Raw genomic sequence first — 69210 nt, 5'->3', positions numbered from 1 at the left:
TGCACTTCAAGAGAGATGTTGAGGTGTTGGAGTGAGTCCAGAGGAGGGTGACCAAGCTGGTGAAGGGTCTGGAGGGTCTGACCTACGAGGAACAGCTGAGGGAGCTGGGGGTGTTTAGCCTGGAGAAGAGGAGGCTCAGAGGTGACCTTAGTGCAGTCTACAACTACTTGAAGGGAGGTTGTAGGGCAGTGGGAGTCGGCCTCTTCTCCCAGGCAACTAGAGATAGGACAAGAGGACACAGCCTCAAGCTTGGCCAGGGGAGGTTCAGGTTGGACATTAGGAAGCATTTCTTCTCAGCAAGGGTCATTAGCCATTGGAAGGGGCTGCCCAGGGAGGTGGTGGAGTCACCATCTCTGGAGGGGTTTAAGAAAAGCCTGGACATGGCACTTAGTGCCCTGGTCTAGTTGACAAGGTGGTGTCAGGGCAATGGTTGGACTCGATGATCCCAGAGGGCTCTTCCAACCTCATTGATTCTGTGATTCTGTGATTCTGTCTCTGGCACAGGGTGCAACAGCAATATTGTGGCTGGAGGCAACACCGCACAGGAGCCGATCATGGGGTGGGTGTGATGAGCGGCAGAAGAGGTTCCCAGACCAGCTTCCTAAGGGGCTCTGGAGCAGGGTGACGTGACCTCTTCTCCCGTTGCCTGGGAGAAGAGGCCAACATGTGAATTTCAGTGACATTTCTTGGAAAAATCCATTTCTGGACAGAACAAGCAATTATTGCCAAATAACAGCAAGACCTCAGGCCTCTGAGGCAAACAACATCTTGGAAAAACAAGCCCTGATTGTGTTTTGAAAGAGCACCAGCCACAGATGACCAGGTCTCCTTGGACTGGACCCAGGTCCACCAAGCCTTTGGTGTCCCATGGCAAGGGCTACGGTGAGAGGTGCAGGGGTCCTGAAGACTAATGTTTGGGTTTGGGTCAGTAGAAAACACCTATTTAGGGTGCTTGTGGCCATGAGCAGAAGGACCAGAGGCACTGCTGCAGTGGCTCTTCAGGCCTTCTGGAAGGGAGGCCGCACATCAAGCTGCCGCCTGGCTGACCCCCTCCATGCCAGAAGATACACCCTGGCAGGGGTTTCCTAGGAGGCAGGGTTGGGGTTACCATCTGTCTATGTGCTCTGCTGTCCTGCTTTGGGGACTAAGCATCTACCGGGAGCCAGAAGCTGCTGGGACCACCCCAAATGGGCATTGCCTAGGCTGTGGTGGGGCTGCAGACCAGCCCCAGCCACTGAGGTTTGGGCACGGGTCCTCTCCGCTCAGTTGGGTCATATCATTTCTCTAGGGCACATGAGGAGTGGTGGTCCCGAAGCCATCCTTGATCACGATGGCAAAGGCACTCACAGCCCCATGGCTTCCTGGTTGCTTAACTGCTTTGGATATTTTCTCATGCTTCTGCTCTATCAAGGATGCCAAGTCAGGAGGAAGGTGGGGTTTGAGTTTTCCTGACACACAGACACCAACAAGGAGATGTTAGGAGATGACTCTGGTTGCTCACCTTGGCTGGTTTGTTTGTGCCTTGCTAACCGAAACAACAAGCAGAGCCACACTGAAAACTCTGCTGTTAAACATAACAGTCCTGAGGGCACCAACAAACCTTAATGGCCCTGAGCAGCCTCACCTGGGGCCTCCACCCACACCCATGGGCCCAGGAGAGCTATTTAAACTTGACCCTGGCCCTGAGCAGCCTCACCTGGGGCCTCCACCCACACCCATGGGCCCAGGAGAGCTATTTAAACCTGGCCCCAGGCTTTCCCTCCCTCTCTGAGCTGTGCTGGAGGAGTGCTGGTCTCCAGCTCAGCCCTAGCTTGTGCCTGGCTGTGGAGCCCCTTGACCTGGACCTCAATCTGCAGGCTGACCTCCTGGATTGACCTTGTCTCTGCATTGTCACTGTGGACCTGCCTGATGCTCCTGACCCATGGACTGACTTCCCAGCTTGACCACGGACCTGCCTCATCACCATGGTATTGCCTCATGGTTTGGACTCTTGGTTGGTCCTGGCCACCATCTCTGTGTCTGTCCTGCTTGCCTTGCTGGGGTGATGTGGGACTAGGTCCTGGCTGGCCCCTGCCCTGATGGCCGTGTGATCCACCTTGGCTCTTGGCTCACCTCCCTGAAGGGACCAGCGCTGCTTTTGCTGCTCCATGATGACCCAGAGCAAGTGGGTGGTTGCAAAGCTTCAGCTGCACATGGCCGTTACTGCACGTGTGTGTCCTCTGGGTGCATAAAGCAAGAAGAAACATCTGAAAAACATGAGGTAGGTTTATGCACGGAGTATGTTCCTTCTTGAAAGTGCTTCATGCTTTCGTAAAGACAAAAAGTGTTTTGTTGAGTGAAATGAGGTTTTTGTCCGGAGTAAGGCAAGAAAAAAACTGCAACCAGCCACACCTCCTTTCTCATTAACTTCCCAGCTACATCCCAGCTCTCCCTCCTTGGCTAGATGCTTACCCATTAGGATGATTAGGTGGGTGGAAGTAGCAGCTTGCAGCCATTACCCAAGGAAATCTATTTGGGGATATTACAAACACTGTTGTTTTTCAGCCACATGCTAAAATGCTTTGATTTCTGGACAGCTGAAGTCCTTTTTTTGCTGCAGAATAAATAGGATATGGCTTATCATCTTCATTGACCCTGCTATGGCAGGGGCGTCTTCTCTCATAAGAGGTGAGGGTTGGCCTCTTATGGAGCATCTAGACTTTTATCCCTGCGAAACTCCCCAGCTTGGTTGGTCTTGAGCTTCATTATGTCATTTTTGACTTACTAGAAGATGAAAATAACAAAGTGATAAATGCCCCTGAGGAGAGAAGAAGCCACCATACTCCCACCTTCATAATGCCACATCCAGTCTAGGCTCATGGGGCTAACACGAAGATGAAGATTGTCCTTGGGACCTCCCAGGAACATCTCTCCCATGTTATCCTTGTGGTCAAAGAAGTTGTCGGACACCAGGAATAATGTGTGTTTGTGTCTGTGCAGGGAGAGGTACCTCTTGCAAGGCTTTCCTGCCTGTCAGTGCCTCCGAGATGGCTCTGTGCATGCCACGAAAGCAGCTCTGTCTTCCTCAGGCTTTGCCCAAGAGGTTGGAGAGCGTTAATGCGGCACTGGAAACCTCCTGTTCTTGTCAAACCCCCAGTGATTAGTGTTCCCAGATTAATAGATACAGCCCTACTTAAAGCCAGATCAATAGTTTTCACTCACTTTTTTGGTCCTGTTCCCTGGAGCTGAGCCATTAAGTGATCACTCCTGGAGATATATTGCACAAGGTGCAGTTCTGTATGGAAATGAGCTTCCCGAGGAGAGCAAATGCTCGGATAATAGCTCAGGCCTTTGACCATGCCTTTATGGCTGGTGACTGCCTGATCAGGGGTCTGTATTATTTCAGGGCTGTGAATAATTACTAACCTCGTTCAGCAACTGATGGAAGCAGGAAAGTTTCTTTCTGGGGACTCAACCAAGTGCTAGTGAATAAAGGAATGTGTGTCGCTTGCTGTTCATAAACACAGGGAGTTTAATCATCCTGCCCAGAGATAAACCTGGTGGGATCAGGGGTGTTCTGCTGTTGTCTTCTCAGCAAGGGTCATTAGACATTGGAAGGGGCTGCCCAGGGAGGTGCTGGAGTCACCATCTCTGGAGGGGTTTAAGAAAAGACTGGACATGGCACTTAGTGCCCTGGTCTAGTTGCCATGGTGGTGTCAGGGCAATGGTTGGACTCGATGATCCCTGAGGGCTCTTCCAACCTCATTGATTCTGTGATTCTGTCCATCCCCTCGCGTCCATTTTAGGCTTAGATTTGTCTCCCTGGACCTGCTTTGCCCAGACACCAGCTCACTGCAGCAGCCCTGCAAGCAAACCCAGAGCACAGGAGATGTTTGGCTTTTCCTGCAGTTTGGTGATAAACTGTTGGGGCACGTGGCATCCTGTGCATCTCCAATTCAAAGCTTAAATACCCATCGCACAAGCACTTCTGGGTAGCAAAGAGGTTTCTGGTTCTCTCTGGGCAGGAATGATGCCAGTTAGAGACTGTTGTCATGGGGTAATGGGTCCCCTATGGATGCATCAGCACCGAGGCGAAGCTGAGACGCTTATTTTCCAAGCAGGAGATGCTCATCTTGTGACAGAGCTTCTTGTCTAATGACACTAAATGATTGATGCTGCAGACGCAATCATTTGCTTCATTGGGCATGGTGGGAGCTGCGGTGATACATGCTAAAACCCATCACTGAACTGCTCCGTCCTCGTTGTCTCCCTCACGCTACAGGACCCTTGTCTTGAACAGACATCAGCCCGTCTATAAAACAGCTCCTCGCCCAAAATGCACCTTGACTCAGTATCAAGAGGGTCCCTGACTGACTAAGCTTTATTTTATCCTTTAAAATGTTTTTCTGTCTGCTTCTCTTCTTGCAGGGTGTGACAATGTGTCCCTGGGAAGATATTGTGCTCAAAGCAACACGGTGGGAACTCTGAAACGATGGGTTTGTGTGGGGGACTGTTCCTTGTGCAGAGGCGTTGCATGAAACAATAATAATCTTATAGAATCCCTGAGGTAGGAAAAGACCTGCCCTGGGGGAGCAAAAAGCCCCCAAAATAAACAATTTCTGCTATGGAAATCACAGAATCAATCAGGTTGGAAGAGCCCTCTGGGATCATCGAGTCCAACCATTGCCCTGACACCACCATGGCAACTAGACCAGGGCACTAAGTGCCATGTCCAGGCTTTTCTTAAACCCCTCCAGAGATGGTGACTCCAGCACCTCCCTGGGCAGCCCCTTCCAATGGCTAATGACCCTTTCTGAGAAGAAATGCTTCCTAATGTCCCCCTTGAACCTCCCCAGATGTTGACAGACCTCTTTTTCCTGGGTCTGGCTGTGATGTTCTCTCTCTCTCTCTCTTTTTTTTTTTTTTTTGAGTATGTAAAATTTAAATCTGAGTAGATTTGCACACAGAAGGGTTGAAATTGGCTGATGGATTTGCTGATGGCAGAAGAGCTCCTGGTACTTTGTCTGCTCGAGCACTGGGAGCACTGGGCAGGGGGGCACAGAGGGCTGGGACAGCCCTGTGAAAAACCCTTGGGATCCAGCGCATTTCCCCCGAGTGTTTCTGGAATTGCCTTTTATTATTTCCAGTAAGCACAAATTATATATTTAATGCAACACCAGGCACTGCGCTCCCATCCTACGAGCTAAACAGGGAAGCTTCCCCTGATAACGCGGAGGGGAGACGCGCTGCGGTTCTTATGCAACGAGCCAAACTTTTTTGCATTGCTGTTTAAAGTGATCAACGAGCCTGGCACATCCTTGTAATTAGATTTTGTTGCTGATATCCAGCTCATACTAAATTAGACTGATCTCTTGCTCTCGGAAGCAGAAGCGAGTTACCTGCCGCTGACACGCTCTGAGCGCAGCAGCAACCAACAGCTCCCAGAACATTCATAGAATCACAGAATGGTTTGGGTTGGAAGGGACCTTGAAGATCATCTAGTTCCAACCCCCTGCCACAGGCAGGGACACCTTCCACCAGACCAGGTTGCTCCAAGCCCCATCCAACCTGGCCTTGAACACTGCCACGGAGGGGGCAGCCACAGCTTCTCTGGGCAACCTGGGCCAGGGTTTCACCACCCTCAAAGCAAAGAATTTCTTCCTAATATCTCATCTCAATCTCCCCTCTTTCAGTTTAAAACCATTCCCTCTCATCCTGTCACTCCATGCCCTTGTAAAAAGCCCCTCTCCAGCTTTCCTGTAGCCCCTTCAGGCACTGGAAGGTACTAGAAGGTCTCCCCGGAGCCTTCTCTCCTCCAGGCTGAACAGCCCCAACTCTCAGTTGTCTCCATAGCAGGGGGGCTCCAGCTCTCTGAGCACCATTGACCTTGTGGTGCTCGGTTTGATGGAGTGATTCCCTGCAGGGAGGCACCTCTCTGAGATATTGCAGAGTTTCTCCTTCCCCTGAAAACTCCCCGATTTACATTTCACTGTGGTTCAGAGGGAAGTGCCAAGTACTCTGGGGAAGTTGCCAGTGGACTTGGCCAGAGGCAGCACGACACAATGTCCTTCCCCTCCAGCTGTCTCAGCTGGGATCAAGCCCCCGGTGTCCAGGGCTCAGGAAATTGCATTTTTGCTGTGGCTGCAGGTGCAGCATCTTGGAAAGGTGGGTTAGTGGCAGGTCAGTGACAAGGAGGTTAACGGATTGCTGAGTGATCTTGGCACTGGGTTATCCTGAGAGTATCAAGTTTTCTCTCTCCCTGCTTTGGGGCTTAGTCCTGCCCCAGTGGGTGGGTGATGTGATGTTGTCCTCTGTGAGGTTATTGCTGTCCGATTGCTCTTTTTGGTCTCTCTCTCTGCTCTAGCCACCCCTTTACATCAGGCTCCAAGAAACTGGGAACTCCAGGGAACAAGAAACTGCCAGAGACAGGAGGAGCTGCGGCAGAGATGGGGAAGGCACAAGAGAAATAGTCTTCCAGGATGGAGCTCAGGGTGGCAGGTGGGAAGGACCCACCATGGAGCGTGGGCTCATAGTCTCATAGCTGCTGCAGCTCTTTCAAGCACTGATGCTATGGAAGGTGCTAGCAGGGAGAAGTATTTTATACACTTGGATGATGCCAAGGGACCAGGACAGGGGAGAGCCTTTTCTCCTGGCTCAATTAGATGATTCTGGTCACAGAAAACCAATTCATTTCAGGACATGCTACGTGGATGCTCTTGCTCCGCAGAGAACGTGCCCACCCTTCCGCATCAAACTGGGAGAGGAGGGTCTCCTGCACCAGAGGGCCCTGACCTCTCTGCTTGAACATGTCAGTCTCCAGGACATCTGCAGAGATACGTGGAGTTTGCCCAGATCTCTTGTCCTGAATTTCTCTCTTGTGGCCAGACGTCCCCAGAGGAGCTGGCACCCTCCCTCACCCAGCTCTGTCTGCACAACGGGAAGAACACCGTTATTTAGCAGAACACAGGCAGGAGGGGAGGGCACCGCACATGGTGGCATTTCCCAGTCCAGAAACTGAGGGTTTGGATGAACAGCAGAGGCAGGTAAGGGGACGGGAGGTGTGGAAAGGCTCCGGGAGCAGAGCCAGGCTGGCCAAGGGCTCTGCATCACTCCCCGGCAGCGCAGCGGTGCTGGGGGGAGCTGTAAATGCCACCCGCGCGATCCGCAGTCCCTGATTTATGGACCTCGCCTCCCTCCTTCCGAGCCACTTCCCTTTCTGCTCACGAAGGGCAGTGTCAGGGTCCCACCGGCGCCTCTCCGAAGCACCCCCAGGCTGCGTCCCGCCTGCCCCTCGCTGCCGTGGGGGTCCCGAGCCGCAGCTCCAGCTCCGTGCTGCGTCCAGATGCATCGTCCGGCCCCGGGGATTAAGCAGCATCACTGCAGCAGGTACCCAGACCGACCCCTCGCCCCCCAGCCTTGGGCACGCTGACCACCCCCCGCCTCATCCCCAGGGAGGACAAGCCCTAATTACTGCTTGTATCAAATAATTTATTACTTATCACGCTAGTAGCACCCTAAAAGGCACGAGCAGCACCTTGGGGCTCTGCTCTGGACCCAAAGCCCATGGGGGTTGCACCGCAAAGCTCTGTTATACCCAGAGACCTTCTCAGGTGGGTTTATTCAATGAGGCTGAACGGTGTCTGCTCCGGGGCATTTCATCTGTCCCTGGCTAACAGCGACCGTCCTGGGCTCGCTCTTGCTTTCGGGGCTGCCGGGGAGGGTGGCAGGGCTCTGCCAGCGCTGAGGGCGACGCGGCAGCGAGCTGCAGTGCAGATAACGGCGGTACCCGCGAGCTGGCGCAGAGGACGCTGCCCTGGATTTCCTACAGGCCAGCAAGAGATGGACTTTCCCCCCCCCCCTCCTTTTTTTTTTATATGCAGTCTGCAAGTCAGGTCTTGATAAATACCAGGCAAGTGACAGTGGCTGTGATTCAGCTTACAGAGAGCGAAGGTTTCCAACTACTGCAGGGACACACCTGCTCTGCGGGGAGCTGCCCCAGTCCCCATGCGATGCCAGCAGCCTCCCAGGGCAGATGCCATTCATACACCCTGGTGGCAGCAGCTCAGGGGGAGGAGGGAGCCGGAGCTGGTGGAACATCAGGATGAGGGTGGGTATTCCCAGGACTGCAGCCCCATTTGCCCCAGAGAAGTGCTGCTCCCTTCCCAGGCACGTGGGAAGAGACAGACACACATGGTCTTGCCCACCAGCGTGACAGCTCTGAGATACATCATCAGAGGGGAGATTTAGATGGATATCAGGAAGAAATTCTTTGCTGTGAGGGTGGTGAGACCCTGGCCCAGGTTGCCCAGAGCAGCTGTGGCTGCCCCCTCCCTGGCAGTGTTCAAGGCCAGGTTGGATGGGGCTTGGAGCAACCTGGTCTGGTGGGAGGTGTCCCTGCCTGTAGCAGGGGGGTTGGGACTAGATGGTCTCTAAGGTCCTTCCCAACCCAAACCAGTCTGTGATTCTGTGATCATGTGAGGAGAATTCACAAGCAAACCTGTGAACCAGCCCAAGATCAGGCTGCTTTAAACACAGCACCTGCACTTTGTCCTGCTCCAGCTGGCTGAGGAAGGAGACCACCTCTTCGGGTTTCCCATCCAGTTAAACCCCCCTGGACTAGTGCAGCAGGTCTGAGCGGGCAGACACCAGGTGGCATTGGGGCAGGGCATGGACCGGGGGGTGCAGGAATGGGGGCAGATGGTGGATGACAGGCACACGCACCCGAGAGGTAACGTCACCACTCAGCTGCCTCGGGAGAGCTCCGGCACGTCCCCACAGGAGCATCACAGAATCAATGAGGTTGGAAGAGCCCTCTGGGATCATTGAGTCCAACCATTGCCCTGACACCACCATGGCAACTAGACCATGGCACTAAGTGCCACGTCCAGGCTTTTCTTAAACCCCTCCAGAGATGGGGACTCCACCACCTCCCTGGGCAGCCCCTTCCAATGGCTAATGACCCTTGCTGAGAAGAAATGCTTCCTAATGTCCAACCTGAACCTCCTCTGGCGAAGCTTGAGGCTGTGTCCTCTTGTCCTGTCGCTAGTTGCCTGGGAGAAGAGGCCAACTCCCACTGGGCTACAACCTCCCTTCAGGTAGTTGTAGACTGCACCCTCAAGAGGCAGGCTGTGGTGGTGACCCTGTGGTGGCTTCTGCCCTCTCCATCCCAACCAGAGGTCCTCCATGTCACCTCCCGTCTGAAGCCCCATCCACAGGGCAGCACAGCCCAGGGGAACAGGGCTCCCCACAGAGCCCTGCGGCCAGACCCCGGGGTGTCCAAGTTGAGCAGGATGGGACAGAGCAGGGGGGTGGCCGCTGGCCCCACAGCCCTCCTGCTCTCGAGGCTGAGCGCAGCGAGCCATGGTGGCTTTGCTGGGCACTGCTGGAGGGAGGGGGGAGATGGTTTCCACCCCCCTGCAGAGCTGGCACAGAGCTCACCAGGACCTGAGACGTTGGGGTGGGGATGGGAGGGTATTTATTTATTTATTGCTTGCTTCCTCTCCACAAATCTAAAAATGAATCAGTTGAAACAAACAGCAGGAGCAGATCAAGGCCAGTGCAGGCTCCCGGTGCCTCTGGAGAGCAGGTTTGGATGCAAAGCAGCCTGACGGGGCTGGCATTTTGCTTCCAGCTCCTTTCCGCCCAGGATGCAAAGGTCACCGCATCTGCCTGCCCACCCCCTCCCCTGCCTGCTGGGATGAAAGCTGCCGGGCAGGCTTTGAGCTTCAAACAGCGCAAGCTGAAGCCTCAAGTGTCTCCTCTAGGATGTGAACCCCTCCAGGAGAAAGGGCTGCTGCAGGCACCCTGGTGCAGGAGATGGTGGCACCCCACAGCTGCCATCGGGTCCCCTGCAGCCCTCCCAGCACATGCCCTATGAAGGGGCTGCAGGACTGGGCCTTGCCCAGGCTGGAGAGGAGATGGCTTTGGGGGACCTGACAGCAGCTTTCCAGCCCCTGGGAGAAGAGCTCAAGAAGATGGAGCCAGGCTATCACAGCAGCACACGGCAGGAGGGCAAAAGACAACGGACACGGAAGGAACAAGAGTGGGAGACACGGGATATAAAAGGTGTTTTCACAGCGAGGACAGTCGGGCAGTGGAGCACGTCCCCAAGGGGGCTGTGCCACCTCCTTTCTAGGACCCAAATGGATCAAGCCTTAAGCAACCTGGTCAGACCTCACAGCTGACTGTCAGGGCCCTAAAGGCACTAATTGGCCTTAATGGCCCTGAGCATCCTCACCTGGGGCCTCCACCACACCCATGGTCCCAGGAGCCCATTTAAGCTCAGCTCAAGGCCATCACCCTTCCCTAGGCAGTGCTGTAGGGATACTGGTCTCTGGTTCACCTGCAGCCATGCCTGTCCTTGGCCACGGGTACTCCTGATCCAGACCTTGACCCATGGAGTGACTTCCCAGCTCAACCTTGGACCTGCCTCATCACCATGAGTTTGGCTGCTGGTCTGTTTGTATGATTCCAGCTGATATCCCCATGTCTGCCCTGCCTGGAGGTGATGGGACCAGGTCCCTGCCCTGCTGGCTGTGTCCTTGGGTGGATCTCCTGGGGGGTGGTCCAGAGGGTTTAGTGCCTGAGGCTTCTCCTTGCAGGAGGCAGGGCAGGTCCCTGGGGTGATGCAGCATCTGCTCCAGCTCCTGGAGCTGCCCCCAGAGCCACAAACGCAGGTGAGGAGAGGCACCAGGGTGGGCATCACATCTGCTATGCTGGTCTGGGTGGTGGAGGTCCTTTGGCAGCCAAGGGGAGCTCAGGGCAGGGCCAGCACTGCTGGGGAAGAGCCGGGTGCTGTGAGCCGCTCTGCACCACCCAGGGTCGGGGCTGGATTGCTCGCTCCCCCGCTGCCTGTGGCAATTAACACCCTGAGGAGGCAGCACACAGATATTAGTGCTTGATGGTGATTAATGGGTCTAATCGGATTCTACCAGCCAGTCACTTTTGTTTTTCACCGCGTCTTTCTGAGCCTGGCAAATGTAATAACCTCTGACATAAAGACCGTGTAACTTCAATATTTCAGTGCAAACCACCGTGACTCCGTGCCCTGGTGCTGCTCACCTCCCGCACTCGAGGGCTCGGTGTAACCAGGTGCTGCTCCCTCGTGCACGGCCGCATCGCAGCCATCCCTTTGGTGCGAGCAAGGGTTGTCCCTGAGGTCCGAGGACCAAAAGGCACATGTGAACCCAGGTCTACAAACCCATCCTTCTCCAAAACCTCCTCCTTCTGTAGAAGCTCTAAACATCCTCACTCCCTGCCCGAAGCGTGTGTTAATCTGATTTAACTGTACCCAGTAACGCTGAACACGCAGCCCTCGGTGGATGCCCAGCAGCTCTGGTTCCTCGCTGGAGGCTCTCACCCGCTGCACGCCAACCAGCTCATTTAATGCTTGGGGCTGCACATCGCTCCTGGCAAGAGCTGGGCTCCAGTAAACACCTCAGGAGCTGGAACCAGGGCTGGGGGGGGTGGTCTGTGCCTGCCCAGCCGCGCCGCACACTGAATCCCTCCTGCCCAAGCACCCCAGGGCTCTGCAGGTCACGTTGGTAAGTGGGAACTTGATGCTTGGAGCAGAAAGACCCCCCCTGGGTCAGCGTTTCTGCAGCAAAAGGCTGCCCAGAGCGGTGCCATCTCACTGCAGGCTGATGCCCACCTATTCCCCAGCGACCCCTTAGTCCTCCTGCCGCCACCTTCCATTCCTGTTGCAGTCTGGTTTTTGCGTTCTTTGTCCCCAAGTGCATTAGCTGGCTCCTCCGGAGCTATTCCAGAGGAATGTGGACACATCAGCCCCAAAACTGACTTTCCCAGGCTCCTGCAGGCAATGTCCCCCCCCACTCCATGGCAGCTTGCTGCAGAAGGGGTTAACAGAAACCACATTTCAAAGCTGTCCTTGTCCTCCCCAAAATGCCACCCAGCTCAGACACAGCCTAATTGATTCCTTCCCCAGCCCCGCTTTGTTCCTTGCTGATGAGCCTTATTAATTGCATCCCACCCTCCCTGGTGGGGTAACCCCGTGGGGATGGCTGTGCTCTTCCCTCCACAGCACAGCTCATGAATCTTCTCAGAGGAGGAATGGCAAAGCCCTGGAGAACCATGAGACCAAATGAGCTTCAAAGCCAAGTTCAGGGTGTTTAACAAAACCTCCCACAGCCTTGGCGTACCCTTAAGGCAGCGGGGTCAGCCTGGGGTGGGGACGCAGGCTCTGTGTGTGCAGAGGGGGCTTTAAAGCAGCTGAGAGATGGGGGGTGTGGGGAGCCCCGGTCCCCATCACGCTGTGGAGAGGGAGCTTATCTCTGCCTGGGCCCATCTCTTTTCCTTTCGGCTTTGGGAGCTGCACACCCAGCTGGCCTGGAGCAGAGCCGTGCTGGGACCCTCTGCGTGTCCAGGCTGACACGTTTGAGACCCCTACATCTCTGAAAGTTTATCTGTCCTCGTGGCACCTCACCAAAACGAAGTGTTTTGAGTCCAGAGGAGGAGACGACCAAGCTGGTGAAGGGTCTGGAGGGTCTGACCTATGAGGAACAGCGTGAGGGAGTTGGGGGTGTTTTAGTCCTGGAGAACAGGAGGCTCAGAGGTGACCTTAGTGCAGTCTACAAACTACCTGAAGGGAGGTTATAGCGCAGTGGGAGTCGGCCTCTTCTCCCGGGCAACCAGCGATAGGACAAGAGGACACAGCCTCAAGCTTCGCCAGGGGAGGTTCAGGTTGGACATTAGGAAGCATTTCTTCTCAGCAAGGGTCATTAGCCATTGGAAGGGGCTGCCCAGGGAGGTGCTGGAGTCACCATCCCTGGAGGGGTTTAGGACAAGACTGGCCATGGCACTTAGTGCCCTGGTCTAGTTGCCATGGTGGTGTCAGGGCAATGGTTGGACTCGATGACCCCAGAGGGCTCTTCCAACCTGGTTGATTGATTGATTCTGTGTGGCAGCACCTCGCTTCGGTGAGATCTCACAAACCGACTTTTTCTTCTCGCTTTTAAAGCGGCTCTTCAAGCCGAACTCTCTCTGCTGTAGATAAGGAAACCATAAATCAGCTTTTCCTTCGCAGGGAAGCCAGCCCTCCCTCCAGCCGAAATCCTCACCAGGCTGCAAGAAAGCTGCAGCCCCCCCGCCCCAGCAGCCTCCTCCTGCTCTGCTGCTTCACCCCAGGTTTGCTTGTCTGGACGTAGCCAAGCGTATTTACCCCCGGGGAAAGGGGACGAGAAGCACCCTGTGCCCTGGCACTGCCTGGAGTGGGGGGCTCTGCTTTGGTCCTCGGTGGTGGGTTTTCTGCGGTGGGGGGGGCACACAGCAAACGCAGACCTTGGGAGCAGGCTCAAAGTGGGTTTAATTAGTGAGCGAGCAATGTTGTTCCCTAATTAAGTGCTGCTCCTGGAAGCAGCCAAGCAATGGTAGGAGAGGGTTTGATTTGTTTCGGAGGGATGGGGAGGGCTGGGCTCACAGTGTCCTGTCTGGTCCTGCCACGGGGACCTGACCTGACGTCCCCTTCCCCGGGCTGCGGGGCAGAAATTGCCGGACAGGTGAGTGGGGTTATCCTGCCGCTGTCCTGGGATATGTGAAATTAGGGGTCTTGTTTTAAACGCTGCCCCGAGCATCCTCCCGCTGCGAACGGACCCACGGGGAGGAAACCACCACCCGCCGTCCTGTGGCCTCCGCAGCCCGGCTGGGAGCCGAGGGGTGCAAGGGGAGCTCCTCAGGCAGGGCTCACCTCTGCCGGCCCCTCGGCCACAGCTCGCCCCGCGCTGGCCCAGCTCCCAGGGTGGAGCTGCAGCCAAGAGCGGGGCTCTGCTGCCCCAAGCGCTGCGCGGCCCGAACGGCCACCGGCAGCCGGGAGCCATGAGCTTGGGGCAGGCGAAGGAGCCGGGAGGGAAGATCTGGCTTAGAACCATCGACTGGCTTAGGCTGGAAGTGACCTTGGGCTGGAAGGGACCTTGAGGACCACCTCATCCCACCCCCCTGCCATGGCTCCCCCTTGCCCTGGGCCAGCTGGAGACGTGGGGGGGAAGCCGGTCACCTCCTCTTCCTCACCCCAGGGCTCCCAGCAGATGCATCTGCTCCTCGTGAGCACAGAGACCTGACCTGGGCGAAGGTGGTGGTGTCCCCCCCAGGAACAGACCCCCCCTCCAAAGCAAGGGTGTCACCCCTTCCTCCAGCAGCACAAAACCGCAGCCCCCGGGCTCCGTCCGCACTGGGATGGGCTGGGGGATGCGCAGCCCCGTGGCTGGTGCGTTTGCTCAGGGCACATTTGGCCCCGTGTCCCCTCCCGCAAGGCGAGGGGTGCTGGCCCTGCCGCTGTGCCTGTCTGCAGGGGCCTCACCCTCCGTGGCAGCTCCCCGGGCCCGGGCACCCCGCGTTTCGGTGCGCAGGGGGTGCAGCTGCGCCCGTGTCCCTGCCCTCGCGCCCGGCCGTTGTCCCTTTTGCAGGTTCCTTCCCCAAACGTCAGCCCCGGTGATCCGGAGCCCCCGGCACAGCGGGAGGCACCAGCAGAGACAGAGATTAACGGAACCACTGGAAAAATTCGATTCACCAGTGCAATGAGTTGCAAGGTCTCTGCGCCGTGCAGGGACCCTCGGGGACAGGAATGTGCCCTCCCAGGTGGCCGTGGGGAAGCAAACGCCCCACTGTGTGTTTTGAGCCCTCTGATCCTCTCCAGCTCAGGGTTTGTCCCCCCCCTTTACCATCTTGCTGGTGCTTGAGATAGATCCGAGCTGCAACGGGGCTATTCTTGCTGAGAGCCCTCACGTCCTTCCTGTCGCCAGCAGGGGTTTTGTCACCAAAAATCTCACCCAGTTTGGTTGCCCCCAGCCACGTCTCTCCAACCCACCCACGATGGGGTTAGGGCACAGCAGACCCCCTACGCGGCAGTTTGAGGTCCCTGTTTTCCTCAAACCGAAGCCACACCCGGGGGTCACCCCCCACCCCTGCGGTGCCATGGGGACACCCCAGAGAAAGGTGCTTTGGGAAGCGGGATGGTTAAACGCTGCCTCCTTGGTAGGGTGTTGGGAACCAGTTATCCCGCTGCAGGGCCCCTCTTCTGCTTCCCGCAGCGCCAGTTAACGCTCGGGTCTCCTTGGTGATGGATTTAGGGGATTAGAGGGTTCAGGTGAACCCGCAGCGATCGGTTACTGCGGGGCACGCGGTGGGAAGGGTCCCCGCTGCTGCCACGTGCCCAGGAGGGCACACGCAGCGGCCGAAGGCAGGAGGGTGAAGGGTCCATCCCACAGAATCACAGAATCACACAGAATCACAGAATCAACCAGGTTGGAAGAGACCTCAGGGATCATCAAGTCCAACCATTGCCCTGACACCACCATGGCAACTAGACCAGGGCACTAAGTGCCATGTCCAGGCTTTTCTTAAACACCTCCAGAGATGGTGACTCCACCACCTCCCTGGGCAGCCCCTTCCAATGGCTAATGACCCTTGCTGAGAAGAAATGCTTCCTAATGTCCAACCTGAACCTCCCCTGGTGAAGCTTGAGGCTGTGTCCTCTTGTCCTATCGCTGGTTGCCTGGGAGAAGAGGCCGACTCCCACTGCGCTACAACCTCCCTTCAGGTAGGTGTAGACTGCATCCCGATGCTGTGGTCATGGGTGCTGGCGATGCTCAGGTCACTGCAAAGCATGGGGCTGCCCTTCCCCACCTCTCCCACCCCGACGTGCCCCTGCGGAGGGCAGGGACCCACGGGATGCCCTCGCGGGGCTGCCAAAGCCACCAGCGAGCTGGGGGTGCCCCGTCCCTCCCTCCCCACCGCACGGGCTGGGTGAGGTCGGTGTCCCCAGCACGTCCCGTGTCGGAGATGCTGCTCCCAGCCAGGCCAAGCACCGGCGTCCTGGCGCTGCCCCGGGCTCTCCCGTCCCCCCCCGCTGTTTCCCACCTCTTATTTAACCATTCGTCTTGTTTAAGCACCACTTGAGCGCTGCGGGGCTGCCGATAGCTCGGAGCAAAGCAACAAAAGAGCCTCCTCCTCCCCTCCCTCACTTTCCCCCGGGCCTGGATTACCCCAAATAAACACTCACTTCGGGTAATTGTTAACTTTAACGGCTCGGTCCTGGCTCGGGCTGCACGATAGGGCACCGCGGGGAGGCTCGAGGGGTTGATAGTCCTCGGGATAAGGAGATAAGGGCTGGGTTTGAAGGGCAGCGCTCGCGGCTGCTGTCACGGCACGGGTGGCCGTCCCCACCGCGGTGGGACACACGCACCCCGCTGTCACCCTCCCCAACATCTCCCCAACTGCCTTCCACACTCCCTTCCCAGCCCTCGTGTTTCCCAGGCGAGCGGGGTTGAGGGTGGCACCAGGGGAGCTGGTCCCCCATCCCCCTGTCCCCCTTGTCCCCCCATCCCTCTTGTCCCCCCTTCCCCCCACTGCCAGGCATCGTCCCAGCCCTGGGCTGCCCTCGGGGGCTTTGCCGCAGCTGCTGGCCCATGGCACAAGCCTTGGCCACGCTGCAGACACCTCACCAACCCACCCAGCAGCTCTTTCTCTCTTCACTGTGTTTTCCCGAGTCAATGGGTAACTTTACAGCCGGGCCATGAACGCCTCCAACGGGCTGACCTTGGGGAGCAGCTATCATCTGCCGCGGGGGAGATGTGCCGGGGGAGTCACCCGGGGAGGGGAGGGACCATAAAGTTCAAAAATAAAACCATCCTGAAAGTCACGGCCGTGCTCAGCCAGGCTGGGGGTGCAGGGGGGGTGTCCACGGCGTCTTCTCCAGTGCCCCAGGGAAGCTGGGTTTGCTCTTCTCCCATCCCATCCCACCAGACCCTGGGCACACCTCGCTGTCCTTAGCGGTGGGACCTTCCAGCCTTCCCCTCCGAAATCACCCCAGGAGGGCAGAAGGAGACCAGAGCCTCCCCCACCGAGCTGCCCATCTCCCCCAAGCCCACCAGACCCTCCTGCCATGGTGACTCCCACTGCTCTCCAGGTGCTAGACACGGCATGGTGGCATCAGCGGTGCCAAGCAAAAAAGCCGAGAGGACCCTTGGGTGCCTTCTCCTGGCCATGCCATGCGAGTCCCTCCTCCAGGCTTTCACCTCCGGTTTTACCCCCCGCCCTCCGCCTCCTCCTTCCCTCCCTGTCCTTGACCAGCCGCGATCTTGGCATTCCTGGAGCTTTAACAGCCCCGTAACTGCGCAGGAACGGTCGATGCGATCGAACCCGGGTTTTACAGCGACGTTGCTTCATCACCGGGGCACAAAGAAGGCGCAGTTTGAGGGGGGGAGGCTGCAGGCAGTGAAAGTCTCGGGGCGGGTGGGGGGGCTCCTCAGGGTGAAGGGCTTTGGGCAGGGTGAGGGTCCTGCTCTGCTGAGGACCCTTTGGGGCATGAGCCTGAACCTCCAGCTCCACGTCGAGCTGCGTCCCAGATCCACCATCGTTTGGAGAAAGAGGATTGGATTTAATTGCCGCCTTCTCCTCTGTGTTTGAGGGACAGAGCTGACCCAAAGGGACCTGGGCAGCATCTTGCGGCTCTTCCTCGGGGATGCCCAACACAGAACATCCCCCAAGGGGACTGTGTCCCCACATGACATCCTAGCCTGACTTTGAGATGGTCTCAGGCCAGGGCAAGGCCATCTCCAGGCCATAGGGGTGATGCAGAACATCACCACCCCAGGGCAAAGGACCAGGGCTGGGGCCTAGGCAGGGAAGGGGCTGGGACAGGAAAGTAGGGGCTGCGCAGCCCTGTGCCCCACAGGGACAGTCCGTGGCCACCTCAGTGCCCTCCTGCTGTCCTCAGCCCCACCAACATGCTCCAGCCAGCCCCGTCCCAGGCAACTAGAGACAGGACAAGAGGACACAGCCTCAAGCTTCGCCAGGGGAGGGTCAGGTTGGACATTAGGAAGCATTTCTTCTCAGCAAGGGTCATTAGCCATTGGAAGGGGCTGCCCAGGGAGGTGGTGGAGTCACCATCTCTGGAGGGGTTTAAGAAAAGCCTGGACATGGCACTTAGTGCCCTGGTCTAGTTGCCATGGTGGTGTTAGGGCAATGGTTGGACTCGATGATCCCAGAGAGCTCTTCCAACCTCATTGATTCTGTGATCTGTGAGTCTGTCCCTCCCAGCTGGGGATGGTACAAGTCCCTGTTGGCAACAGGGGGTGGAGATGAGTCAGCAGAGCTGTGGGTGGCCTTGGCAGGCTGGTTTCCAACAAAGGACGGTTTGGAAACCTGACTGGGGCTTCCCTGCAAGGACATTTTTACTTTGAGTGACCCAAAAGGTGAGCCCCTCTCACCCCGTCCTGAGTTGTCCCCCCATGGCTATGGGAAGCCCTTCTGGGACACGAGGGTCCCCATCCCACGTGACAGCAGCACCAACGAGGAGAAGGAGCCGTGACAGCCCCATCCACGCTCTCCTCTGATGCCCTTGCTGGGGTTTTCCCCACTGCAGCTCCGTCGAGGAAGGACACTTGAGTTCCGCCTGCAATGAACCAGCCCCGCTCTGGACTTGCCTGACGTCACGGCAGCTCTTCCCCGTTACTCCCTATCTCGGTGATCTCGCCGGGAACAGCTTGGCTGCGCAGCCAGGGCAAAGTCCGGGGTGCTGGGTGGAAGGAGGGGGTTCGGGCAGGTGCTCCTGTGACGCCTCTTTCCACGGGATGTATTCAGCAAAGCCAAAGAGCATCGCGGCTCCGTCCGTGCCATGAGACCACCCAGCAACAGATGAGCTTCCACAACCACTTGCAGAGCAGGCGATGGCTCCAAAGGAGGCATGTTGCACCCGTGCTGGGTCCATGGCGATCTCCACGAGGCTCTTGGGCCTCCAGACCTCCCAGCCACCGGCTCACGTCTCCTTTCCAGCCCCAGACCTCCCTCCCCACGTGCCACAGGTGGCTCTGACATCCCCATGTGGGTCCCCAAGAGCATCCCCTTCCTCCCTCCCTACTTCTGGCATTATTTGCAGGCAGAAGAAATTGGAAAGGTAAAACTGAGGCTGCTCAGGAGCTGAAGTGAGCGAATAACTGCAGGTTTCTAGTCCCCTTTGGCAGCCGTGCAGCGAAGGAGAAATCTGGAAACACCCGAGGGAGGAGAAGGACTTGGAAAGTAAAAGAGCGCAAAGCCTGGGGAGCGTCAGCAGGTCCGAGAGCCACGGAGAAGGATGTAAACCAGCTCGTCTCAGCACCACAATGAAGTGTGAGCTGAGGGGAACCAACGGGTAGGGCAAGAGGATTTTCTTCATGAAAAGCGTAGCTGAAACGCCAGACCTTGGAAAAGCAACAGGGAGTTCACACACAGAATCCCAGAATCACTCAGGTTGGAAGAGCCCTCTGGGCTCATCGAGTCCAGCCATTGCCCTGACACCACCATGGCAACTAGACCATGGCACTAAGTGCCATGTCCAGGCTTTTCTTAAACCCCTCCAGAGATGGTGACTCCACCACCTCCCTGGGCAGCCCCTGCCAATGGCTCATGACCCTTGCTGAGAAGAAATGCTTCCTAATGTCCAACCTTTGTTGATTTTTCACGTGAAATAAGACTCAGGATCCTGCAAGGGAAGATGCTGGAGAAAGCGGACGGGATCCTGCCAGGAACAGCTTATGGGGAGCTGCTTAGTGCAGCCCAGCAGCAGCAGGTAAAGGCACAAAGCATTTGCAATGGGAGGGAACAGAAGACAGACCACGTCTCCACGTGATAAAATTTTATTACAAAATATGAGATAGATTAATAGTTGTTGGGGAGTTTCGGGGTGGGGGGAGAGGGGTTCTGTAATAAACAAAAGCATCACCGGAAAAATAAACCTTCCACCCAAGTTTTCCAGGTCCCGATTGGTTTTTCTTTTCACATTGAGTTCATCTCGGACAGTAACCGACCCCTTTTCCACCCAGGCAGACCCCAAAGGGATAACAGGGCTCTTCTCCTATTTGGGTTTTTGTGAAGACACTTCTTCCTCTGGCCCCTCGTCAAATTAAAAAAAAATATATACATATATATATATACACCCATGGTCTATGTAGGATGAGCAGATGCATTTTTTTCTGTAGTGGAAAAAAACGAGATCATCAGGACAATTATTTACAATTCCCCTGTGGTGTGAAGCTGCCTGTTGGCTGCTTTGGCTTTGTGCTGTTCTTCAGCAAACAGGTTTTGGGCCCCATCAGCACAGGGTGGGAGGGAGAGGTGGGAATGGTGGGGGGGAGGTTTCCTTCTCCAAAAAAACTCAGGGGGGGGCAATGAGACCCCTCTGAGAGGGTCACGGGTGAGGGCCAACCCCATGATTGGCCTGATGGCACATGTGGAGCCCAGGTCGACCTCATGCCCTGTGGTTTGGCTCACACAGGTCCCAGCACGGCCACCTTGGGTCCCCACCAGCCCCGCCAAGTCAGCCTCAGCTTCCCGGGGACACCGGCGGGGACTGGCTGAGGCATCTCCACGCTCCCCCAAAATTCCTTCGGCGTGAGCTCTGCGCCGGCAGACATGCACACTCCTACACCCTGCACCACCAAGGGGTTTTTCCATAACCAGAGACCTTCCCTGAGCCTCTCAGACCATCTCTGAGCAGACACAAGAGGTAAAACTGCCCCCCTGCATGGAGGCTTCAGGCCATGCTCCACTGCTACCCCCCCATTTTTGGGGGGGGAGGTGGTACTGCACACCCTACTCGCTCACATGGCTCAACCCAACCTCCAAGGTGAGGTGGGACGCAGAAGGAGCGCAGATCGCAGTGGTGGCACGGGCAAGGTCCTGCTCTGTGCCCCGAAGAGGAGCCAGAGCCCACAGCCAACACGGCAGACGGCAAACGAGCCCATTTGCTCCAGCACCTGCCGATCTCCAGCCTGCTGTGATGACAAGCAACGAAAGAGATGGAAAAAAGGACATGGAGGACATACACGTGGTCAGCAAAAGCTGATCGATGAGCCAGACTCTCCAATCCTCACTTGAACACGGTGTCAAGAGGGTGCTGTCATCAAACCCTCCCCACACACCGTCAGGGAAAGTCACCCAAGCTGGCTCCCAGCAAGCCGGAGGCCTGACTTCACCCCTCCACTCCCCACCTATGGAGAAAGGAGGTGGCTTCTTGCCCAAGAGCCACACGAAGGGCTCCCTGCAGCGCCGCACCACCAGCCCCGGGGCACATCATCCACCTCAAAGCCTACACCACACCACGCAGCCCCCAAACCCCTCCTGCCCTCCTCTCCTCTCACGCCAGACCAGGTTTATTTACCCAAGGCAAAGGACAACCAGGAACCCAGCTGTGGTTTTTGGCTAATGTGCAGTTGGGCAATAGCAGAGAGGGGTGGCCTTCAAATTTCCACCACCTGAAGACACCATGGTTGAGTGTGGCCTTTCAGGTCACGCCGCATCAATCTGCACGTTACTTAAATGTGTTTGAGGAAGAATAAAAGAGGAGGACGGCGTGGGGAAATCAATATTCTGCTGAACGCACCAGGCCCATTATTTGTTCCTGATTTATTTATTACCTGCAGGGCTGCTGTTTAACCTGGCATGGCCTGGTTCTTGTTTGGCCTAAGTTTAACCCCCGGTAGGCTTTGAAGAATGGCTGATGTGCCCCACGCGTCACGGCACCACACGGAAGAGGAGGGAAGGTGCCTTACGGAGCCCGAGGTGGTGAACCTGTGAGGTAGGTAACGTGATTACAACCTGAACCGCAGGATTTATGGGAATTTGTTTCAAAGATGCTTCTTTCTTTTCTTTTTTCTGTCTGAACCTGATGAAATGACAACAGCAAAAGACCAGTGTGATTGATTGGCGATGACTGATTCCTTGTGTGCGTGTCCAAGGCACGAGGAGAGCCTGCCCAGTGCTTTTTGGAGAAAGGCACAGTGTGTTCTGGGAAACCAGAGCTTTATCAGTGGCTTTTTGCAGTCCCCTGGGTGGCTTCAAGACCACACTGGTCCTCCCAGAGATACCTGAAGTCAAAATTCATTTTGGAAGCAGAAATGCTAAGGACACAACCAAAAAAACCCGGCCAAGCAGGGCAGATATTCACAGCCCCGAGTGAGCTGGCTGCCAGGAAACCGCAGGCGGGCTCAACGGGACACAGGTGATGGCTTTTGTCATCTGCTTTTGTGCTGTCCCTTGCTTGAAGGCACGTCAGGTGAGTGTGTCATAGGGCCCTTCTTCTATGCCCCCACAGAGACGGGGATTGTCAACCCAAAGAGCCCTGGGCACGTGCTCCTGTTCTCGCACGTCAGAGGTGCCACATCCACGGCCACGCCATGGGATTGCACCGACAGTTTGACGTGAGACCTCTCACGCGCAGCCAGGCCACCAACCCGTCACAACCCTCCTCGGGCTCACCCAAGGCACCGCCCTGAAAGGAGTACAAAAATCCCAAAGAGCTCGAGACACGAAGGACAGTTGCTCCCGAGTGCCAAATAAATAGCAGGTTTGGTGGAAGAAAGCCCTTTGGAATCCCAAGATCCATCACCCCAGTGCCAACGGGAGCCTCGTCACAAGATCACTCTGTAATTATAACTCTTTTTTAATAAGATTTGGTTTAAAACCAGAAGCAGTCGGGGACAGGACTTGCCCGCCACCTCTGCTCTGCCAGTTGATCACAGCATGGGTTTGTTCCTACGTACGAGAAGAGGAGAAGCTCCTTGGAAAAGAAAAGAGTTTCAGCTGCTCTTGGAGAACGTGGCGAACGTAGGAGGCTCCTAGTTCTGGTGCCGCTTCATGTGGAGAGCCAGATGGTCGGAGCGGGAGAAGCACCGGCCGCAGGCGAGGCACTTGAAGGGCTTGGCGCCCGTGTGCTTGCGGTAGTGCCGGGTCAGCTCGTCGGAGCGGGCGAAGCGCCAGTCGCAGCCTTCCCACGTGCATTTGTAGGGCTTCTCACCTGGAAGGAAGAGCCACAGGTCACCACAGTGGTCACGCTGATGCTCTACACTACCAGGGTTCGCTTTGCCATACACAGTCCACAGCCACCAAGGGACCATGAATTGTTGAGCTGCAGTAACCAGGTCTTGTCCACGTGCCCCCCACTGCTTTGCTTCCTAGGCTTAGTTTCTAGTGCTGTTCAAGTTCCTGTTGGATTTTGGAGCATTTCTGGCTAAAAATTTTTTCTGAGTGTTTTTTTTTTTAACTAAGAAGTCAAAAATAAGTTGGGGACAGACCTGTTGGAGAGCAGCATAGGGGAAAGGGACCTGGGGGTCCTAGTGGACAGCAGGATGGCCATGAGCCAGCAATGTGCCCTTGTGGCCAAGAAGGCCAGTGGCATCCTGGGGTGTATTAGAAGGAGTGTGGTTAGTAGGTCAAGAGAGGTTCTCCTCCCCCTCTACTCTGCCCTGGTGAGGCCGCATTTGGAATATCGTGTCCAGTTCTGGGCCCCTCAGTTCAAGGACAGGGAACTGCTAGAGAGAGTCCAGCGCAGAGCCACGAAGATGATGAAGGGGGTGGAACATCTCCCTTATGAGGAGAGGCTGAGGGAGCTGGGTCTCTTTAGCTTGGTGAAGAGGAGACTCAGGGGTGACCTCATTAATGTTTATAAATATGTAGAGGGCAAGTGTCATGAGGATGGAGCCAGGCTCTTCTCAGTGACATCCCTTGACAGGACAAGGGGCAGCGGGTGCAAGCTGGAACACAGGAGGTTCCACATAAATATGAGGAAAAACTTCTTCACAGTGAGGGTGACTGAACACTGGCACAGGCTGCCCAGAGAGGCTGTGGAGTCTCCTTCTCTGGAGACATTCAAAACCCGCCTGGACGCGTTCCTGTGTGACACGATCTAGGTAATCCTGCTCCGGCAGGGGGATTGGACTAGATGATCTCCAGAGGTCCCTTCCAATCCCCAACATTCTGTGATTCTGTGATTCCTATGGAAGGTGTTGCTGCTCATACAGGTGTGGGGGGCATCAGGAGGAAGAAGGGGGTTCTACCACAGAAATTTCCCTCAAAGCCTCGCCTCTATCACGCTCTGCCTCGCGGGTCAGCCCTGCAGCAGCTCTCCGTACACAAAACACCGTGTTTTCTTCAGAGCATTCGGGTGACATCATGCCTCTGCCCTCTCCCCCCTCCCGCCCATACACACCTATTCCCCAACCGAAATCAATTCAATTGTGCAACTTCTCAGCCAGCTGGGAACTGGGCTGGAAAAGCCCGTGCCCGCTTCCAACTCCCTGCGTGCCCGGGTTGTGGAGCTGAACCCTGGCTGCAGCCCTCTCCGTGCATGGGTGTGGTGCTCTCAAATATTAGCCCTCGCTCTTAACAGCCTGAACAAGCAGGCAGAGTTCAGGGAATGTGCTGACTTTCCCGACCTCAAATATTTACCGTTTCATCGGCCAATTGCTGAGCGCACCATCGCGGCATGAACGCACGTACACACGCAGCATGCGTGCACAGGCATGTGTGTCGTGCTCTGACATGTTTCCCGGTGAACGGCCGTTCCTCCCCGCAGCCTGGGTGTTAGGCAGGCGGTGGATTTGGCCAGGAAACAGAAAACATTCAGCCAACAGCAAGATCTACGGTGTCTTGCACACACAAAATATGAAAGCGCAGACACGTGAACCTGGAGGAGACAGGGCACCACGTCCTGCTCCCCAAAAAAGCTCCTGGGCTCTGCACCACGGGGAGGAGAGAGGTGGATTTTTTATGGCTCAGGTAAATCATAGGATCATAGAACGTTAGGGGTTGGAAGGGACCTCTGGAGACCATCGAGTCCAACCCCCCTGCCAGAGCAGGACCAGTCTAGGGCAGGTTACACAGGAACACATCCAGACGGGGCTTGAAAGTCTCCAGAGGAGACTCCACAACCTCTCTGGGGAGCCTGTTCCAGTGCTCTGTAACCCTCACAGTAAAGAAGTTCTTCCTCATGTTGAGGTTGAACCTCCTGTGCTCCAGCTTGCATCCATTGCCCCTTGTCCTATCGCAGGGAACAAGTGAGAAGAGGTTGCCCCTTTCCTCTTGACACCCAGCCCTCATATTTATACACATTAATCAGATCCCCTCTCAGTCTTCTCCTCTCCAGACTAAAAAGCCCCAGGTCTCTCAACCCTTCCTCCTAAGGCAGGTGTTCCAGTCCCTTCATCATCCTCGTTGCCCTTCGGAGGGGGGCAAACTTTAAAGTCAATTACCAAACTTTACCAAACTTAATTTACAACGCTGGCCGTTTTCCAGCACTGGGGGGTCTCGGGGGTTTGTCAGCACTCACGTTAGCACGCCAAGACAAAGGTGGGCTTTGCAGCGCGCAGCCACAGACATCGCCCCAGCCAGGTCACCTGCCTGGGTCAACCCTCCCAGGGCCCTTTAGTTTCAAACAATAACAGGTTGATCTCCAGGATAGAAACAAAATGCTTTCCATTGTCCCACGAGCTGGCTCCATCTCCCAGGACAGCACGGCAGGGCAAGCTCAAACAAAGGACCCAAGCTGGCATTCCCAGCCCCGGGGAGGCGGGGGGGCAGCCACCGGTTATATATTTAATCTCACAATGGCACCCAGGAAATGAATGGTGTCTCCAGGAGATGAATACAGCCCAGCCCATAGCAACAGGCAAACCACAAGAAAAGATCTTCGAGATCGTGTACTTCTCAGCCCGATGGCGAGGAATGGAGAGGAAGGGCGTTATTAACCCTTCAAGTGATGGAGCTGAGGCAGCATCGAGCTGGCAGGAGTTGGGCCAGGCCCAGCGAGACCGAGGCCTCAAAAGCAAAACAAGAGGCTTCAAACCTTGGACGCAGACGCTCTGAGCCTGCCCTCTGGTTTGGATTCCCTTTTTTTACCCATCCCACAACACCACCAGTTTTCTTGACTCCTCAGGTCACATCCCCCTTCGCCTCTCTGCCCTTCCCTCCTACAGCAAGTGAAGGGGAAGGAGGCGAATGCACTTGGATTTCCAGCCCAATTACTGGAAAACCTGGCAAAACGACTGCGTTTTATTGGGTTCAAAGACTACCCAAGTTTGCCTGGATACATCTTTATATCGTGACTTGTCAGGACGGTGCCTGTCTCAGCTGGGTCACGTCTCTGGGCACGGAGCTAAGACCCGTGCTCCAAACGGAAGGGGAAAAGCGATATTGAATTTTAAAGCAAGAGCCCCGCTGCAGCCCTGACCACAGATCGCTGTTGTGACAAATGCTTATCGGAGCTCTCGAAGCCAGGACAATGTCCTTCCTGTTCCTTTCTTCCACCCCTTCCGTGTTGTTCTCCAGCCTGCTCCTACCCAGGCCCTGCCAAAAAAATATTGTACCTCATGCACAAAGAAAAATTCTTTGCTGGCTTGTTCAAACGACTGATAAGAGGAAAACGGAACAGAGCCAAGCGCGAGAGCTGATTCCCAGCCTCAGGATGGGTTTTGTTCGTTGTTAATAAAAAAGAAAAGTGAACTCTGGGCCAGCTTAATTGCTTTCAGTAAAGATCAGCCCTTCTATAAAAGAGATTTATGAGGGCACTGATGGTTCCTGGACTACCTGGGGATCTGATAAAGTTTCAGGTATAATAAATGCCTTAATGAGAAGAACTGTGCTTGAAAGCACAAGTGCCACTGAGCTGGGTTTACCCCGGGGAAGCTGGTTGTGGTGGGAGTGGTGGGAGCTCCTCTGTGCTAGTCACCCTGTTTACACCAGCAAGGGCAGCCCACGGCACCTTTGCCCTCAAGAATGAGGGCACAGCCCTCCTGAACGTGTATTTGGAGCCCCTGTGTACCTGTGCTCAGAGCCCTTCTGTACCTGCGCTCAGCAGCTCCAGGGATACACCCCTGGCAGCTGCAAAGGGGACAAGCACTGGGCACAAGTGGTCTGTGGGGCTGGCACACAAAGAGACAGGAGGAGTTCCTTCCTCTCCTTGGGAACCACAGGGGTGCCTGACACACAAGAGACAGCCCTTGTCTCCTCAGAGCTCATATAGATGCACCACATGCATTTACGCCATCCTTCCGTAGGCTAAGCAGGATCAGACCTGGCTGGGATTTGGGAGACCTCAAAGGAAGAGCTCCAAGCGAAGAGGTTTTGAGGGCACCTCCTCCTCCCAATCCATCGACTCGAGAGCCTCCAGGAGTCCTCCTGAATTCTAGACCACCCCTCCAGAAGGCAGGCGAGTGCACACAGCAGTCGCTATAAACCAGTGCAACCATTAGACTTCTTTTAACATTAACATCAACAGACTTAACTGTGCTCCTTACCCCAGTAACCACCCTAGAGTGAGGTAATCAACTCAGCCACATTATCACCGTCATTAACAGGCCCAGTGTAAGCAGTGTAGACCAGCAGAGTTTCCCCATGATGTGGTGCTCTTACCTGTGTGAGTCCTCTGATGTGCCTTCAGGTGGGAGCTCTTGGTATAAACTTTTGAGCAACCTGCCAAGACAGAAAAGACACAACTTCCCTGTGAGAAAGGGGCCCTTGCTCCAACAAATCCAGAACATTTATAGTTGAGGTTAGGGACAGAGCAGGCCCGAAAAGCACTCTGGGTAACAGTATGCAAATAAGCCTGGCTATACCCATTTTGTTTCAGCAGTAATTAAAGAGCATTTGTTCTCCAAGACAGACAGACCCTTACAACACTCTGTCTTTTGCCACACAATCCTGACACCCGTGGGCATTACGCTGGGAATTAGGGGGCGGGGGGAAGAGTCAGGCACAGATTTTCAAACCCCCCCTCCTTCAACCAGGTCTTCGAGGCAGGATGAAAACATTAAATTCATCCCCGTTAGCTGCTGGCTTTGTGCTGCCGTTTGTCTCTCTGGATTCCAGACGTAACTGATATCACTACCACGAGGCTGGAGGGAAGATGTATTTTGTAACAGTCCCAGCCCCAGCAGATGTGGGAAAAATGTTCCAGGAAGCAGGAAACACCAGGTACCCCGTGGGGTCCCAGCTTGGCTTTCAGGATCCAGAATAAAGCCAGTGGAAGTTTTTTCAGAAGATCAGCACCAACAGGTTTAATCGAAGAAAGGTTCTTAGGAACACCGTGGCTTCAGCAAAAGTTTCCACCACAGGCGTCTCAGAACGCATCACGGCTAGTTCCTCCCTTCAGTTAGATAAAGCTTAGAAAAGCTTCTCACGCTGCCTTTATGGCCCTGCCTCGTTGTGCTTTGACAGGTATATTAAAGTATTCATTTGAATTTTTATCACCTGCATAAGCAACATAGTCCTAGTTTTCATCCCAGTGTTTCCACACAGCCTAAAGGCGGCTCTTGCACGAGATCAGCTCTCGTCCTGTCCTGCTCCGGAGGTGCGGGAGCCGCTGGCTGCCTTTCCCCTCCCCACGGTAGGAGGGATAAGGGTTGGTGGCTCTGTTCAATTTTGCTTCTGATGCTCTGAAGCCTCAGAGGTCCCTCACACGAGACCAAGGACTGCCTCCCTGCTGGGCATGGAAACGAAGCCAGCCCAGCACCCGGCGCCATCTCCAAAGCCAGAGGAGCAGCCCAGAGAAGCCAGAGCAGGACACGGCTGGGCTTCATCTCCCCATGAGCACACAGAGGAAAAAAGCACTGGGCCAGCACCTGGAAACTCGGATCGGGGCTGTGCAAACAGGTCTCCCCTGTTCAGCCAGTTCCCGGGGTGAATTCGGCGTGCCTCCCGCCGCTTCCTCGTGCAGACCACGTCAGTGAGACCTGCTGCCCCTGCCATCAGTCCTGACCGGTTTCACCTCTAGCTGAACCTCAGTGTGAAGGATTAGAAGCAGCCCTCCTCTCTCTCTGCACGTACACACTATCGAGCCACCCACTGTTTACTCAGCGCAGGTTGTGGGTTTGTTTTTTTTTCGCACCACGGATGTGTTCCTCCCTTCCTGTGCAGGCCAAAATCCTGCTGAAAAGGGGTGAGCTTTGTCTCAGTAATGCATCCTGCAGGATGAGTCCCTAGCTCTGACCAGCTCAGACGAGAGCAGAGGGGTCTGTCTCAGAGCAGTGGTCCACTTACACCCTTAATGTCTCCCACCATGACCCACAGAAGGTAAAAAGTTCAGCACAAGCTGTTAACCACAGGAACATGGGTGCAGCTTCTGGCTCAGAAAGTCCCTAATCTGCAAGTCGCCAGAGGGTGGGAAGGTGTAAGCACAGAAAGATCTCTCTATTCTTATATTCTTCCTCAGGTCACTGCTAGAGACAGGATCTGGGCTAGACAGGCCTCTGGGCTGACCTACTACAGCCACTCTTGGGCCACGGAAAGAGCAGATAAATCTTGCGGGAGGCAGTTAGGAAATTCCTTCCCTCAGTTCACACACCCCCATGGGAAAACTGTTTGCTAATCTCAACAGCTCTACGGCTGGGGCTCAGCCCAGGAAGTGGGAGGTGTGTGTTGCTCCACAAGGACTGGTGATTTTCAAGCCCTCATGGGACTTCTCGCTAGGGACATGATTGCTTCTCTCCCACATGGCACGAATGAGAGTTAGCAGCTGTGGGTCCCACAAGCTCTCCTTGCACAGCGCAGGAAACCCTGCAAGATCTCCTCCTCCTGCCAAGGCATCACAGGCCTTTAGATGGACATGCTCCTGCAATGAGGTGACACACAGGGAACAGCTTCAGCTCTGGGCTGATCATTACCCTGAAATGCCTTTCCACACCATCCTGATGCAGTACCTGAAGCCACTGAAGGATACGACGCAGAGATATTCAGCTCATTGCCTCTTTGGAAGAAGAGAATTCTTCCAGAGTCAACAGAGAGAGACCATAAAGGCTGCTTAAGGAAATTACTCGGTGGTTTGCCACTAATTATGGGAGAGTGGGAAAGATCAGCGAGAAAGCCAGCGTGGTTTCACCTGCGGAGAGCGTGTGGCTCAGGGTTAGGCAAGACCAGAGCGAAACAGGCAGCTAAGGCAGCCAAAGCCAAGCCAGTACATCAACCATGAGCATACCTGGGTAATCGCAGTGATGGATTCTCCTTTTCTCCAGCTCAGGGTTGTTGCGTCTGTTGTATTTGGGGGGCTGCATGACGATGTGCCCTTGGGAGAGGGTCCCAAGGCCATTGGGGACTGGGGGAACCTGGGATGACTGGACCAACTTCAGTCCAAAAGTGGCTTCATAGGATGGTGGGGGAGAGATGGTGTTGATGAGCTCGGGTTGATTTTCTGGGCTGCCAGGCTGTGAGTTGGGGGGCGAAGGGGGCAGGTTCACCCCTGGAACAGCATAGAACTGCCCTGAGATGTTGAAGTTTCCCTGTCCCTGGGAGACATGTGGGTACTGCTTAACTGGCCCTCCGGGATGGACGGGTCTGTGGACCACACTGGACATGGCGTTACCTGTGCACATGGTGACACCACTGAGACTGTTGATGGCTGTGGTGCTATTGGAGGAGGATGGCAGGGTGGTAAGGTCAGCGCCGGCGTTGCCAAGAGGCATCTGGTAAAGCTGGGACTGCTGTGAGTTGGTGGATAAGGGGATCTCCGAGGGCATCTCCTGCTTGATGAAGATGTTGTTCACTGCCACTGACTGAGGCATGCTGAAGACACTGGTGAAGTCAGGCAGGGTCTGTGTGCAGCCGGAGGCAGAAGAGCAGGGCTGGGCGAAGCTGGTGCCAGGCTCTGTTTTGATCTGAGGGAATGGAGTGATGGGTTTGGGTGGCCGGTAAAGTCCAGTGCGCAGGTGCGTCGTGTCTGGCAGAATCACGTTGATGTTGACGCTGTATGGAGTAGAAGTGGGCTTCTCCGTGGAGAAGAACTCGTCCACCACCGAGGCACTCTCCCGGCGGTACTTCTTGTCTGGTAGCATTGGGATGGGTGGCACCTCGTTGGAAAGGTACTTATCCATTTCGGACCGTGCCTACGGCGAAAAATACAGAGGAGAGAACTTGTGAAGAGTGACCTTGACACACTGGTGGTGGGAGTCCAACGTTCACCAAGTGCTTAAGCTAGCAGGAAGTTGAGAGAGCAGCAAGAACAGCCCAGGAGTCACAGGCTGTGGTGATTTAGCCTCACTCTCTGACTCAGCCACAGGCTCCCCAGGAGTGAATTACTGTCCTCTGTCCCACTCCCCCCCCACCTATCCGCACTGATACCAAAGGGTAAGCTAGGCAGAGGATGCAGCTATGAGAGAAATACAGCCTGATAAAGAAAAGCCAAGTTTTAGGTACAAACAAGAGAATTTAATGCTAGAAACTGGACAAAATCTGGACTGGACCCCGCTCCAGTCAGCCTCACACTTTGGGCACCCTGGATCTGCAGCCCACCTTAGACCTGCTGACTCTGGTCTCCTTTAAACCCTGAGATGTACTGCGTTTTATTCTAGGGCAATATCTTCAATTAACTGAGAATATTCTAGGACAATATCTTTAATTAATTGAGAATAATTTGGGCTACAGCCCTAGAAATCTAAGTGATGTTGCCACTGATTCAGTGGACTGTGAGCCTATGGAAACTGCCAGCCATACTGTTACTGTCTTGTCTTGGTGAAGTGACTCAGCCCTCACTTAACCTTTGGTTTAGGTCTAGTTTTGTAGAGCTGTTTTTACAAGTCTGGCTCCTCCAAGCTAACAGGACCTCTAGCTCAGACAGTCACCGCTTGCCAGGTTTCTTCCCCTCCTGGTTGATGCCTGATGCGGCATTCCACTGGATCCAGGCCCAATAATTCAGCAACCTGATGGAGCAATCCGCTAGGAAATTCATCCCCTGGCATTTGATGACTCAAGTTCTGCTCTTTGTGGTTAAAGATACCAGTGCTAATGCTCTGCTGTAAAGCTACAGCCTTTAATTATGTGGTTATCCATGTGTCAAGCTCATTGCAAAGCCCTCGTAGACTCATTCATATGTAGAGGAGCTGGCAAAACCACCAGGTTTCCCTGGCAGAGCCTCCAGCGCACTTCAGGAGAGGAAGCTGAGCTTGCCCCACGCCCTGCACGCTTGAGCCGAGGGTTTTACAGCTCTGAACTATGTCACTGGAGTGCAACGGGCCAAAGTCATCCCTGCTGCAACTTCATTGCTCTTAACAAAGCTGGACGGGACCCAAAAGATTTCCTCGCCCTTTCCAGCGAAACACATCACCTGTGCTTCCAGCTAATTCAAAGAGCCTTTGCACCTCTGCAAGCCATCCTGGCAACGCACGGGTAAGCTGGCTTCCACCCAAACACAGGTACATGCCACAGATACACCCTCTCCTACACGGGTAGAAGCTCAGAGCAGCTGCACTGGGAAGTGCTCTGCAGCACTGGAACCGAGCACGCTGCACTGGGACTGTTTTCTACTCCATGCTCGCTGCACTGGTGTGTGCACACACTGTGCTGTAAATCCTGTACGACCTTATCGAATGTGCAGGCCCTGAGAAGTCCCTGCCCTCATTAAAGTGTTGGCACTACAAGCTCACTTTGTGCCCCATCCTCACCTACCCGCCTCTGCTCAAGGCAGCGCTGCCTCCAGCAACACCCCCCGCCATGCTCCAATGAGGACACCCTTGCTCAGGTCTACCCCAAAGCTAAGGCCTCAGCGGGAGGCAGGGGAGAGAACCAGAGACCCTCAACTCCGTCCTCACATGGTCCAAACCCCTGATTTCCTCTCTGCTCCCCCCTGCAGTGCTCCTGCCCGTGGGAGAACCACACCAAAGCTCTGGAGCTGAACCCCTCGTGCTCCTGTGCACCCACCCTGGCATGCTCCTGGTACCCTTGGGAGTCAGCGTGCTCTAGGCAGTACCAGAGGCTCCGGATGCCGCACATACCTGAGCAGTGAAGTGACCCACTCGCCAGGAGCGGGGGCGGGGAGAAGGTGTTGGATGCCTTTTACTTCTACACTTCCCTTATCTCTGGCATTTCACTTTCTCACCTTCAGTTCCCAAGGGAAGGTCTCCCCACCTCAGCTGCACTGGGTCCTCATACAGCAGGTGACCAGGCAGGTATATTAAACACAGAAAGGCACGGAGGGCCCTAATTTCAGATCCAAAACCTGCATTCTCAGCCACCATCGCCGCTGCCCCACTGTTTGGTGTCACCCAGACGCCTTTTCTCTCATAACCACCCCTACCTGCAGAGCAAAGTCTTCTTCCTGACCTTCCATTAAAGTCTGATAAACCCACTTCTGAGCCTGAGCAGCCCCAGGGTCCTGGGCAAAGGGGGTGTTAAGGGGCAGCTGGTCAGCAGAGCAAAAGCAACGGGCTTGCACCGGACTGGGATCCCAGCCCTGTCCATAGCTGCAGCCCCGCTGGTGTGTGCAGGATGGACGGTGAGGGCCTCACCCCACTGGAATCCACACTGTCATAACGCTGCTGATTGTGCCACACGACCCCAGTGACCTTCAAAGAGGAAGAAAGGGCCAACTTTACTTGTTTGTGGCCCAGGAACACCTAGCAACTCTAATCCGCTCCAGCACTGCTCGTGCTGGGCGCTGACACCTAACACCGAGCAGTTTCCCTGAGCACCTCCCAGCCAATGCTCTATCCAAAACCACCTCCTCGGCCCACGGTCAGCACATTGGGGTGACTGTGGGTGACATATCTGGGCGGGATCCAAACCAAGCGTCCCGAATGCAGGTGTCTAGGGAAGTGATCGTCCCTCTGTACTCGGCACTGGTGAGGCCACACCTTGAATCCTGTGTCCAGTTCTGGGCCCTGCACTTCAAGAAAGATGTTGAGGTGTTGGAGCGAGTCCAGAGGAGGGCGACCAAGCTGGTGAAAGGTCTGGAGGGTCTGACCTACGAGGAACAGCTGAGGGAGCTGGGGGTGTTTAGCCTGGAGAAGAGGAGGCTCAGAGGTGACCTTAGTGCAGTCTACAACTACCTGAAGGGAGGTTGTAGCGCAGTGGGAGTCGGCCTCTTCTCCCAGGCAACTAGCGATAGGACAAGAGGACACAGCCTCAAGCTTCACCAGGGGAGGGTCAGGTTGGACATTAGGAAGCATTTCTTCTCAGCAAGGGTCATTAGCCATTGGAAGGGGCTGCCCAGGGAGGTGGTGGAGTCACCATCTCTGGAGGGGTTTAAGAAAAGCCTGGCCATGGCACTTAGTGCCCTGGTCTAGTTGCCATGGTGGTGTCAGGGCAATGGTTGGACTCGATGAGCCCAGAGGGCTCTTCCAACCTGATTGAGTCTGGGATTCTCTGTGTCTCTATCTGTCCCTCACTCACGGCTCCTTTCGCAGTCGGTGGGGATCCAGTTAATGGAGACACACGAGCCACGAAGGAGATGATAGCTCACAGGCACCCGGGTGGCTTGCACAGATGGAGACACCAGGAGCAGGAGGAACGCACCCTGGCTGGCAGCGGGGGCAGAAGGAAGGAGCGGAGGTGCCGCCATGTCCTCGCCAGCAGACCTGGGTGGCCTGCACTGGGGCCAGGTGGGCAGGGGGAAGTCCCAGCTCAATCTCTATGGGGCTTTAGCGGTACCTCTCACCAAGGGGGGCAGAAGCGGAGGGAGGAGTGAGGAAAGCACTTTACCTCGAGAATAAGCGGTGGCATCCGTTGTTCCATCCTCATAGGGTGCAGCTGTGGAACAGACAGGGCTGGGTTAGTGGAGCACCCGGCCACCCCCGCGGGCCTCCCCAGCCACCCCCGCCCATGGAGGGCCTAATCCCCCCTCCCCAGCCCCTCACAGCCCCCAGGGCCTCGAGCCGCCCACCCCGTCAGCGGGCAGCTCCCCGCCGCCAGCACCAGCACCCCGGCCATGGAGGGGGCCATCCCCTGCCTCCCTGGCCACGGAAGGGGCCACCCCCTGCCTCCCCAGCCCCCCACAGCCCCCAGGGCCTCGAGCCACCCACCCCGTCAGCGGGCAGCTCCCTGCCACCAGCGCCAGCACCCGGCACCCTGGCCATGGAGGTGGACAACGGTTGCCAGGCAACAGGAGGCCAGAGCGTCCCCTGCAACGACCAGTAGTCAGGGGGTGGAGCCAGCCCTCGAGGGGGCGGAGCTATGCCCCGCTGTGGGCGTGGCCAGCCCTGGAGGGGGCGGAGCTATGCCCCGTTGTGGGCATGGCCAGCCCTGAAGGGGGCAGGGCAATGCCCCGTTGTGGGCATGGCCAGCCCCACTGTGGGCAGTGCTCTGCAGGAGCCACGTTTGCCCCGGGCAGGTGCCCCGGGCTGGTTGGGGGGGACCCCCACAGCCCCCCGCCGCGGGCCGTGGCGCAGGGGGTGCCGCCCGCCTCCCACGGGCCCGCCACACTCGCTCACTCAAGTCACGCGTGAGGGTGTTCTGGCGCGGCCCTGGGGCTGTGCCAAGCCCCAGCACCTCCCCCCAGAATGGGCACCCACCACGAGGTGCTGTGATAGCCAGGAGACACCGTGCTCAGCTGCATGCCCAGGCCCTCAGGCACAACTCCTCTGCCCGACATCTCACAGGCTCCCTGTGCCACAGGCCGTGGCATCTGCAGGAGCAAGGATACGAGCAGGTTTCCCCGGGAAGAGCCTCGGCCGTGCCACCGGGGCTCGGACGGACCGTGCTTCCCGGCAGAAGTGTGGCAGCACCACAAGCTACATCCAGCCTCTCCGAGGTGAAGCTCTCAGCATCACACCCCTGCCAGGCTCCCACAAGCAGAGGACTTGGGGCAATCCCACCTCCTCAGGCACAGGAGCAGGCACCCAGGCCACCCCTGGCAGCAGAGGCCCCAGGGACCTTCTCTGCAGGTTGCCTTCAGCTACCCCATTCCTGTGCTTAGCAATCTCCGAGGTGGAAAGACTTCACCAGCACTTGAGTCTCCTTTATCACGCCCCATATGCACCACAGCCTGCTTGCAAATGTCCTGCACGCCTCTCTCCTCCTGCCTTCATTCCCCCCAGCTTTCCACAGAGGGCTGAGGGCTCTTCCCAGATCTCTCACCCACACCTGGATCCTTTCTCCAAGGCCAGTGCTCAAAATAGGCCACAGTCCTCCAGCACCAAGCGAAGGGCAAGAGTTCTCTCCAAATGCCAAACCAGTATTTATCTGCCTGTTGTGGGTTCAGCATCAGCCTGTGCCCCATTCCACACCCCTCTCCCACAGTTGCCTGCTCGCTTCCAGTGTGCCCATTTTCTCCTCCACCGTGGCTTGATGGAGAAAGCCTCCAGAGCCTTCTAGCTCAAAAGCCACTAGGTCTTCAGTGGGTGCAGTGGCCCAGTTTCCCCCGTAGTCACTAGCAATGCCATCATTGCAATCACCGGAGACGTGGGTGAGATACAAAGTCTGGAGGCGGGCAAGCCCCAGGCTCCACCGACTGCATCGACACGGGCTCCAGGAGCCATCACAGGTCGGGAACTCTGGCAAAAAGTGAGTGAAGGGGAAACACAGACAACACAGACATCAACAAACCTTCTGTGAGTTTAGAGGTGTCCAAACAGGGATCTTTGGTTTGGTCAGGAAGGGAAAGCCAGTAAGAACAGCCTTTCAGACAATAAAAGCACTCAACTCCTGCGGTATTTTTCCCCTCAAAGTCACAGTATCTATTATTTCTGACCACAGAGGAGGGTCTTTTCAACCCACCAGAGAAAAGAAAGCCAAAAAAACCAAGCAGGAAAAGGAAAGGAGTTAGAACAAGCACTTTGTCTGCTTCAGACAAGGCCATCGGCCACCAGTTTGTGTCACTGGACCAGCAGGACCCTGTTACACTCAGCACTGGCACATCCGAACCTGGCGACCGAAATTCCCTGGAGGGCAAGATAACCTCAGCAGCCTCTGGAAGAGCTCTATGCCGTGAAACCAGTAAATCCCAGCCCTGCCAGCCAGCTGCTCCATGAAGAAAGCAGAGAGTGAAGCCCAGCTTCCCCCAGAGTGGATTCTCCTGTGGCTCTCAGGCGCTGACGTGAATCTTCCCCCTCTACCACCCGCCCATTTTCATAAACCCTGCAGGAACCTCCTGCCTTGGAGACCTCCTTGTTCAGGTATTGTCAAGGCAGGGCGAGGTGTTATCAGGACATCGATCAATACACGCAGAGTCCAAGACAAACATTTCTTGGGAGGACGGAGAAAAAAGCGGCGCTTGAGCCAGCCGTGCCGTTTTGCCAGCGATTAACCACGAGCATCGTTAGAAGAGGACCGGGCAGGGCAGGCTGTCGAGGCGGGAGGCGGGACGTGTCTTTCCCGTGATTAAACGCTTTCTAATCTGAAGTTGATAAATAACAAACGGCCATAGAAACATCAGATGTTGTCACCACACGGGCAGCAGCGGAGAACAAGGAGAGAAATCAATGTTTGCTAAACAGGCAACGAGCTCGTAAAGTTGGCAGAGGGAGCGGCTGGGGGGAAAGGGCTCGGGGAGGGGGAGGATTTCTTCAGTCCTTGGCAGCTTCGAGCCCTGCGCTAGCCCCAGCTTGGCCACAGCCCCCCCACCCTGCTCTGGGTGCTGGGAGGCGTCAAGCCCCAGGACGGGGGGTCTCAGGCTCTTGCTCACAGCCAGCCACGGTGCTGGTCACTGATGCACAGAGCTTTTGGGAGAGGGGGGACAATAAAAATGCCAGCTTCGCCCGTGCGGGTCAGCCAGAGGCACAGCCCTGCGATTCGGGGGTCTGAGGGACGGGGGGACAGCACCTGCTGCAGGGGGACTCTCCCTGAGCACAGGCATGCGTGGGACAAGGGTTGTGCCTGTTGTCCAGGCCCCAGGATTACGCAGCACAGCCTCTCTCATACATGCACCTGCACGAAACTCCGGCCTCCAAGGGAATCGGCAAACAATGGGGAGGATAATCATCGATCAACCACCCTGGCAAGTACCTGGCAGTACCCCTTTAAAGGCACACGTTATAAATAGACCGCATTTATATACAGATTTGGTTCAATATCAGCATTTATTGTCTCCTAGTTAAATATTGACCTGAGTAAATATTTGTTTCTCTGATCATTTGGTTTTGATATTGACCTCGATCGACGTTATTTTCTGTTTGTTCCTCAAGTCTTCTGGAACTCTCTGCAAAACAGGATTAGCAAAGAAACCCCCGGGACTCTTCCTTTCAAGTACACCCAGAGCCCAATGTTTAACTGCTGTAAATAACAAAGCACCACTGCAGGCAGCAGAGCAGAGCTCGGTGCTTACGTAGGGGGGTGCCGGGCTGCAGCAGGCCCCGGGGGGGACTCCTCTGCTTGCTCTATCTCAAAGAGGTTAGGAGCAACTCCAAGAAACTAGTGCTGCCCTCGAAGCATTCAACTGTGTCTGCATCACCTGCACTGGGGCAAGGTCATCTTCACTACCTTTGAGACTGCAGAGGTGATCTGTCCCACCAGCTTTCCACCTCGAAGCTTTCACACCTTTCCACGTGCAAGAGCAGCTCCTGGAGCAGGACAAGGCCACAAAGATAAACCCTTTCTCCAGGTTTCCGCCAGGAGCTCATGGATGGCCCAGGAGCTGAGCCACACTGCTCTGGAGGGTTATTCTGGTACTCTTCACTGCCCTCGTGTTTGAACTACCCAAGGGAATTATCACCTCTCAGAACCAAGGGATTTCCTTAAGGCCAAGAGTCACCACCCAGGCAGATGTGGGCAGCTGGGAGGTTGGCTGGCCTCCGGCCGAGCCAGTAGGCAGCAACATTTCCAGCAGACTTGCTGACTCTGTTTGCGATTCCTTTCCTCCGACAACTGATAAAGACTCCCTCAAAGGCAGTCTACCTTGGTGAGTTATCACAGAAATCATGCCTCTACAGTCAGCAATCCCAAAGGCCAAAGCAACCAGGAAAAACACCCTCATCCTACTCCAAGGTCAAGTGCCTGGAAGAGGAGCAGTTTGGAGCAGCCAGGCTCCAGCGGGCTTTAAGAGAGCGAGCAGAAACCTTTCCAAAAGTAAAGCCATAAATGGATTGAAAAATACCTAGTAGGGTAGACCTTGGAGACACTGAGCTTGGAGAAAGCTCTGGCCCAGCTGCACCATCTCTAGGCCGTATCGAACACAGTGGCCATTCAGCCCACCTGGCCTTAGGCAGGTCTAGACAGGGGTGGGGGGTCCCAGGTTGCCATTAGAGTAGCTCCGCACTGGTTTCCCCTTTTGCAGAACTACCGAGCGCAACCTCGGCACTGGATGGAGCCCAAAGGCAGGTGGGGAAATGGGGACAGCCGTCTCTCCTCCCGCATTGCTCCCCGCTCTGCCCCGGCAGGAGGGCAGCTCTCAAAGTGTGGTGGAGTCACCATCTCTGTAGGGGTTTAAGAAAAGACTGGACATGGCACTTAGTGCCGTGGTCTAGTTGACATGGTGGTGTCAGGGCAGTGGTTGGACTCGATGATCCCAGAGGGCTCTTCCAACCTGGTTGATTCTGTGATTCTGTGGAAGGGAGGACATGAGGACTTCAGCTGTCTATTTCTGAGCTGCTCCTGCTCAGCAAAGGCTGGGGTCAAGCCCGTCAAAGCCAACTGGAGGTTCTCCATCAGGCTAAGTGGGGACCCACTGTTGGAGGCAGAAGGCTGAGCTGGGCAGACTTTTGGCATGAGCTGGTACAGCCCTTTGGATGGTTCTTCTGGAAAGATGAACCGATCTAATGTTATTTCAACTCCTGGAAGGTCAGGAGGCTTGGAGCTACTTCAGCCCCAGCCAAAACATGCAGGAACTCAAGCGTTCCCCTGGTTTATGCATGCATACAATCAAAAGTTGAATTTGGATAGCCATGCAGCTCCTGCTGCTACCATCAACTAGAAGCAGGCCCACCAGCAGCTCCAGCTCTCCTTCTCAGTCCCAGCCTCCGCTCCAGCACACCTCTCCCCTGAATCTGAGCAGATGGAGGCTCCGAGATGTCACCATTCCTCAGGATGACCTGGACAAACGTATCTACCTATTTCTAGCTATTGCATGGCCACAGGACACTGGGCTTGTCCTCGAGCCTTCCAGCTCCCCTCTGCTTACACACCCGTGCTGCGGATCCTGAACCGAGCGTGACATGGGGGAGGCTGTTGGAGCTCGTAGGGAGCTTCCCCAGCTGGGTTATGGGTGGGATCCATTCCGCTTCACTCAAACCATCTAAAAGCTCACACTCATCACCTCACCTCCTCCGATCAGAAGAAAGGCAGCACATTCCCAGGGCAGGGTCTGACAAAGGCAGAGTGAGTCATCCGCTGCTTGCTGGGGCTTGTGGAGTCCTCCTGGCATTCAGCAAGCGATAAAAGAGGCCAAAAAGCTCGTTCTCCCCAGTACAAGGCGCAAGGCAGACCCAACACCCCGTGCACGGCTGGGAAAAGCAAGGTCAGGTTTCACGTGCAGACAGCAAATCCCACCGTTCCTTGTGGCCCTCAACTTCCTCGCCAAACCAGTTAGCAAAACAAAACAAACCCTAAGGCAGGTGAAAACACGGTGTTTGAACAAGTAGGTCTTTGGGCCAACTTCTTCCTTCCAAGCTTGCACCGCACCTAGCACAGTACGAGGCCAAGAAGATGCTGCCAGAACCAGGGACGGAAAGCTGGTCAGAATGAAACGTTATGTTCTAAACAAACTGTTTTGAATGATCAGTTGGGAAGGGAGATGCCCCCAATTTTTCCATTCATTGAACAATCTTGGGTCATTTCCACATTATAGAGAACTCCATCAGACCTAGACTGGACATGGCACTTAGTGCCATGGTCTAGTTGACATGGTGGTGTCAGGGCAATGGTTGGACTCGATGATCCCAGAGGGCTCTTCCAACCTGATTGAGTCTGTGATTCTGTGATTGCGAGAACGATTTTCATTTGAATATATTCAGCCCCCCTGAGTTCAGCTCCCCAAACTGTCCTTGAGGAAATGGAAATGTATCCCTGCCCTCTCCAGGATGGGTTGAGATTCATGAAACAAATTGCCTTAGGTGTGACAGACGTGATAACGGATGGATGATACTCTTTTCTCCTGCATGTGATAAGTACCTGTGTTTTTGGACCAGCTACACTGGGACCAATTTCTTTCCATTCTCTTCTCCTGCTTGTACTGGAAATACTACAAAGAGCAAGGTCATGAAATGCATTTTAGTACTTGCAAATCCTGTCCTTGGTGGAAACTTGAAGGTCCCCATCACACTAAAAGAATTTTTAAAATCATAATTTTCAAAGAATTCTCCCAGCATTTCTGAACTTAATGAAGGATTCTTTGTTTGAGTTTCAATCTGAGCTTGGAAGGGGCTGAACCTCTTTGATGTGGTAAACAGCCCATGGGGGGTTTTTTTTTTTGAGAGTTTTCATGCTAGCTCAAGTTCTGAGAACATCTGAATTGTAAACACGAGTTATCCAATCCCCAAACACCGCCTGTACCCTGTGACTCACGTAATTCACCAATGGAGCACAAGAAAAGCAAATATTCTAATCAAGGGGCTCAGCTAACAAGACGGTCCTAAGTGTGATTATTTGCAGTGGATGGGTTAGATAAAAGAACTCACTGGACCAGGGAAGGAGAACAGCAGAGCGTAGGTAGCTGACCAAACAGGTTTGAGAGGGGAAAATTCACAGTTGATGATGCACCGGCCAGAAATGCACTCCCCTAGACCTTCGTGAGTGATTTCAGATGAGGGTGTTTGCTTCCCACAGACCGTTCAGGAAGAGCGATAAAGGGAAATCCGTTGCATTTATTACGGAGCCGGAGTCCCCTGCTCGTTTCCTCCCTTCAATACCTGCCTTTGCTGTGTTCAGAAACAAAAACAAACCAAAAAACCCAACCCAACAACATGCTTTGCTAGCTAATTTGCAACCTCTCCCGTGTTGGCAAGCAGCAGACAGGCTCCAGCGAGGGCTGCGCAGGAGGAAGAGGAACGGCACACCTGTAATCTCTCTCTCTCGCGCTGTCCCTTTCGCTCGCTCCCCACCTCGCCGAGCCAAACTTCCCCCAGCAGAACAATCAGCCTTTGTCCCACCCGGACAAAGCCATTGTGCTCCAGCGAGCTCAAAGTCCAGCCAAGCCGCTTCATCCTACACCTTCTCCGCTTCCAGCGGCGCCCGCCTGCGCACCCCCCCCCGCACGGGGAAGTCTGTGGGGTCGGGGGATTAAGAAAAATAAAATAACAAACATGGTGGCTGAGATCCCCCAAATTTCCCAGTCTTTGGCTCACCAGTAACACCAGTTTGGTCCGAAACCTGCTGAGCAGCAGCAAGCTCCTCGCTGACTTTGGACCTGCTCCCACAACAGGATCTGACCTGCACTGAGCCCCTCACCACCCTCCCCGACACAGGGCTGCGGCAGCAGGCGGCCTGCCTGGGGACCGTCCCCGAGGGTCTTCCTGCGAGAGCAGAGGGACAAATTCACCCTTTCTGGGGACTCCAGCTTAATTTCCCGTGGCCCTACAGGCACCTGCCAGACAGAAAGCCCGTCAGCCTCGCAAAGCTGTGGGCTGGTCCTGAAAGCACCAGGCTCCAGCAGATCCCAAAGCAAAACACCCTGAAAGGATCCCTCCCTCGCGAGATCCTGCTGGCCAGAGGCCACGAAGGGCTCAGCCACACCAGCCGCCGACCCACCACCTTGGCTTGTGCTGAGAGGGATCAAGTGAGGCCGTTCCTCCTTGCCCAGCCTTTAACTGGACGTCTCTATCGCCAGTCTGTTTCTGCACCCCCACCTCGAGCCTGCTCAGGCTGCTGGCACCCTTTGAAAAGGGATTTGGGACAGCATTTTGCACACTTCTGTGGAGTGCAGGGACATTTTTGAACCCTTCTGCAAAGCCAGGAGGATCCCGGAGGGCAGAACATCCTGGCCACCCAAGAGGGAGTGAAGAACCGCGACATCCCACTGCACATCAGAGCACGTTACAGGGACTGAGCAGCTCAGAAGGAGGAAGAAGGGACCAAGTCACCGCATCCTCAGCAGATCCCACCAGCCTGCTCCCTTTCCATGCCTGTTTGTGCAGTTGTAAGTGTGGGATCGTGGCAGAGGCCTGAGCTGAACCACGGGCGGGAGCCGCGTGCTGCCTTCAGTCCTCCCCCATCCTTTACCGGAATGGCGGCCAGGCCGACACGTGGCGGTGCAAAGCCCGCGCAGTCCCCGCGCGCCGCGAGGATCCGGCCGAGGCGGGCAGGGGAACGCCTTCGCATGGCAACGCCGCCAGCTCGGAGCCTGTCCTCAACCACGGGCACAGCCTCGAGAACGGGCACTACCCCGCTGAGCTCCTAACTGTGGTGTCCCCACGCCTGAGGCCACATTCAGCAGCGTGACCTTCTTCTCCTGAGCATGCTGGGGACGAGGAGGACCCCAGGAGAGGACACAATATTTTCAGTCCCCTCTGACCACCCAAGGAGTGACATTAAACTGCAGAAAGATGCCCGGGCTCAGCTACCCCCAGCCACCACAAGCTGTCAACATCTCCTCACAGGCCCAGAGCAAAACTCCAAAGCTGCCATCTCCCCTTCTCCTGCAGAAACACTGAGCTCATTCACTGCACGCAGCTCCTGATGGCCCAAGGAGACGAACCGCTCCTCCACAGCCCTGCTGGGGACTTCTACATCTCTACTAATACATAAAGTGGAGCAGGACTCCTTCCTGGCCCCACATCTGTATGAGCAAGACCCATCACCCTGGTTCCAACTGGGCTGGGCAAGATGCTGGACCACTGGGGAGCAGCGAAGCCCATCCCTGGTCCAAGAGAGAGCCACTGTCTCGTCATCACCCCAGCGCAGCCACATTCATGGCAAGGATGTGGCCAAAGGGGCTCAGACCCCTGAGATGCAGGACACAGCACACAGGACTCTGCAGGGACAGCACAGGATTGAAACAGCTCCTGCATTGTCCAGAAAGCTGGAGGACACCTAAAAATGCTTGGCCCAGCTTCTCCTGCAATACCAAACGCAAAATCCCTGCCAGAATAAAGCCAGAGGAACACCATTCGCTCCCCTCTCTCAGCTCGCAGCAGCACACCCCACCCAAGGAAAGGGAGGCAATGAAGGACGAGCTGGCTTGGGGCTGTCCCCAGCCACACTCACCAGGATCTTCCTCGTCACCCACGACAGCCTCTGTCCCCACTGGGTGCTCACCGGCCTCAACACAACCGCCCTTGGGGTTCCTGATACAGGTAGGCAAGGGGTTAAACCAGGGGACAGGCTGTGGTTTCTGTCCATCTCTCTTCCCAGCAGCTTCTTCGCCAGGTCCTGACCTCACTCAACGCTGCTGCAAACCCAAGTGACCCTCCAACATCAGACAGCAGCTCTGAATTCACAGCCAGTACAACCCATTGAGACAGGCACTGCCTTCCCCCAATCCCTGAGCACAGGCGATGGCAGGGCTGACACCCCCGATGGCCCCCGTTCTCCCCACCCCTTAATTGTAGCAAACCCAACCATGGAGACGAGTGCAGGCCACCCCTTCCACCTCACCAGCACCTCATGCTCCTCACAACTGCAGGAAAGCCCATTAGGAGCCAGCTCCTGTCCTGCACATGTTGGGCAGGGAGCAGGGGAAGTGCCATCTCCTTCCTGACCGAGCTGGCAACCTTCCTTCTAGAAACATCTCCAGGACTGTGGACACCTGGATCTGTTCTCACCATCCCACTTTACCCATCACTGCAGCTGTCTGCCCAGGGCCACCTCTCACAAGAGAGCAGGGATCGGGCTTGCACCACTGAGGAGCACACTTACACCCTGGCATAAAGCCACAGGTGGCTCCAGGAGGGATGGGGTGGCTTCGAGGACTTGGCACATGAGGTCAAGCCCAGCCCAGAGGGACACAGTCACCCATCTGACAAGCAGCAGATGATCCCAGGAGGGTTCCTCAGGCCCAGGTAACAACAAGGTGCCCAGGAGCTGCTTTGGCTCATCAGGCCTGGAGAGCAAAGGGCAGCAAGGTGGGAGCAGCAGACGAACCCCAGTGCCCCCCAGTCCCCCCTTGCTCATCGGGGGGTACCTGACAGCCACGCAAAGGGAACATCTCCTCCTCTTCTGAAACGCTTCCCTGGACGTGCCTTGCTTTTGGTTTCATTTATTATTATTTTTTTCCTTCCTTCTAGCACCGGCCTCTTGAGATTTAAAGGGGAAAATGCTGTTTCTGGCCGATCTGTCTCCAATCAGGAAGGAAAAGTGCTTTTCTCTCACAAGCCTTTTTCTCTCCTCTTTTTTATTTGTTCTTTTAGTTTGGGGCAGGACGGCTGGAAAGGCAGAGAAAAGGGGAAAACTAATCGTAAACTCCCCAAAGGACCTATTTCCACCTGACTCGGATCGAACGAAATTTTCGACAGCAAATAGCTCCCACCTTCCCCTCTCGTTTGAAGAGATCTGTGGAGGTGGGAGGGGGGCACTCTGCAACCAGCGAGATAAAGAGATTAGCTGTGAGTTTGCTCCTTGCTTTGCTAGAGACCAGCCAGACAGAAGTCGGGAGAGGTGGAGCAGCGGGAAATGCCCCGTGGGCGATAGCCGGAGCCCTGACAGGTCACAGCCTTTTCCATAAGTCCTGTCAAACTGCTCTGATAAACACCCTCCCGGAGCAAAGGGTTTCCCAGACCTGCAGCCATCAGCTTTTCCACCCTCCAGCTACGGCGACTTCTTTAGCGTCTCTTCTACAACAGCCACAGCCTTTGGCATTCGTTAAGAGAAAGAAAAGGGGCCAACACACGGCAAACTCCTCCCCAGGAGATGGGGGGTCCAGCCCTGCGCTGTCGGGGTTTTGCCACCCATAACGCTTCACCCTGGGTGGGTTTGCAAAGAGGTCCCGACGTGGCTGGTGGGCGCTGAGCGGGTGATGCCCGGAGCACGGGGGAGCTGGTGCTCAGCTCCAGCCCTGCAGCTTTCCAGCCTCCGTCCCGGGGACCCCACTGTCCCTAAAGGGACACAGAATGGTCTGATGGCAAAGGGATGATACCTCTGATCGGCCACCCCCACGGCCCACCCTCGGCTGCCTCCACCCCAGAGCAAACTGGCCGTGGGGTGGCATTGCCCCAGGGACCAAACCGGGGTGAGAAACCCCTCTGCCCTTTGAAGGGCAGCAGGGACGGTGTCGTGAGATGAAGGTGTTTCCACCCACAGGTGGGCTCCGCATCCCCACATCCCCCGCGAGGAGGACGAGAGGTTGCACGGGGCTGGCGAAAGCCAGGAGGCACCGGGGCCTGTCCGCCCCCCACGGCCATGGCCGAGGTGTGGGGTGAGCACCAGCCCCGCTGCCAGGGTTACGACAGGGGAGAGCAAGCCAACGCCGCCCTCCCCCAGCCCAAACAGGGAGCTGCCGCCCTGCCCGCCAGGGACGGGCCCCACAGATAACCCACACCTTTCCCAAGAGCCACCGCCCGACCCTCCGACTCCAGATAACCCACCCAAGCTCCGGCAGCCCCGGGGCTACGGGGAGAGACACGGAGTCGGGACCACCGCAGGGGAAGGAGGAGGGGGCTGCACCCTCTCCCCCCGTTTTGACCCCCACAGCCACGACCACCGCTCCCAGCCGCGGTGGGTGCCGGATCGCCAGGGCGCCATATGGAAACACGGCGATGGAGACGCTGCCTCCACCTCGCCACGTCCCGCTGAAGGACGGAGCCCCAAAACCGGCCCTTGGGGCATCGGTGCCGCCGGGAGAGGGGAAGCGGGCAGGGGCGACACAGCCCCAACCCCTGCCCCACGCCGAAGCGTAGCCGCCCACCACGCGGATGCCCTCCTGGGGGTCCCCAGAAGAACCGCGGCCGGGACGAGGGGGTCCCTGCGGGATGGCCGTGGAGCGAGGGGCCAGAGCCACCCTCCCGCCCTGATCAAAATGGCGCTGGGGACGCGGGGCGCGGGGTTAATCATTAGCTGCCGGCGGTGCTGGGCACCCCGCGCCCGAGCTCGCCCCGTTCCTCCAGGGGGAAAAGGGGCCGACGCTGCGGCAGCGGGGTGGGCGCTGGCCTGGCTCACCCCCTTTCCCACCAGGAAGGGCGGCTGAAGGCTCTTCGTGGTGGGACGAGGGGTCCGTCACCCAAAACACCGGCCAGGAGCCTTGCCCCCCGTCCTGGGATGGGCAGCAGGACTTGAATGTGCTTCTCCCATGGCCCAGGACAGGGGTAGGCGTGCAAGAGGGGTGGGTGTGCAAGAGGGGTGTGCAGCAGCACCCCAAAGCCCCTCATCCAGGTCTTCATCTCCGGCGCAAGCAGGGGGGACGCCACCGGGGAATTTCAAGGAGCATTCCTTCCCCGCCGTGGTGAGGGAAAAAATAAATATAATCAAATAGAAAATAACCTCCCTTTCCCCCCTGATCACACGGAGACACGGTGATCCCGTGGCCCGGCGAGCCGGCAGCGGCGCAGAGCCCCTCGGCACCCCCTCACCTGCCAGCCCCAGGGGAGAGGGACCGAGCCCCGGGTGCAGGGAGCGAGCAAAACCCAGGCTCTCCCGTACGGGGCGTTTTGAAGAAAGGCAGGAGGGGAGGAAAAAAAAAAACAAGACATGAAACCCAACACGCCCAAGAGAAAATCCGGCGGAGGGGGAAGCACGAGCGTACAAAGCGACGGCGGGGTTTTAGCAAAAACAAAGCAGAATTAAGCCCAAATCCACGCTTGAGTTTTCAGGAGGCACCAGCAGCCTCCGCGCACCTGAGCGGGCGACGCTGGCCCCTTGCCGCTGCCCCCCGGCAAACTGCCGGCCTCCGCCTTACCTGCGCCAGGTCAGGCGGGTTTTCCAGGGGCCGGGCGGGGGGTTTGATGTCCTCAAAGACAGGGGCGTCTTCGCCGGGTTCCCCCGACATGGTGACGGGCTTCAGCGGCGTAAACGCCAAGGCGTCCTCGGGGAGCGGGGTGCGCAGCACCAGCCCGCTGCTCATTCCTCCCACGCCCCTCGCGCCCGCTCCCCCGCGGGGGAAAACAAAACTTATTTAAAAATAATATTAAAAAAAAAAAAAAAAAAAAAGGGGAAAAAAAAATAAAGGGGAGGGGAAAAGGGGGAAAAAAAAAAAAACCCCGAAGGCAGAGAGGAGCGCGGAGCGAGTGGCTGATCGTGGGAGGCCAGGTGCCGGGTTGCGGGAAGGCTTTACCTGGGCTGCGGGAGGAGGAACGCCAACCTGGAAGCGCAGCGAGGCCGTGCCGAGCCAATCAGGGTCCCGCCGACAGCACATAAAAGGCTGCTGGGAGCGAGGAGCCTCGCCGCCAGCCATGCTCTGCCACCATCGACGGGACGGAGGGACTCGGTCCCACCGGTGCCACCCCGGACCCCCCAGGGCCAAAACAACCCACAGCGGGGAAACTACCTCCCAAATCGGGTCCCCCGCGCCGAAACAGGGGCTTTATTTTAGTTTTTACAAGCAATGGCTTTTTTTTAAATGAGAAAACGCCGTTTTCCAACGACTGGTTGAATTTTGTAGGAAAACTGATTTTTGGAGACAAGGAGGTTCCTGCTTGCTCGCACTTCTCATTCCGAGGGGAGAAAAAGGGAAGGATCGAAAATAAATAAAGTGAAGGGGAAAAGGGATAAACCTTGGGGGAAAAGCAAAACAACAACAACAAAGGCGAAGTTTAAAAGGTGCAGATATGGGGCACGGTGCTTTCCAGCTCAGCTCCGACAAGAAACCAAGCACCTGTGTTTGGGTTTCTCTTTTTGAGATAGGGGGGAAAAAAGGAGTATAAAAAGCCAGAGCAAGGAGGGAATAAAAACCCCCTTTCTGGGATAAAAAAAGAAAAAAAAAAAGCCATTTCTGCTCCAGCCACATCCAGCCCCAACTGTCCCCAGCCCCCTCCTGAGGAGCTGTACGGTGCCAGGCTAAGACAGGGAGAGATCCACCCCAAATCAGCCCCGAGACCTCCCTTCCCCACCTTCTGGTGCCTCCCCGGCAGGGTCCCGCGTAGGCTGTGCCCTTGCGGGGGGGCTGCTGCTGTCCCCCCATCCCAGGACATCCCCGGCACCTTCAGGGGACTCAGGGACCACAGAAATAGGGTAGAGAAGGGGCTACAGCTGCTTGACCCTCCCTGGCCAAAGAGAAGGGAGCTGAGCCCCTGCCAGGGAAGGGGAAAGCCTATTCCCATGGGGCTGGGGCCACCACGGTGAGCGTGGGGGCCACAGGGACTTCACACCAGCCACACACATGGTCGAGGCCTGTGACTACTCAAATGACAGCAGAAGCCACAGCTGGCGAGCGTTGGTGTCTCGCAGCTGGCCATTCCCCCAGGCCACATCCAAGCCAGGGTCCGAAAAGCATCACCTGGGGGAGGCTGAGCATCCCGGAGTGAGGGGTGATGGCTCCACAATGCCGCTTGGGAAACACCTTCCCCGAGGGCATCAAGTCTGCAGAGTTGGCACAAAACCTTCTCCAGGTGTGAGAAAGCTTCGCCCTGAGCAGGATGAGGCCCCTTAAACACGGGGAAAGCAGCGTGGGACAGGGATCAGCCAGGTTTTAACAACCCCCAGCTCCCAGCAGCGTAAACACGCACCAAATACCAACGGTTTCTGTCGATGCGAGACTTTGGACCGACGTCCAGGTCCTCCCAAGGAGACACTCGAGCTGAACAAGGGAACGCTCAGCTCTCACGGTGGGGGGACGGGACGGTCACAAACGTTGAGCCCTTGGAAAAGCAAACGAGGGGGAACAGCTCGGGCTTTGCCAGGAGCATCTTCCCCACGTGGCTTTGCTTTCCAGGGACGCCGTGCTGCTGCTGGAGCAGACACCAGGGCCAGGATGGGCTCCTAGGTGACACCAGGGAGAGGGGGGACACCTCCACCCAGCCTTGCAGAACCACCCGTGGAAATCGAAACCCACCAGGCAACAAAAGCTCAACGCTGGCAGCTGAGGGTGGAGGTCCCGGGCGCGAGGGGCACAGGCAGGAGGGTTGCACTGTGCAAAGTCACGCGTGGGGCTGGCTCTCTAGTGCCACCTTTCCATCTTTGGAGGAGCTGGTAACAGCTGAAGCCTGTCTTGGAAAGCAGCTAGATGGTGATCAACATCACACTCCTCATCTTACAGCCTTGAGGAACGCGCTGGTAGTTATTATTAGAACTTTGGGCAGAAAATACTAGAGCTGCTACCTGATGAAAGTCCAGCTGCTGAACTTACTTGATATTCAGATGTAAATTTAGGAATTAGGCTCAAGAGACAATTCTGGTTCCATTTATCTTGCTTAGAATTTGGGGACAATTGTGTTACTGAATTTATAATATCCCACGGAACCTGGATAAGAACTCCTGCTGCACACAGACCACCGAATGCACCCATACCTTATCCTTCATCCTTACCTGAGCACTGTCACAGACCAAGGAGAAGATCAAGAACCCCATCTAGATCTCCTAGAAGAAGCAGTCGTTCACAGAATCACAGAATCAATCAGGTTGGAAGAGCCCTCTGGGATCATCAAGTCCAGCCGTTGCCCTGACACCACCATGGCAACTAGACCAGGGCACTAAGTGCCATGGCCAGGCTTTTCTTAAACCCCTCCAGAGATGGTGACTCCACCACCTCCCTGGGCAGCCCCTTCCAATGGCTAATGACCCTTGCTGAGAAGAGATGCTTCCTAATGGCCAACCTGAACCTCCCCTGGCAAAGCTTGAGGCTGTGTCCTCTTGTCCTATCGCTGGTTGCCTGGGCAAAGAGGCCGACTCCCACTGCGCTACAGCCTCCCTTCAGGTAGTTGTAGACTGCACTAAGGTCACCTCTGAGCCTCCTCTTCTCCAGGCTAAACACCCCCAGCTCCCTCAGCCGTTGAAAGTCCCCGCACAGAAGATCTCCATCTCCCAACAAGTGACCTGCCCACCTTACACATCCTTAAGGACTTTGAAGGACTATATCACAATCTTGAATCAAAACTCAATAAGGGCTGGAAAACTCCTCAATTTCCTCTTGTCATCTAGAAGAAAACTATGAACCAGCCACACCAGAGAGAAGGTGGCCCCTACTGCTACCTGCACACTTATATGTACCAAGTGCAACTTATTTGCCATTATTTTGTGTCATCAAAAATAAATGAGGCATCATTATTTCATCTGGCCACGTGTGCTGACTACCTGTATGATCTTTCTGAGCCTGGTATTGTTTCTAGAAAAGGCAGTAGTAACTCCTGGGAGTGCTGGGGAATACTCTGCTCTTGGGAGCGTTGCTCACCACAGATGGGAGCACGACAGGGCTGTTAGCCCCTCAGTTTCAAACAGCAAAGCATTGGTGTCAACAAGGATACTCAGAAACTCTGCCTGAGATTCCATCTCAGGAATGGGAACAAGCCAGAAGATGGTATCTCAGGGATCACACGTACCTGATAAATCCCATGGACTTGGACTTGACTGGGGCAAGGACCCAGCCGATACAAGACACAGCAAAGGTCCTTACCAGACTAAAGAAGAAAGAACATCCTCCAGCACCACCTCAACTGCAAGCATCTCCAGGGCAACCACCCCCATCCACCTCCCTGGGCAGCCCCTTCCTCAGCCCCTTGCTGAGAAGAAATGCTTCCTAATGTCCAACCTGAACCTCCCCTGGCGAAGCTTGAGGCTGTGTCCTCTTGTCCTATCGCTGGTTGCCTGGGAGAAGAGGCCGACTCCCACTGCGCTACAACCTCCCTTCAGGTAGGTGTAGACTGCACTAAGGTCACCTCTGAGCCTCCTCTTCTCCAGGCTAAACACCCCCAGCTCCCTCAGCCGTTCCTCGTAGGTCAGACCCTCCAGACCCTTCACCAGCTTGGTCGCCCTCTTCTGGACTCGCTCCAACACCTCAACATCTTTCTTGAAGTGCGGGGCCAGAACTGGACACAGTATTCGAGGTGCGGCCTTGAATAGAGATAAGAGAAAGTTTTGAGGAAAATATAAATATTTTCTTGGTTACCAACTGGGAAATTTTGGAATTTTACCTCGTGATGATAAAATTTATAAATCAAAAGAGTTACGTGTCTTTCCTCTCCATCCCTCCACCACCAGAGCATGGGCTGGCAGCAACGGGGCCAGATGAACCCCCCTCCTGGAAGCGGGGCTGCGCCTGCCCAGCAGACACCAGCCTGGCGGCCGTGTCCCAGGGCGGAGCAGCTTGTCGTTTCAGGGACGGGCCAAACCACCCGCAGCACCTTATCTGCCGCCGGCCCCGCAGGAAGGGAAACGGCCTTGAGTCTACCAACGCCGCCAGGCACTTTGCTCCGTACGCCCCCGCCGCAGCCTCCGAGGAGCCGCGTGTACCCGACCGGCGCGGGTCTAAGGTCCCGTTCTGTCCCCACGTGCCACGCAACGCCGAGGACAGCACGTCCTGCTTGAGCGAGATACAGTGATAACGGCAGCTCTCCCGTGATCCGGCTACACAACCCACTTTCCTCCCGTTGTTCCTCAGGTACAGAGTCCCCCTCTGCGGGGGAAAGCTGACACCGAGATGCTGGAGGGGTTTGGGGAAGGGAGACCCTGCGAGGAGGGTGAAGGAGGGTCCGTGGTGGAGCTGAAAGGGGCTCTCAAACCAAGGGCCACAGCTGAAGTCTCCTCTTTGCAATGCAAAGGAGGGGATGGGGCTTGCTGGTGGCTGGTGGGGGAGAACTGGGGTGCCAGACCCCGACCCCCCCCTCCCAGTACGGCGTGAGGATCGAGCACTCAGGGTTCAGGGTGTTCAGAAGGACACCCGGGTCCTCCTCTCACCAGTGAGCAGATGGTGCAGGAGCCAGGAGCTCAAGCCCTGGGCTGAGTTATAGAAACTTGAGCTAAGAGACAAGAAAGGCTCCAAAGTTTGGGGAAATCTGGATCGGGTTGAGAAATAAATCTCATCTCCCCCTTCCCAAACCACCCCAGGCACTGCTAGCAGCCAGAGGCACCCCCAGCTAGCCCCGGCAGCACTGGCTGAGCCCCAGCGGCTCACACCCATCCTCAGACCTCACCAGTTGGTGGGGACCAGCCACCCCTGGGTTGGGTCATAGGGGAGTCCCAGGAGACACCCTGCATGGGTGACAGCCCAGCATCACAGCCCCGGTCACATCCCTGGCCGGGATCCCACAGCACATCCCACCCAGGAGGTGGTGGCAGGCATGTGGGGCAGGGGGGCCAGACCCTGGCTGGGGGTTGCCGAGCCTTGTGTTCCTCCTGCAGCAGCTTTTCCTCACCCCGCTGCAGCCCCCAGACTCACCCACCCACCCCCAAAGCGGTGGTGGGAGCACCCACCTCTCGCTGCGCCGTGGTGGACATCCCCGAGTCCTCTCTGAATTTGCTCCCCCGGGGCGAGGCCACGCCAGATGTGGGCCAGGAGCTCCTGGTTCAGCCTCGGTGCTGCTCAGGAGCCTTGTGAGAGACGAACGCCGGCCAGGGAAGGGGGACACCCCCCCCAGCTTGGCTTTCACCACCACCGGGAAACAAAGGTCTGCAAAACCACTGGAGCAACCCACCGCCTGCTCCCCCACCGAAACCCAAAACCACCTATTTTCCTCTTTTCCTTTCTCCTCCTCGGGAGGTTTCCAGCCACCAAACCCTTCCTGGGAGCCCTTCAAAGGGAAAGCGGCCGCCCCATCCACTTGCTAAACCAGTCTGAGCGGTGCGGGGCTGGCAGGCAGGAGAGGCCCCCCACACCCCCCACACCTCCCCACCGGGACCGGGAAAAGGCCGAGGAACCGGCCGGGGGGACCTCGGGTGACCCCGGAGCAAGAGGAGCACCGCACCCCATGGGACGAAGGCACGGCCACCCCATCTCGCACGCCAGGGAGGTGGGGATGCCACCAGCCACGCAGGGACCCCCCGGCAGGCTGCAGCCCCCTGCCCAGCCGCTGCTCATCCATGGGGGGATTTTAGGATCACTGAATTCTTCCCCTGGCCCTGACGTAAGGAGTGGCCGGGTGATGGGGAAAGGGCGCCGGGGTGGCCCCCAGTGTCCCCAGCCAGGTGGTGCTGGAGGACTGGGAGGTATCACACCCCCAGGCAGGGAAATTCAGCAGCTCCCCCAGGCTTTCCTGGGCGAGGGAGCAGAAGGGCCTGAGCTGAGGTGTGTCTCCAGGACAGGGTGGAAGGAAGGGGAAGGTATCTGCCTTCCTCCCCACAGAAACCCCGCCTCAGACCTTTGCCAAACCCACAAAACAACTGGGGGGGGTTTCTCTGTGCTCCCACCTGGGATGAACCTGGGGGTCCTGCCACAGGGTCCACCTCAGCAGCCCCACACAAAGCATGAACAAACCCCGCACAGGGGAGACACGCTGCATACAGAGGGGATTTAACTCGCTGCCCTCCCCGAGCCCCACCTGGAAGAGTGATCCCCAAAAAATGAAGCCAACATCAAGAGCTGTAGCAAAGCCCAGGCCAGTCATGGGCGCCTGTGCCCCTGCCCAACCTCTGGCCGAGGTCCATGTCCTCAGGGAAACTCCTCCAACACCCGCCCAGGGAAAAGCCAGGCTGTGAGCACAACCCTACCCAGCCCCTGGAGAATCCACCCAGGGGACCTCTTGATGGCATTCGTTGGACATCAGGAAGGTATCGGACACATGGGAAAGGCACCTGGGGGTGTCACAGGGTCAAGATTCAGCCCTGCTGTCTCCAAAACAGGTCCTGGACGGTTCAGGGTCAAGAAGCTTGGCCAACTGCTGCCTGCAGCCTCACCGTGGAGGTCACAAGATGCACATCACCACACGTGGGGTACGGCGAGGACCAGCAGCTCCCAGGGGAGTGAGAACCCAGCCAGCAGGCCCAGGGCGGTGGCCAGGTTCACAGGGATGAGGCAGGTCCAAGGTCAAGGTGGGGAGCCAGCAGTGTCCATGGCTGTGGTGGGGCCGAGACAGCTACAACACAGCTCAGGGAGGGGCCGGGGGCCCCAAGCTGAGCTTAAATGGGCTCCTGGGCCCGTGGGTGTGGGGTGGAGGTCTCAGGTGAGGCTGCTTAGAGCAATTAAGGCCAATTAGCGCCCTCAGGGCTTTAGGCAGGAGAGCAGATGGGAGGAAGCAGAGCCTGGGCCTCATGAGATGATGCCATCAAGCCCTGGGGAGGGGTTAGCACCCTGCTGCCTTTTTGGCAGGACCTCAACGCCTCCTTCAGCTGCAGGGCGATGCCCACGCTGGAGAGGGGACTGAGGTCCCTTTGCCACAAGCGTTTGACACAGGGACTGTGTGACCCCCCCACGCACGTACGACCCCAACAGGGGAACCAACAACAGGGGGAACGGGGCCAGAGGGGGGAAAAACAGGGAAAAAGGCACTTTGCCCCAAAACCACGTTGCCACCAGCACAAGCTCAGCCAGCACCGGCTGTGTCCCCACGCAGGGATGCTGGTGACAGTGGCTGGGGTTGCACCCAGAAGGGGGGCTGAGACCTGGTGGGGGAGAAACTTGCTGCACCAATGACAGGGACACCTCCGGCTGCAACCACGCAGCACACAGCACCCGTGTGTCCCCATGTCACCCCTCCCAGCTGCCAACCACGGCTTCATCACCCCCCCGGCAGATGGACCCCAGGGCGCTGGGGGTGGCAAGGAGGGGGGAGCCGCAGCAGGGCCACCCCAGGGAGCACCCCTTAACCAGACATGGGGGTGGGGGGCAGGAGGGTCCCTGGGGGATGGCCTTGGGTACCAGCACCCCCCAAGGGCAGCACAGAGCCCAAGTGCCCCTCCAAGGCCTGCAGTGCTCCCAAAGTGCCCCCCTGTACCTGGCAGAGCATGTTGACACCCCAAATGGCCCTCCCGAGCACCCAAAGGGCCCCCCAAACCCCTGGCAAACAGTACCAGCAACCCCAAATGGCCTCCTTGAGCCTCCAAAGGACCCCCCAGTCCCTGGCTGAGGATGCCAGCACCCCCAGAGGGCTACCATGAGACCCCAAGGGGCACCCTCAGTCTATAGCACAGGGTGCCAGCACCACCAAGGGACAACCCCCCAGCCCCTGGCAGAGGGTGCCAGCACCCCCAAAGAGCCACCCCCGAGCCCAGGGACGGACGACCACCAGATGCGGGGAGGCAGATAGTGGGTAGGGGGCACCCCAGGGTGGAAAACCAGGAACCCCTTCAGGGGTGCCGCTCCACAAGGTAGAACACCCCCCCCCAAATTTTCAGGGTTTCCCCCCCACGTGCCCTTACCGGACCCAGTGTTCTTGCCGTCCCCCCCGATGAGGGGTACGGTGATGGCGGTGACGCCGTCGGTGGGCATGGTGGTGTAGACAACGGGGAGAGACTGGACCACCACGGGGATGGTCTGGAGGTTGCCCATCTTGCTGGGCAGGTTGACGGAGGGGATGGTGTGGATGACGTGGAGGATCTGCTGCCCGCTGCTGCCCTGCGTGGAGGCCAGGATGGAGCCGGGCGAGAGGACGGCCGGGATGGCCGAGGTGGAGCTGAGGCCGGAGGGCGAGATGGAGACGGTGGTGGGAGCGGGCAGCGGCGGAGCCACCAGCAACGGGGATGACTGGACCGAGGCGGGGGGGCGGCGGCGCCGGGGCCGAGGCCGCCGCCACCTTGGACTTGTTGAGGGAGAGATCGACGGGCTCGGCCTGGGGCTGGCCGCAGTCGCTGGCCAGCAGCTCCTCGGGGGGCTCCGTCTTGATGTCGGCCAGCAGCACCGGCGGGTCCAGGGGGCCCTCGGCCAGCAGCGCCGACGAGCTCATGGCGGGCGTCGCCTTCCCCGGGCCCTGCGAGAGACCCCCAGCCCGTGAGGGGACGGGGAAACCGAGGCACGGGGCGGGGGGCGAGGGGCTCCTGCCGGCCTCCCCCCACGCGGCACATGGGGACGCTGCCCCGGGCCGGGCGCCAAGGCCCCGGGCTGGCTGCGGGGCCGGTGGGTGCCCCCGGCCAGGGAGCGGCCGGGCACGGGCGGGGGCTCCCGGGGGCCCCTCAGGCCGCGGCCGCCCCTCGCGAGGGCTGCGGCGCGCGCCGAGGGCGGGAAGGGCAGAGCCCGCCCCTTCCGGCCACGCCCCTTCCGGCCACGCCCACCGCCCCCCGCAGGCCCGGCCCCGCCGGAGGCCGCAGCCGATCGCTTGAGGCGCTGCCGCGGCGGGGCCGGGGGAGGCGCCGCACACGAAGCCCCTTTCCCTGCGGAAACAGCGCCCGGCCGCCTGCCCGCGGGGGGTCCGCACCTCCCCTCGCACCGGAGGGGGCTGCCGCGGCCTCCCCGTGCGGTCCGGGTCACGAAGGGCTCCCGGTCTGACACGCAAAGGCCGGAGCCGCCCGCAAACCCCATCGCTCGGTGCCTGCGGGGCCCGGGCGGCGCCGCTTCGTGCTGGGCGCTCCCCCGGCGGCAAACGCGAGCAGGCGGCAGGAGGGCAGCGCGGCTCCGGAGCGACGCGGCTCCCTGGAAAACCGGCGCCTGCTCCCAGGCGGCTGGGGGATGCTCGGCCCAGCTCCGTTAAGAGTCATTTTTGCCTTTAAAAATTCATTTTTGCCTTTAAAAAAGCCATTTTTACCTTTAAAAAAGTCGGGTTTGCCTTTAAAAAGTCATTTTTACCTTTAAAAAAGCCATTTTTACCTTTTAAAAAGTCGGTTTTGCCTTTAAAAAGCCATTTTTACCTTTAAAAAAGTCGGTTTTGCCTTTAAAAAGTCATTTTTACCTTTAAAAAGCCATTTTTACCTTTAAAAAAAGTCATTTTTAACAAGCCACTGAGCCAAGGGATCGCAGCAGGAGCCGCAGCGAGAGGGGAGGATGTCAGGGGGGTTTTTAGCCCCTCTCCCTGCCCAGGGCGCGGGGGGACACCACCAACCCCCTTCACTGCCACCTCGGAGGGGTTTTTCATCCCCCTTCTCCGCCCCGGGGGTCCGGGGAGGCGCCGCAGCAGGGCACGAGGGGCTCGCCTCGCTGCACCCAAAGCAGGCCGAGGCGGTGGTCGGTGTCCCACTGGAGATGGTTAAAAGGAAGGAAAAGCCACATTTTTCCACAGCTCCGAAATTCCTTCAGTTCCTGGGACAGGGGAGATTATTAAACCAAAAAAAAATGTTTTGCCCAGGTCAGCCCCTCTCCTCCCGCTGCCCACGCTTTGCCCTGGTCCCCATCCCTGCGGCAAAGCACGACACACACGGAGGAAACTCACCTACTTTCAATATTATTCCTGTGTAGAAAAAAAGGTCAAAACAAGTTTTGTATAAATATCACAGCTCAAGAGTTTAAAATTGCATGTCGTTGGGGCGGTTTGTTTTGTTTTTTTAACAACAAAATGGAAAAGGGAAACGCACCTCCTGAGCCCGGGGCTTGGAAAACAGCACGGGGGCAAGATGGACCCCCCCAGCTTGGGGGTCCCACCAGGCGGCGGGACGGGGACACACACACACACAGAGACCTCACCGAAATCACAGTCACTTGGGTTGGAAAAGGCCCTCAAGATCAGAGTCCAGCCACAAGCCTCACGCTGCCAAGCTCACCACGAAACCAGGTCCCTCATGGCCACATCTACACGTCCTTTAGATACCTCCAGGGGTGGGGACTCCACCGCTGCCCTGGGCAGCCTGTGCCAGCGCTTGACAACCCTTTTGGTGAAGACATTGTCCCTGATCTCCAACCTAAACCTCCCCTGGTGCAACTTGAAGCTGTTTCCTCTCATCCTGTCACTTGTTACCTGGGAAAAGAGACCGACACCTACATCACCACACCCTCCTTTCAGGTAGTTGTAGAGAGTGAGAAGGTCTCCCCCCAGCCTCCTTTTCTCCAGGCTAAACCCCCCCAGGTCCCTCAGCCGCTCCTCATCACACTTGTGCTCCAGACCCTTCTCCAGCCTCGTTGCCCTTCTCTGGACTCGCCCCAGCACCTCAAGGTCTTGCTTGTCGTGAGGGGCCCAAAACTGGACACAGGATTCGAGGTGTGGCCTCACCAGTGCTGAGTCCAGGGGGACGATCCCTGCCCTAGTCCTGCTGGCCACACTAGTGCTGACACAAGCCAGGATGCTGGTGGCCTTCTTGGCCACCTGGGCACACTGCTGGCTCATGTTCAGCTGCCATTGACCAACACCCCCAGGTCCTTTTCCAGCCACTCTTCCCCAGCCTGTAGCGGTGTGTGGGGTTGTTGTGCCCCAAGGGCAGGACCCGGCACTTGCCCTTGTTGACCCTCACACAGTGGCCTCGGCCCATCGATCCACCCCGTCCAGATCCCTCTGCAGAGCCTCCTGCCCTCACACAGATCAACGCTCCTGCCCAGCCTGGTGTCACCTGTGACCTTACTGAGGGGGCACTCGATCCCCTCGCCCAGATCTGGCCCCAATCCCCCCGCTTGGGACCGGCCGCCAGCTGCACCCACCCTCCGGCCGTGCGCAGCCCCACGAGGGTCGGGGGCCACCGCAGGGCTGGGGACAAGCTCTGTGCCGTGGAACACCTCAGCCGGCGGATGGAAAGCAGAGAGAAAAAGCAGTTTCCCAAACATCTGCCAGAGCTGTTTTCAGGGGACGGGGGTCTGTGCCCCCTCCCAGGCCCTCCCCACACCAGTTCCCCCCTCCCCAAGCAGCCCAGCATCCCCCAAGCCAAAGGCACGGGCTCAAAGAGAGCTTTTGGGAAGCCCCCCCCATCCCAACCAGCCCCACAGGTACTGGTTGGGGACGGGGGTGTGTCACAGCCCCCCATCACCCTTCCCACGACCCAACAAGCCCCAAGGCTCCAACCCTGAATCCTGCCACTCTCCCAGCACGAAAGCGGAGCCGCCCCTGCAACAACTGGGGGGGGGGGTTTGGCTGGGGAGGGGGGGGGCACCCCACAAAAATAGTAATTACAATTAACAAGAAAAGTGTGTGGCCACAGTCTGCCTGTTTAAATTAGAAACGCTTCCACTGCCCCATAGTCTTCAATAAAAACGGAGAGCTGGCAGCCCCTCCCCTTAAAACCCCCCGTAAAATCACAGTTCCACGTTCCCCAGGGTTTCCCTTTTTTTTTGGTGGGGGTGGTCTTGTTTGCAGCGTGCTGTTGGCTTGTTGTTCCCCCCCCACACACTTCTTGCTTTTCCTTTTCTTCCTGGCCCTCCTGCGTGCCCCCGGCACCTCCTGTGAAGCCCAGCACATGCCGAGGGATGCAGGTGACGTGCCAGAGTCCCCTCTCCTGCAGGGACACGCGGCGGCAGCAGCTTTCTGGAGAGGAAAGAGGCTGGCAGCTCTAGCAGGGGGGCGATGGCAGAGGTCCCCCCACCTCTGTCCTTGCCATGGCTTCCAGATTTTGCCTGCGGGGACTGGGAGGGTGACAGGGGACAGCGAGCACATGAGATGGGCAAGAGGATGAAGAGGCAGACGTGCAGGTCTGGAGGCCGCTGCCACGGGTGAGGAGTCAAGGAGGAGCCTCCAGATGTTGCGAGTGGGGAGGAGAAGCCCAGCAAAAAACAAGATTCAGGAGCAAGGGAGAAGGAGGACCAGTCCGGAAACCATCTTGCACCGGTGGGGCTCCTGGAGCGGCCTCAGTCCGCCCACCGCCAGGCAGAGCTCAGCCTCTCCGCTCCCAACGTCCCTCCATCGAGCCGGGGGGGGGATGGGGGGGTTGCACCCCCGTTTTCCACCGCCGTCCCCCCCCATCCCAGCCAGGTGCCCCAAGGATTTTGGCTCCTCACATCATGATGTGCCGCCGGCGGTGCAGGGCCAGGTGGTCGGAGCGGGAGAAGCTGCGGTCGCAGTCCGAGCAGCGGAAGGGCTTGATGCCCGTGTGCTTGCGGAAGTGCCGGGTCAGCTCGTCGGAGCGGGCGAACTTCCAGGTGCAGCCCTCCCAGGTGCATTTGTAGGGCTTCTCGCCTGCGCGGAGGGGAGCAGAGGGGGGTCAGCGCTGCAAAAATTATTGCCACCCGCTTATAGAAAAAAAAAAAGGAGGGTTTCTCGGCTGCAGCGGGGCCACCATGGCCAGGGGAACCCCTCAGCACGGCCCGCTGGCGCCACCGGCTGCACGAGCGTTGCTCTTACGTGTGACACGGCTCCGTGCCCCCGCCGACGGTATTTTGGGCCGTGCCCCATAACCAGACCTGGGGGCGGGAGGCAGGAGCATCCCTGGGGCATGGCCTTGGGTACCAGCACCCCCAAAGGCCCAGCACAGAGCCCGAATGCCCCCCAAAGGGGGCCACCCCAAACCCTGGCAGAGGGTGCCAGCATCCCCAAAGGGCACCCTCCAGCCCTGACACAGGGTGCCAGCACCCCGAGCCCCCAGAGGGACTCCCCAGTCTCTGGCAGAGGAAGCCAGCACCAAGGACACCCTGAGCCTCCAAAGGACCCCCCCTCATTTTTGCAGTGTGCCAGCACCCCCAAAGAGCCTCTCCGAGCTCTCAAAGTGCACCCCAGCCCTGGCACAGGGTGCCAGCACCCCCAAAGGGCCACCCCGAGCCCAGGGACGGACAACCACCACCCCCCCAGCCTATCCTCAGGTGCTCCCAGCCCACTGGGAGCCAGGGGCACTGATCCTGACCCTCGCAGGCAGGGGGGTGTGCGGCGCTGGCCCCTACCTGTGTGTATCCGCCGGTGAGCTTTGAGGTGGGAGCTTTTGGTGTAGACCTTATTGCAGCCTTCAAAGTCGCACTGGTGGATGCGCCGCTTCTTCAGGTCGGGGGAATCGGCTCGCTGCCCCCGCGCCGCTGGCCTGCCGGGAGGAGGGAGGGATGGAGGGAGCGGCCCCCGCGCCCACAGACCCCCCCGGGGTGCCTGGGGACATGGGGGGGGGGGGACAGGGTGGGGGGGACATACGAGGAGACTCACTCTCTCTGGAGGTCCTGGAAAGGGGCTGGGCCGCTCTCGGAGGCGCTGTCCTCGCTGTCGCTGTTCATGTCCATGGGGTAGATGGAGGTCGGGTCAATTTTCACTGGTGGGGGGCGGGAAAGAAAAGCTATTGAGAAACAAGGAGGGAGGGGGTGAGGCTTGAGAGCAGAGAACAGAGACACCCCCCCAAAAATAACCACCTCCGCACCAGAGGGACAACCCTCCCACTGCTCCCACAGTGCCCCAAATGCTGCTCCCCCCCCCAAAAAATAAAATCAAGTCGGGGAGATGGAGAAGCCCCCCATGCCACAGGGTGCAGAGATACGGCGGAGGGCAAGACTTGGGGGGGGGGCACCCCTTTCGGCTGCCTGCCCCTGCCCAGAGGAGGGGAGATGCAGGCCCCCCAACCTGCATAAGGTGGGAAGCTGGGAATAGCCTGGGGAAGGGGATGGGGGGGCCCAGGGGTGGCAGCTGAACTGAAACCAGAGCCCTGGCAGCGGGCAGCCGGTGGGAAGGGCAGGTAGGGCAGGCAGTGCCATGCCCCACGTGTCCCCTGCCCTCCCCGTGTCCCCTTGGGGGCACAGGCTGGGGGTCTGAGGGCCCTGGGGGGGGTTTGGTGAAGGTGGCAAATGTGGGGATGCGGACAGTGTGTGGGGGGGACACCCCAGGGTGGAAAAATCAGATCCCCTTTGGTGCCGCTGCAGGAGGTGGGACCCCACCCTCCTCCCAAAATTTCAGGGTTTCCCCCCCACGTGCCCTTACCGGACCCGGTGTTCTTGCCATCCCCCCCGATGAGGGGTACGGTGATGGCGGTGACGCCGTCGGTGGGCATGGTGGTGTAGACAACGGGGAGGGACTGGACCACCACGGGGATGGTCTGGAGGTTGCCCATCTTGCTGGGCAGGTTGACGGAGGGGATGGTGTGGATGACGTGGAGGATCTGCTGCCCGCTGCTGCCCTGCGTGGAGGCCAGGATGGAGCCGGGCGAGAGGACGGCCGGGATGGCCGAGGTGGAGCTGAGGCCGGAGGGCGAGATGGAGACGGTGGTGGGAGCGGGCAGCGGCGGAGCCACCAGCAACGGGGATGACTGGACCGAGGCGGGGGGCGGCGGCGCCGGGGCCGAGGCCGCCGCCACCTTGGACTTGTTGAGGGAGAGATCGACGGGCTCGGCCTGGGGCTGGCCGCAGTCGCTGGCCAGCAGCTCCTCGGGGGGCTCCGTCTTGATGTCGGCCAGCAGCACCGGCGGGTCCAGGGGGCCCTCGGCCAGCAGCGCCGACGAGCTCATGGCGGGCGTCGCCTTCCCCGGGCCCTGCGAGAGACCCCCAGCCCGTGAGGGGACGGGGAAACCGAGGCACGGGGCGGGGGGCGAGGGGCTCCTGCCGGCCTCCCCCCACGCGGCACATGGGGACGCTGCCCCGGGCCGGGCGCCAAGGCCCCGGGCTGGCTGCGGGGCCGGTGGGTGCCCCCGGCCAGGGAGCGGCCGGGCACGGGCGGGGGCTCCCGGGGGCCCCTCAGGCCGCGGCCGCCCCTCGCGAGGGCTGCGGCGCGCGCCGAGGGCGGGAAGGGCAGAGCCCGCCCCCGCCGCGCGCCCCGCCCGCGGCCCCGCCCCGCGCGCCTTTGTGCCCGCGCCCCCCCCGCAGCGCGAGCCCCCCCCGCGCGCCCCAGGGCCGGGCGGGGCGGGCAGTGGGTGTGGCCGCCGCGGGGCGGTGTCGGGCCCCGCCACGCTCCCCTCCCCCGCGCCTTAAAGGGGCCGCGCCGCCGCCGCGCACCACCCGCCCGGCCCCCCCCCCACACCCCACCCCACCCCGGGGTGAAGGCGGCGGCGGGTCACTCACCGCCCGGGCGGCGCGGGGGGGGGGCTCCTCCGCGGGTGCGCGGCGCTCATCCCCTCCGCGGGCAGGATCATGCTCCCCGCCGCGCTCCACCGGCCGCGCCGAGCCGTGCCGAGCCGGGCCGGGCGAGAGGTGTGAACGGCCCCGCGGCTCCACCCTGGCTCGGCCCGGGGTGGAGCTCCTTAAAAGGCCCCGGCCGCGCAGGGAGGGGCTGCGGGCACGGCCCGGCCCGGCCCCCGCGGGAGGCACCGGGCAGGGCCCCACCCGAGACACCCCCCCCCCCCCAAGCCCACTGCGCACCCCGGTCCCCCCACCGAGGGGACCCCACACACACGCCCACGCGGCAATAGGGACCCCCACCCCCTCGCTGTGGTCCCCGCGGTCACGCGTGGGTGTGCCCCGCAGGCAGGCGCCGCGGGGGACCCCCCGCCCACGGCAGCACTGACACCCCCAGCACCCCCCCACGGCCAGGGCTCCCCCCCCAGCACGTACCTGCCTGCCAGCAGACACCGTCCCCCCCGCGCCGGGCACACCGAGCCCCCCACGCACACTCACGGGCACACGCGCGGCCCGGCCCGGCCCCTCCCCGGGGCACACCCAGCGCACACACCCAGCGCACACGCCCTGCACACACACGCGCAGCCGGGAGCCTCCCAGCCCCCTCACGCACATGGAGGGGGGGGGGGGGGCCCTAAAACACACACGCACAGCCAGGGACCCCCCCCCCCCAAAACCAGCACAGACCCACACGCAGCCGGCGACCCCCAAAAACACGCACCGTCCCACGCTCACACGGCACCGCGACCCCCAAAGCACACCCCCACCCAGCCAGGGACCCCCTCAGACACCCCCACACACAGCCAGGGACCCCTCAGACACCCCCACACACAGCCAGGGACCCCTCAGACACCCCCACACGCAGCCAGGGACCCCCCCAAAGCACCCCCCCACCCAGCCAGGGACCCCGCCAGACACCCCCCACTCAGCCAGGGACCCTCTAAACTCACACCTATCACCAGGGACCCCCCCCAACACCCCCACGCGGAGCCAGAGACACCCCCCCCAGTACCCACATATTCAGCTGGGGACCCCCCCAAACACCCCCACTCCCAGCCAAGACCCCTCCCAATACCTCCCCCAAAGCCAGGGACCCCAAAAACACACCCCCACACACTCACAAGTCACCAGGACCCCCAAAAACCCACTCACACAAGCAGGGACCCCCCCCAAACACCCTCACGCAGAGCCAGAGACCCCCCCCAGTACCCACATATTCAGCTGGGGACCCCCCAACACACACACACTGAGCCAGGGACCCCCCCCCCAAAGCCAGGGACCCCCCCCACACTCACAAGTCACCAGGACCCCCCAAAACCCCCCTCACGCAAGCAGGGACCCCCCCAAACAGCCCCCCTCTCAGCCACGCACCCCCTCAAGACCCCCACACTCAACCAGGGACCCCCCAACACCCCCCCCAAACACCCCCGGGACCCCCAACACACCCCCCCACCCAGACCCCCCCCAAACACACCCACATCCAGGTACCCTCCTCCCCACGGGGACACACAACTGCCCCCCCGCACCAGCTGGGGACCCCCAACCCCACCACACCCCCCCAGAGCCCCCCCCCACCCCCGGGGGGGTCCCCACAACCAGACCCATTTCGGGGAAGGGGCACAGAGGTGGGACCCCCCCGGCACCCTTCGCAGCCCCTCTTTGGGGGGGGGCCCTGCACCCCCGCGGGGCTGGGGGGGGGGTGTGCGTGGCAGCCGGGTGGGCAGGGGGCCCCGCTGCCCCCCCCCCATCCAGCCTCATTGCCCCCCCCGCACATTCATCGCTGAGCTGAATTCCTCCGTCCTCAGCCCGGGCGCACCCAAAACCCACCCAGTTCTGGGGCGGGGGGGCTGAGGGGACCCACCACCCCCCCGCCAAGCCCCACGTCGGGGGAATAAATAGCGACGTGTGTCCCCCCCCTTTTTTTTTGCCCTTAAAATAGCTCAGCGAGGGATGCGGGGTCACCTTGGGGGGGGGGGCGTGGGAAAACGCACCCGGCTGTGTCCCCCCCCCCATCCATGTCCCACACGCGTGTGGGGGGGGTCACACCCCCCCCAGGAATTTCCTCCCCGCTCCACCCTCGGAGCGGGGGGGGGACACACACACGCACACGAGGTGGGTCGGGCCCTTTAAGAGCAAAGGGCGTGGGAGGGGGTGGGGGAGGGGAGGGCGGGGCGGGGCCCCCCTGCGGTGACCTCCCAAGCGCGCGGGGGCGCCCTCCCCGGAAGAGCGGGGGGGGCCCGGCGGGCCCCGCGCGGCTACAATCCGCCCCCCCCCGGTGTGCGCGGCCCCTTTAAGAGCCCCACGCGAGCTTAAAGCGGCCGCTTCCCCCCCCCCCCCCCCGCAAACTCACGTTCCCCCGCGGCTCCTCCGAGCGCATCCCCCGCCGCCGCCGCCGCCGCCTTCTGCCCCCGGGGCGGTGCCCGGGGTGGGGCGGGTGGGGCCGCGAGGGGCGGGGGAGGGGCGGGGCGGCCAGGGGCGGAGCTCCCCTCCCCCACCCATATTTTTTTGGGGGGGGGGGGGGCGCGCCCCCGCCCTGCGGTGACATCATCGTCAGCCAATGGGCGGCTCCCCTCGCTCTGGCGTTGCCATGGGAACAGATGCAGGTTTTGGGGAGGGGGGGGCCGCCCCCCCCAATGCTGCTGGAGGGGCTGAGTGCTGGCGAACTCACGTCAGCGATGAGTGACCCCTCATTTGGGGCCATGTCCCCCCCCCCCACAAGGGATGGGATGGGGGCGCATTCCCCCCCCCCCCCACGGAGCACCCCCAAACCCCAGGGCTGAGCACCCATGGGTGGAGGCAGGATGTGCCCCCCCCAGGGGGTACGTTCCCACGTGGGGGGGGGTCACTGCCTGCAGCCCTGCCCGGGAGGGCCCCACTGCCCACAGACCCCCCGCCCCAAAATATTTGGGGTGCCAGAACACCCCCTCGGCACCCCCCTCTGCCCCAGCACCCCAGCCGGGGGGTACTGGCATGGCTGGGGGGGCAGGTTGGGTCCCCCAGGGGGGTCAGGGCCCTGCATGGGGGGCTCAGCTGCCGGCCCGGCCTTGCCCTGGCCAAGCCCCCCTCCGGCACCCCGGGCAGACCCAGGCTGGGGTCCCCCCCCCAAAATGCACATCCCCACTCCTGGGGCAATGGCTTCTCCCCCCCTGCCATGGGGGGGCCACCAGCCCAGCCCTGGCCCTGGCCCTCCCCAGCCCTTTGGGGGTGCAGCAGGCCCAGCCCCCCCGGTTTGGGCTCCCTGTGCCCCCCCTCTGCAGCCCCCCCAGCCCCAACCCTCTGACAAATCCCCCTGACCCCCACCCCGACATCACCCAGCCCTGAAATGCCACATAACCCCCCCAAAAAGACAGATAAAAGTGGGGGGCTCTGCAGCTTCTGGGGGGGTCTGGCCCTGCAGCGTCAGTGACTCCTCTGGCGGACAGAGCTGGGGCAGGAGGGGCTGGGGTCCACCCCTCTCCTCGGCCCCCCGCCGGGCTTCCACGGGGCATTGAATACAGAGGCAGGAAAATGAAGTTGGGCTGTCGCTGGTGGCAAAGAGGGACAAGCAAAAGGCCAAGCGAGAAGGTGTGATGGACCTGCTGATGGACGTGCTGATGGACCTACTGATGGACGTGCTGATGGACCTGCTGGTGGACCTACTGATGGACGTGCTGATGGACGTGCTGTTGGACCTGCTGGTGGACCTACTGATGGACCTACTGATGGACATGCTGATGGACCTGCTGGTGGACATACTGATGGACCTGCTGGTGGATGTGCTGATGGACTCGCTGATGGACCTGCTGATGAACATGCCGAAGGCCACCAGCAGCCCTCAAGTCCTTTACACAGCAGAACACAGGCCAGAAGCATCTGCTCGGCTACACAAGTGGTGCGTGTTGCTCTTGCCCACCCTGGGAGCAGATGAAAAATCCCAGCACCCCAGAACTGGGTGTGTTTTGCTGCTCGCCCACCACCCTGGGGCGAGGAGCTCTGTGTTGAGTAAGACCTGATCCCTCCTCCGTTCGGCCATGAAAGCCAGGGCAGTAGCTCCGTACCTCACTTGAGCAACCAGCAACCAACATGGTTTTCTTGAGAAACGTATGGAAAAATGGATGATAAGGTGGAAAATCGAAGGAAATCTTGGATTCAAAGGCTTGTGGTGAGCACTTGGAAGTCCCAGTGGTCACTGGTCACAGCTGGACCCTGTGTCCAGTTTGGGGCTCCCCAGCAGAAGAAAAGCAGGCATGGAGGTACCGGAGCACGTCCAGGAGGTACAAGGAGAGGCCAAGGGTGCTGGGGCAGCTCAGGGGCTCTCACTGCAGGAGGGCACAGGGAAGAGCCAGGCTCTTCGTGGAGATGGGTGGTGACAGGCCAAGAGGCGAGGGCTCAACTTGCAACACGGGAAGCTCCGCTACGTGGATTTTTTATTAATAGTTTTAAAATCACGAGGGTGATCACACTTTGGAACAGGGCTCTTGGATAGGAAACCCCATCCCTGGAGATGCTCAAGCCGCAGCTAGGCCGGTCCCTGAGCCATCAGCCTGGACCTGCCCGGAGCAGGACGATGGACGTAGTTCTGTGCCAAGCTGCAACTGTTCAAGATGCGGCACCATCTGATCTCAACTACCCAAAATCATCCCTTCTCCACCTCACACGTGGGGAAGATCCCTCAGCTGGCCAAAAGCTCTTTCCCAGAGGGTCACAGAGGCTGTACGTGATTTGAACCAAGATCTTCTGAACTCCAGGCCCTTAAGGATGGTGCAGATGCTACTTATGAGGTGCCTACAAGCCCCAACTAAGCAGAGCAAGGCAATAGCTTGAACTCACCCCGCAGAACCCATGTCACCGACTGGACATGTTCGAGGAGCTGACTCAAGGTGGAGAGCTCTACCTGGCAGCTCATGGGCACCACAGACCCGTGTCCACCCCACCCAGCCACTTCTCATCTGGAGATGACACTACCCCTACTACATGCCGCTAAGGAGGTAAAACAAAATGCAGTAGGAGGGCTCCGAAAGTCGAGCTGATCTGAACACAGCCCATCGTGGGGGTGACAGGCACTGGTTCACCCTCAAGCCAACCCTACTGGAGTCATCCATGCTTGGTCCAGAGCAGGGAGCAGGTAGGAAATGGTTGGAAAAGCCCTGAGCAGAGAGGCCCAGCACTAGGACGCACACAGCAAGCAGAAGGTGCTGAGCTCACAGCAACCACCCCACGTCCCCAGCCCACCCAGCAGCTCCGAGAGGGACGGCAGCCTGGGGGCAGGAGCAGGGCCAAGCAGGGGCAGGTACTCAGCACCTTGACAAGCAGCATCAGGTTTCTACTAGTTCCAAGGTCAAGTCCTGAAGAAAAAGGCTGGACCTCTGCAATCTTGAGAGCGTAGGGCTTGGCTCTTCGGGGCCAGACATGTGTGTGAGCACGTTTGTAAGAGCAACGCTTGGAGCGGGCATCAACTTCATTTTGGTAGCAAGAGCTGCCAGAGTAGGTTGGAAGACTCCTCCAGAACTTCAGCTCCCACCATCACACCACTGGCCCTGGAGAGCCTCCAGCCAGCCAGGCCACCTGCACTCTGGGTTTGGCTCCCGACCAGCTCTGGGGCTGCTCCTCCTTCACAGCCCTTTGTCACCTGCTTCCCCACCCCACATTTCCCCCCTTAACATTATCCCACTTCCACAGGCAAAGTGGTTTATCCCCTGAGGAAACCCAACGGCAACTCCTTGTAACCACGGCGATCAGGCAGCGTTTCCCACCGCCCTCTCCTCCGCCTGCCATGGAAAGGGACGCGTGGCAGAAGGTGCTTCAACCTGTGCTGGCCGTGAGCCATCTTCTGCTCTCCTGAGGTCCTTCCACTGAAGACAGACAGAAACCTCCGCTGCATCCCCAGCCCGTTCACAAGTTCTCCAGGAACTCCAGCACCCGAATCGTTCACAGGATCCTCGGGAAGTTCCTCTCCCACAGGGATGATGCCAACTGGATGGTTCTCACTGAGAACACCCGCAGCCTGACAGAGCACCGACACACCGGCCGCGGAGGCGGTGCGAGACGTGGGTGTTTTAATAGCATAAAGACTGAGAATCAATGGAAGGAGCGTGCAGAGCCCTCCGCTCTCCAGCCAAGCCGTGCCCTTTAGCCCCCCGTTCTCACCTAACACCTTGACAGATTCTCCCCCCAGTACGTGTGTGGGCAGGGATACAGGGGACAGTGTGATTTTGAGAATATGGAGAGCCAGGCTCCAAGTCACCCCACCCTTTTTATACAGTAACTTGATG

At 58.3% G+C, this 69210-nt stretch overlaps 2 protein-coding genes across 5 annotated transcripts; both read right to left on the bottom strand.

Annotated features, from left to right (window-relative positions):
• Window positions 1-22331: 22331 nt before the first annotated feature.
• On the bottom strand, window positions 22332-55598 carry LOC137667678 (Krueppel-like factor 5). The gene is made up of 5 exons (XM_068408669.1): window positions 55522-55598; window positions 34207-34254; window positions 29714-30617; window positions 27154-27213; window positions 22332-22762 (listed from the first exon to the last, which is right to left on the bottom strand). Exons 2-5 carry the CDS (start codon window positions 34243-34245, stop codon window positions 22584-22586), a joined length of 1182 nt encoding a protein of 393 aa, XP_068264770.1. The 5' UTR covers window positions 34246-34254; window positions 55522-55598; the 3' UTR covers window positions 22332-22583.
• Window positions 55599-59138: 3540 nt separating this feature from the next.
• KLF8 (KLF transcription factor 8) lies at window positions 59139-65376 on the bottom strand. Of its 4 annotated transcripts, none has more exons than XM_068408671.1 (5): window positions 65310-65376; window positions 61833-62379; window positions 61071-61197; window positions 60821-60954; window positions 59139-60122 (listed from the first exon to the last, which is right to left on the bottom strand). In XM_068408671.1, the coding sequence occupies exons 1-5, from the start codon at window positions 65334-65336 to the stop codon at window positions 59941-59943; spliced, it is 1017 nt and encodes a 338-aa protein (XP_068264772.1). In that variant the 5' UTR covers window positions 65337-65376; the 3' UTR covers window positions 59139-59940. The 4 variants fall into 4 exon arrangements, with proteins under 4 accessions (XP_068264772.1, XP_068264773.1, XP_068264771.1 ...); XM_068408672.1 differs by having other exon boundaries at window positions 61071-61173; XM_068408670.1 differs by lacking the exon at window positions 65310-65376 and adding an exon at window positions 63395-63613.
• Window positions 65377-69210: the final 3834 nt, after the last annotated feature.

Source organism: Nyctibius grandis, chromosome 10 (genome assembly GCF_013368605.1).
Source record: "Nyctibius grandis isolate bNycGra1 chromosome 10, bNycGra1.pri, whole genome shotgun sequence".
Classification (NCBI taxonomy): Eukaryota; Metazoa; Chordata; class Aves; order Nyctibiiformes; family Nyctibiidae; genus Nyctibius; species Nyctibius grandis.
The sequence above is the reverse complement of the archived record's forward strand: the minus strand, read 5'-3'. Positions and strand labels throughout refer to the sequence as shown.

Bases quoted from the DNA above. Each gene is read 5' to 3' on its own strand.
- LOC137667678 (XM_068408669.1), bottom strand. From the start codon at position 34,245: ATGAGGATGGAACAACGGATGCCACCGCTTATTCTCGAG. The intron at 30,618-34,206 runs GTAAAGTGCTTT...TTTTCGCCGTAG, and splicing joins TGCCACCGCTTATTCTCGAG to GCACGGTCCGAAATGGATAA. The intron at 22,763-27,153 runs GTAAGAGCACCA...TCTTCCTTCCAG, and splicing joins ACATCAGAGGACTCACACAG to GTGAGAAGCCCTACAAATGC.
- KLF8 (XM_068408670.1), bottom strand. From the start codon at position 63,574: ATGTGCGTGAGGGGGCTGGGAGGCTCCCGGCTGCGCGTGTGTGTGCAG. The intron at 61,198-61,832 runs GTAAGGGCACGT...GTTTCTCAATAG, and splicing joins TGGCAAGAACACCGGGTCCG to CTTTTCTTTCCCGCCCCCCA. The intron at 60,123-60,820 runs GTAGGGGCCAGC...CCCTCCGCGCAG, and splicing joins TCACCGGCGGATACACACAG to GCGAGAAGCCCTACAAATGC.